Source organism: Centroberyx affinis, unplaced genomic scaffold (assembly GCF_046629955.1).
Source record: "Centroberyx affinis isolate AG114_WGS23_722 - 3 ecotype Tasmania unplaced genomic scaffold, CSIRO-AGI_Caff_v1 ptg000048l_1, whole genome shotgun sequence".
Classification (NCBI taxonomy): Eukaryota; Metazoa; Chordata; class Actinopteri; order Beryciformes; family Berycidae; genus Centroberyx; species Centroberyx affinis.
Genome location: NW_027278761.1, coordinates 1 through 59641, shown reverse-complemented (window position 1 = coordinate 59641; position 59641 = coordinate 1). Strand labels below are relative to the sequence as shown.

The 59641-nt window shown below is 41.1% G+C and overlaps 6 protein-coding genes across 6 annotated transcripts; 4 read left to right on the top strand and 2 right to left on the bottom strand.

The window, feature by feature from the left end:
- Positions 1–1087: 1087 nt before the first annotated feature.
- On the top strand, positions 1088–6378 carry selenot1a (selenoprotein T, 1a). The gene is made up of 6 exons (XM_071518531.1): positions 1088–1276; positions 2451–2561; positions 4118–4244; positions 5138–5225; positions 5513–5679; positions 5797–6378. The coding sequence occupies exons 1-5, from the start codon at positions 1137–1139 to the stop codon at positions 5635–5637; spliced, it is 591 nt and encodes a 196-aa protein (XP_071374632.1). The 5' UTR covers positions 1088–1136; the 3' UTR covers positions 5638–5679; positions 5797–6378.
- Positions 6379–8154: 1776 nt separating this feature from the next.
- Positions 8155–13259, bottom strand: LOC139643410 (uncharacterized). The gene is made up of 10 exons (XM_071518552.1): positions 13233–13259; positions 13022–13097; positions 12094–12158; positions 11887–11979; positions 11617–11773; positions 10452–10579; positions 10012–10094; positions 9753–9911; positions 9288–9529; positions 8155–8438 (listed from the first exon to the last, which is right to left on the bottom strand). Exons 1-10 carry the CDS (start codon positions 13257–13259, stop codon positions 8188–8190), a joined length of 1281 nt encoding a protein of 426 aa, XP_071374653.1. The 3' UTR covers positions 8155–8187.
- An 18141-nt stretch (positions 13260–31400) lies between these two features.
- Positions 31401–41164, top strand: LOC139643435 (schwannomin-interacting protein 1). The gene is made up of 7 exons (XM_071518582.1): positions 31401–31466; positions 34314–34423; positions 38017–38134; positions 38259–38465; positions 39017–39140; positions 39480–39573; positions 39821–41164. Exons 1-7 carry the CDS (start codon positions 31437–31439, stop codon positions 39870–39872), a joined length of 735 nt encoding a protein of 244 aa, XP_071374683.1. The 5' UTR covers positions 31401–31436; the 3' UTR covers positions 39873–41164.
- Positions 41165–42595: 1431 nt separating this feature from the next.
- LOC139643400 (interleukin-12 subunit alpha) lies at positions 42596–44350 on the top strand. The gene is made up of 7 exons (XM_071518542.1): positions 42596–42614; positions 42708–42865; positions 42978–43064; positions 43246–43287; positions 43521–43643; positions 43974–44018; positions 44222–44350. Exons 1-7 carry the CDS (start codon positions 42596–42598, stop codon positions 44348–44350), a joined length of 603 nt encoding a protein of 200 aa, XP_071374643.1.
- Positions 44351–50444: 6094 nt separating this feature from the next.
- LOC139643382 (zona pellucida sperm-binding protein 3-like) lies at positions 50445–53520 on the top strand. Its single transcript, XM_071518523.1, has 8 exons — positions 50445–50852; positions 51161–51276; positions 51411–51514; positions 51653–51830; positions 52033–52150; positions 52337–52422; positions 52954–53222; positions 53411–53520. The coding sequence occupies exons 1-8, from the start codon at positions 50445–50447 to the stop codon at positions 53518–53520; spliced, it is 1389 nt and encodes a 462-aa protein (XP_071374624.1).
- Positions 53521–57341: 3821 nt separating this feature from the next.
- Positions 57342–57890, bottom strand: arl14 (ADP-ribosylation factor-like 14). Its single transcript, XM_071518572.1, has one exon. The coding sequence runs from the start codon at positions 57888–57890 to the stop codon at positions 57342–57344; it is 549 nt and encodes a 182-aa protein (XP_071374673.1).
- Positions 57891–59641: the final 1751 nt, after the last annotated feature.

The following is a 59641-nucleotide window of genomic DNA, read 5'->3' as shown; positions in this document are numbered from 1 at the left end:
TCGCTACAGGAACTGCTTGTCTGGACACAGGTTGGCTTGACCTGCAGTACCACAACATCAGCACAATGATGTCAGTCTCCCATTTCATTGTCCAGGGATTATTATTATTTGATTAGTTGTATTAGAATTGCTTCACTTTGATTTTTATTAGTAATTCATAAGGTAGAAACGGGCAGAGTAGACAAGGAAAAATCATAATTTTTGTTTTTATCACTCTCTTGTTTATACTTAGCTTGTTGACAATGAATAGGGCCTACGTGTTTCACTTTGTACTAGGTGGGCAAGAGTAAAATATCAAGAGTAAAATGGCTCCCGCACACCAAATGAATTCAATTTTTCATTAAACGTAGAGAGGCCTAATGTAGCCTGATGGATCTCAGTTCACTAAATTTGTGCTTTTAAATAATCACTGCCAAGTAAAATTGTAGTATTTTGTGAAGTGAATATAAGAGCCTCATAAATCTAAAAAAAATAAATACTGCAAGAACATTGAAGCATTCTTCAGATGGACATAGTTGTGAGGTTTATAAGGGTTCCAGCTCATGTTGGGGTGAGGGGGAATGAATCTATAGGTGCTAAAGCTTTAATACAAGATGAGGTGTGCCTATTCAAATGAGCAAGGCAGAAGCAAAATGTTTGATAAGGAGGAATGCAATGGAAAGTGGCAAGAACCCTGGGATGGAGAAACAGATATCTATACCAAATTAAGCAAAAAACTGAATACAGGTAGATATATGGGACACCACATTGCAGGTCATTGGAAAACATCTGACAGGTTTATGTGAATATATGCACTGGTGGAGATATCAGAGAGAGAGAGAGGCAGGCAATGATAGTTGAACTGAACTAGAAGAAGCTGGAATAAAGGAGGAATATTTTGGAAGCTATCTGGAATAGCGCTTAAACTAAATTTTCTTTAATTACTCGAGAGAATCTGGATCAAGTAGAGATTTTTGGTGCTGTAATCCACTATCCGGAGCAGCAGGTGGCAGTAACGCTCCTTAAAGAAGGATGCCAACCATTTTTAAAAGACAAGAAGAAGAAGGCGAGGGGGCGGAGCAGAGAGGAGGGAGGGACCAGAGAGATGCGCAGGTTATCTCCAGCCATGACTGAGTGAGAAAACAACCCGGAACGGAATGGCGATGAAGTCGTTGCGTTTTTCGCTCCTCTTCTTAGGAGTTTTCTCGCTGTATTGCGCTACGTTGGCTGACAACAGCGGCGTGAAGAAGATGAAGATGCAGTTTGCCACGGGACCCCTTCTCAAGTTTCAAATCTGGTGAGCGACATTGCAAATACTGCGAGTCATTGTAAACTACTGTTAGCTAACGTTAACGTTGACGTTGATTCTGGCTAACCGCCGCGCAGGCCGAGCATTGATTACAGATTGAAGCAAACCAACATTAAAGATGATAAAATATGACGTTGGTCTTGCATTTATTCGCAATGTATTTCCCACTTAAATCTCAACCGCGGTCCAAACACACCGGGTTAGCAACCATTAGTCTCTGATTTAACGTTAGCCACCGTTTTTCAGTGTGTGCGGGTGAAAACATGGCCCCGCTTCCGCTGTCAAACAGACTAGTTACGTTAAATCCAATGATTGCCGTCTCATGTGAGCTTAGCTACTGGTTGGATTAACATGTAATTCCATTGTAAAGAATGGGATTACTCCAAACCCTGGCTAACTGCTGCGTTTGTCTGCAGCCATGTGATGTGAATGCCTTTGATTTTGTGAAGAAAGGGCAGTTTGGGACCCTAAAAAGCGTATGCTCGTGCAGCTGGTCGTATGGGTACCACATCCAGCCAGATGGATCCTAAAATAAAGATACGTTATGTGTCGTGAATGGATCAACAATGGATCCGCCAATGTCTGTCCGATTTGAGGCTTTTTTAAATTGCTCAGTGCCAAAGTACAGAGCTGGACGTGTAAATTGCCTCGGTGCGAGTTCTCTATTTCTCTCTAATGTTCTCTCCAAAAATCTTAATTGATTGGCAGTGAAGCAGGTGAATGAATAATAGGTGGACCAGCCATAAAAGTTGAGTTTATTGATATAACAGATACTTGATGTATGCCAAATCCCTCAGCGGACTCTCACAATTTCTGAAAGATATTTGACTATGAGGTATAAGGCAACATTGATCTGACACATTTTGCATTGGAGTGTGTCATGATCCTCACAAAGATGGACAGAGAATGGCACGAATCATCTGGGCCAGGATTTTAAGTTCTGTGCCGCTAACAAGAATTTCACACCAGCTAAAAAATGTTCCACTCAGAAGAAAAGCCACAACAAAAGATCTACAGATAACAGTGGAATTCACGTGTGCCAGACCTCAGGGCCAAGTTCACACTGTAGTCTTGCATCCCAGCTGACCGTATTGTTGTGCCTGCTCTTGTTCCTCATGACTGTGCCTTCTGTCTTTCCAACCCTCTGTTCACTTCCACACAGCATTTCCTGAGGGTACAAGCGGGTGTTTGAGGAGTACACGCAGGCCTTGTACCAGCGGTACCCGGACATCCGCATCGAGGGGGAGAACTACCTTCCTCTACCCATCTATCGGTAGGGGAGAGATTGTCTTCCTCTACATGCTAGTTATAACTGGATTGTAACTAACCCGATTGAAGCAGTCGGATAGTTTCCTGGGATTATCTGTAATTTCAGTGAGGAAATCTCATTGTGATGCAGTTGAGCTCATCTTGCCATGGGTGTTTCTGTGAGGTTTTTTTTTCAGTCACATACAATATCTTAAACTATTGGCCCCAAATTTTATGAAACTTGGGTGAAATATGCATCATGTTATTGAGATCTGGCAGTTAGGATACAAAATTAGACTAATTGTCTTACGGGTGGTTCATTATAGCAACTAAATGGAAGCTTTGAATGAACATATCTCCTGCCTTGTTAAAACTCCCACAAAATGTTCAGATTTCTGTCTCACTGGGTCCTTCTGAACTACACTGTAATCTGTTTAAGATATCAATATGGCTGCTTGACTTTTTTGCTAATGCCTCCCACGATGCCCCACACCACCACATGCACCTGTAAGATAAGGATGTGTATATACTTTGTTCTTAGTGTTAGCTATTTTCACTAATTTCAGCCATTGAGAAGTGGTGTTTTTAACAGACAGTATTTACAGTGAAGGCTTTGAATCATGCTTTTAAATAAGCAAATGAGACAAATGTTAAATGTTTTTCTTGTAGACTTGAATCCAGAGCAACCCTGCCACAGCACTGAGGCCGATGTTATAGCCTACCTTTTTGCATACAGTTTTGCACCCTAAAAGGATAGAGACTAGAATTTTACTACTAATGAAATTCAAATTTCCTAATCAAGACAATCAGCAGGTAAGGTTTTCAAAAACTGGGAAATAATTTTATAAGCCTAACATACACTCGGGCCATCAGCTAATTCAGGGTGAGTGAAACTGCTTTGTGCAAATTAATGCAATAGTCCCAAGTGTGGTAGGTTGAAGGTGTGGTTATATCGGTGTCATTGAAACCCTCAGGTCCTCATCAGTTGAACTGTTAATAAACACACTAGAGATTAGGCCCTTACATGATGGAGACTGTATCATACCCTGGGCTTCCTATTCTCCAGCCTGTTCCCTCCCTGAGATATGGGCTTGTCCATCTGTGGCCTTTTCATTTGAAAGAAGAGGACCTTTTCCAACGACCTCTTATGTACTTTTAAATTTGAAGGGTTAAAACAAAGTGTCACTGTCACTTGCTGAGAAGCATTGCAAGCAAGTTGGTCTTGAATGCAAAGTTTAGAATAAGTGTTACAGCCAAATCTTAGTTTATTCTTTTGAGATCTATTTTCCCCTGAAGAATCATGAACATTGAACATTAACAATTTAATAATAGTTAGGGCCTATTTGTGTTATAGTAGCAGTTTTTCAATTAATAGGTCTCAAACAATTTCAAAGGCTCAAAGGTGTATTTACCAGTGAGCTGGATACAGGATCACATCTATCTCAATTCTATGCCTAGCCCTCTCATAAATATATGTTGAAGCCTTTGAACTAAGTTGGAACCTATAACAAGCCTTGTCTGCTTTATGTTGACATGTCCAGAAATTGTATTTCAAGCCGGTTTCTTGTTTTATTCCCTCAGACACGTTGCTTCCTTCCTGTCTATGTTCAAACTGCTGGTGATCGGGCTGATTATCATCGGCAAGGACCCATTCGCCCTCTTTGGTATGCAAGCCCCAGGAATCTGGGTCTGGGGCCAGGAAAATAAGGTAAGGAGGGTGTTCCTGGAGCTGCAGCTAGCAATACTACTCTGATCCCATGCCATGGTTGTCACATACAGTAGTTTCAAGCATAACTGGATGTTAGGGGGCGAGGTCAGGACTCCCAGTGTGATGTAACTGAGCACTTGTTTTGCATGCAATCACTCGAGCCGTTGACAGTTGATGTCAACCTGGTTTGAATACAGAAATGTAGTACAGTGTACTGGGTGAACATACGTTTAGGTGTTACTTATACAGTTGTGTACATACACACCTCAGGCCCATGGGATTTCATTAGCTGTTCATTTAGGGTTTTGAGAGTCTGTTGGTGAGTGTTGTTGTGTTTGGCTAGCAGCTTTTATCTCCATGGTTTCAGATGTGTCTAGGGCACAGAGAGTGAAGAGCCTGTTACTACTAACACACAAGTATCTGCAAATAAGGACCCAATACCAAAAATACCTGTATGGCCTATCTATGATTCTTATGTTAAACAGAAGACTGTGGCTGCTAAAAGAGTTGTGTTTTGATAGAAAGACAGATGATCAATAGAAAACCTACAGAATAGATAATGATTACCATGCACTTGTTTTGGTCTGTGTCAATAAACCACCACTTGTCCAAACTGGTCTGGCTGTCTCCAACAGTGTGTGTATGCGCACACGTGTGTGTATGTGTGTATTTAAGTTGAACTCTCACCAGAGCGCCACATTCCTCATCTGGTTCTTTCTCCCTATTGCTGTATTATTGTAACTTTTCTGTTAGGGTGGGTTTTCTGATCGATGTGCTCACTGAGCACAATGCTGCAAGAGAAAATGGAAGCACCATTGTCAGTTGAAAGAAACTGAACAAAAATGTGTTTTCTATGTAGAAGTCAACTCCAACTCAAATTCTATCTCTTTCAGATATATGCCTGCATGATGGTGTTCTTCTTCAGCAATATGATTGAAAACCAGTTAATGTCAACGGGAGCTTTTGAAATCACATTAAATGGTGAGACTCTTATTCACAATATGAGGATTGTATTGATTATATTTTATTTCTACTACCACCTAAACACTGAACATTGTCTCTGGCTATAGATTGATTTCAGTTACAGTCACATGTTTGCCTACCAAGTAGTGTTGCATGGAGTACCACAGCAAAAGTATAGCAGTCCACAAAGTTTTCATGTTTAATTATGGTCAGTGGTATCTCAATAACCCTACCATCAATATGGCTGTGTGGAGATGTAATCAAATACAGTGAATTAGGTACATATTTGTTTTGTGTTTCCATAGATGTGCCAGTGTGGTCCAAACTGGAATCGGGCCACCTGCCCTCCATGCAGCAGCTGGTGCAGATCCTGGAGAATGAGATGAAGATGAACGTTCACATGGACACAATGTCACACCACCGCTCCTAACCCGACTCTTCACCACCCGGCTGGAGCCAAAGGCCCCTCCATGTAAGTATAATAGTCTTTTTGCTGAGGTTGTATTCTTTTTCCTGTTGTAAGCTATATTTGCCAGTGGAGATTCACGTGCTTAAGGTTTGCTCTCTCTTGCTCTCTCTGCCTGTCTAGGTTTGAGGTGGGTTTCTCATTGGGCTGTGAAGTGATGTTTATGAAGGTCTGCGCTGAAGGCAGGAAGACTGCTAGCACAGACTGGATGCCCCCATCACTCCTCACCATGCCCCTTTGAGACGTCCCGCCCCTGACGCCAGAGTGGGATCCGTGGCAATAGTGCCGGCCATTCTGTCATTTTGTTGTACTGTTCATACTACTGCAAAATTCATCCTGGTGCAACATTTGGTTTAGGCTTGCAGCAGTCCTATGGACATCAGTGGTCCCATAAGGAGAGATTTAACATTGATTCTTATAGTCTTTAACTTGTCGCATATAATTGATCCATGTGAATAAAAATCAGTCATTTTTACCACTGAGCCATTATATATAATTTAACAATTTTTGTTTGTTTTTTTTGTTCCTGAAGTAGCTTAGCCTTATGTAGTAAATACAACACTTACATTCTCTGGTCATTGTCATGAAAGTGACACTGGGAAAATATGTCTTGGTATGATTTCTGAATTCTAATTTTTATATTTGCATAGCTTGAAGGAAGCTAAGAAGATTAATAAAAAGTATAGTAAGTATTTAACTGTGAAGCTGTGGTGTTTTTCCTCAATGCTTTGTGCCTAGATGAGGTTTACTGATTAATTTAGTGGCATGAGCTGACGCAGTGAGGTTAACTGAGGAGAAAAACCGATTCTAATTTCAGAAGTGAATGTGCATTAAAGTGGCTGAGGTGAAAAGAGTTCTACAGTCAAGATTGTACATATGTAACTGGGGTAAAGGCAGCCAGAGTGGATAGTAGTAAAGTTTACTGAATAGCTTGGAGATTTCTTAAGCATTTGAGTTTACACCAATCAGTTGCTGCCATCTGGCTTTTCTTGAATGGCCCTGATAAGCTTAAAAGGAGTTATATGGAGCACCACAGATGTTGTCCCATGATACATATCAGATCAACCTGCTTTGTTTTCTTAGTGTCACACACCTTTTGTCCATTGTCTTCCTCATCCCTCTTTAAAACTCAGCAGACAAAGATGAGTCGGTGCGGTGTCATGCTGATACTGGCATCAGCTGAGAGAACGTGACAAGTTGGCTTGGCGTGCTTCTGGATGTAATCACACTGCTGCAACTAGAACCATGAAAGTAAAATTATGTGTACTATTTCCACATATCCAATACTCTGAAACATGCTGGAACATGGCTTGAAATGAGGGGATTTGGTGTGGGGCAAAAGTCTTATCCGGACGACCGCATTGAGTCAAGTCAAGATTGTTGCACATCTTGGAGAGCCATCTGCTCCACCTAATGTCGTCAGGAAGACTGGAGGCTACACACTGATCTGATTAGATGAGACAAAATGGATTTAATGTGAGTACAATGTAAGACTAAAACATACAATTAAGTTATGATTTATGGTTATAAATGATGTGGGCATAATAATTTAATCTATATGTAGGGTTAACTAAATTACTTATGCCATCTATACAAACTTAAAAAGATCCAACAAGGTCTGGCAACTAACTGAAAAGTACTGAACGTTTTCAAATAATAGGCCGCACTAGATTTTTATTAATTGCAAGCCATCCTGGGAAGAAGACAGACTTTGCACTGGAAGTTTTTGCCCATTATATTGCAGTGCAAATTAATTTAGCAAAACAACTGTACATAATAATTGAGTATGCATATTAGGACGCATTGATTATAGGGTAACATCAGTTTTTCTATTGGCTTTTATCATTGCTCATTTCCTTTCCCACTTTCATGTTGTTATTAAGAAAATACTTGCCAATAGCCAATAACCCTATTAGGTTTACACAGTTTTTGAAAGCAATGGATATGCCAGTCTGTTCATCCTATATTCTGACATATAGATATGTTTGTTTTGCAATGTAACATGGACGTAAGATTGAAGATCATCAGGCACAAAAATAATATCTCAAAACATAGGTGTTTTATTTTTATTTCAGTCTCTGGGATTAATACCTAATTAATACCTACTGGTGGCGTCATAAACTGATGTTTTGAATTATTTTGAAAATGTAATAAAAAATACTCATGTAAAATATCTGATCATTAGGATGGTTTTGTGATCACACAGGTACATTTCAATTATGACCTATGGTATGTGACTTCATGAAAGCATCATAATACTATATTACTATCCATGTAACAGGACATTCTAAACAAATTCTTCTGTGAATTCATTTTTCTGAAAATTGTGTATTTTCTTCCTTTTTGACACACTTGTTAAAGGTTACGCAAGAACGACCTTTTCCGTATTAATGATTAAGAGTTTCCTCCGGTGATACCACAATGTATAACTGATGCTTTACAAGAATTTAAATGCAATTATTCCTCTCTTACCTCGTTATCATGGCAGAGCTGCTGTTGGTGAACATTATTACATCACAGACCATCCTGAAGGCATCTGTGGATGAAGGTTCTCTCTCTCTCACTCATCTGAACAACGTCACTGACTTCCAGCAGCCTGCAGATAATAACATTGAGGCGAGGGGCTAGTGTGTCTCTTACAGGCCGCAGGGTGGAGGGTGTCTGCAGGCATCGGTGAAGACGCTTAATAGCCAGATGGACCTTAATCCTCCCAGCCGACACAAACAGCTCCTCCTTAGATATGGATGGTCCTGAAGCAAGCCTGTCTCTTCTACATTCCACCTGATGTTAAAAAATGTTGCATATTTATTCTTCACAAATCATTTTAATAAATTAACAAACACTGTGACAAGGGTCAAATTTACTGGCAAATATCTACAAAACTGTGGACGCCTGTTTCCGCCACCTGTAAAAAGAAAAATCCAGCACATGACTTTTTTTTTTTTTCATCATCAAGTGAGATATTTTCTCAACAATATGACTTAGTATCTCATAATTAGGAGATATGATGTCATAATTATGACTTAGTATCTCATTATCATAAATATGACTTATTAGACTAGAATCTCATACTTACCATCTCATAATTATGACATACCGTCTCATAATTATGACTTACATCTCATAATTATGTCATAATCATGAGATATTAAGTAATATTTCTGAGAAACAAATTCAGAATTGTGAGATAGTAAGTCATATTTATGAGATACTATCTCATAATTATGAGATACTATGTCAGAATTATGACTTATCTCATAATCATAAATATGACTTATAGCATCTCATAATTATGACTTACATCTCATAATTATGTCATAATTTTGAGATACTAAGTCATATTTCTGAGAAATAAATTCAGAATTATGAGATATAAGTAAGTTTTTATAGTGAGATGTTTTTATATGAGATAGTATTAGTATATGAGATAGTATATTCGTATATGAGATAGTATTTATGAAATACTATCTCATAATTATGATATACTAAGTCGTAATGTTGAGGAAAACTCACTTGATGATGGAAAAAAAAGTTATGTGTCGGATTTTTTTTTTTACAGATGGCGGAAACAGGCTTCTTTAACAAAACTGAAAAACTGACTGAAAATAGAAAACAATGATTCACTGGTACCTGAACACAGCAGGCACTCACACTGAACTTTGCCCTTTGGCCGTTTGCCAGGAAGGAGACAAACACTCGTTCCTGTCCCAGGACCCGGACCCCCACCATTCTGTTGAGGGACAGGAAGACGGGCCGCAAGGGGGTGGGAGTGAGGCTCAGGCTGCTCCAGCTCCACCGCTGAACTCTGGCACCCGCCTCATCCAAACACTGACCACCTGATCTATCTAGGCTCAGCCTGCAACATGTACACACACGCATACACACACACACACACACACACACACACACACTACAGGTTCAGCAAAAGGATGTGTTCCTCCCATTCAACACATGACCATGCATGACATATCCTGAGTATAAAAATGGGGAATTAGTCTAATTTATGTTATTTACTTCACAATAAAAGTACACAATGTGAGACCAGAAGTTGTGTTTTATTGTCAGAATGGGGCTCTTACCAGATGGTGCCATTGCTGTGGTAACATGTTGCTCTGCCATCGGACTGGAACACGGCCCTGATTGGTCGATCAGGGGCGTGGCTGTCATCATACACAATGCAGACCCTCCCCTTTCGTTCAGTGACCACGATGACCAGGGCCAAGAGGCCTGAGGGGTAACTGTTGCCACAGTGATAAGGATGGGAACACCCCGTTGCAGAATACATATATCACACAAAGGAACTTTAAAAAACTGTCATTTGTTCTAGTGAATGGATACAAGACCTGGGCAGAGCCATCAGGGAACACGGTAAGAAACTTCATCCCATTGGAATAATGCTTCTGTAGAAATCCTGCCCCATCCTGTAAAAATGTACAAGCATAATACAAAGCCAAACGATGATGTGTTTACATGTTTGAATGTTTTTTTTTTATTAATATTTCAGAATATTTATCCTAGGATGTTACAATGAAATTAAAATGCTTACATTTAGACTAAGTATGTGGTTTGTGCATAGAGCAGACCTGGTGTGACCACATGGTGGCACTAAATATTCATTTGCAAAATTGAACAGATGCAGAACTCTATTGTTTCTATTCAGAGGAATTCTGACAAATGACAAGTTTAGGACATTTACTCCAGTTACCACTTTTAGTAATGACTTTAGATGAGTAGACAACTGTTTGTTTGGTCTTATGGGTCATGAAGGTAGTTTGTACCTGATGATGAGTTATGCCAAACTGAAATGCCTCGTGGCCACAAAAGGGAACCACCTCTGCCTCTTCCTCTTTTATTTTCAAGCCCTTCTGAGTCTCAGTATCAGGAGTCACAGTCCAGCTGCCTTTTCCTGGAGCACAGGTAGAGAGCTGGAAGCTGAGGACCTTTGATGGTGGGATATCTAAGCAGTAGCATACAACAAACAGTTAACTATCATTGTAAATTCTAATACATAACCAGTCAGATGTTCATGTTTGTCTGCCATGACTGAATGAAAAATAGGAGAAAGTAGTCACACACTCTAACCTAGATGCATTGTATTGCATGCATTTAGTAAGCCAATGTTTTGTCAACACAAGTCTTCATCAGAGCATTACCATGACTGAATGAACAGAATTTAAACTCAAGCCGAGTTACCGTATGCTGCTCACTGAGAAGCTACTCACAGGTTTCTGTAACAGGTGGGTGGATAGAGTTATCCTCGTAGACTAGAGGTTGTTCTTGTTTTCTAAGTAGAGATGGACTTTAAAAGAAAGATAGGTGAGCTGACAAGTTAATTCTGACAAGTTGTTCATGATACCTTTCCTTTCACATGACATTTCCTGACTGGGTTCAGGTACAAATAAGTGGACTGAAACATCTCTCCCATTCCTGGAAATACCTAAACCTTTGAAGTATTGGGGTCAATTTTGTCCTCTGGTCTCGTTGTTGTTTTTATTTAGTGGCCCTATATGGAATGGTTGTAAGGATATCTTGGGGGACGAACACAAGGAAAAACATACACACACAGGCACATGCAAACAGATAACAAATACAACACAGTTCTTCTTGCAACCCACTTTTTTTAGAACTTGATTTTATGTGACTATCTTTTATCAGCTGTTCTCTACTTTTTACTGCTGATTTTATCTTTTTTGTTCATATATACTCCTTTGCAAAGCACTTTTTGAAAAACGCTGTACAATTATCACTACTATAATTACTATTATTATTATTGCTGTTGTTGTTGTTGACTGTGGCACTCATGAACTGACATGATTAAGAAACAGGCTTTTTATTATAAGCTAACAATCTCAACTCATGACATATTAAACTCAATTTGTACCCGAACCCATTCAATAAGTCCATGCTTTAACTCAATATACCTGTATTCCTCTGTCTCCCTGCCCTGGAAGAGCAGCTCCTCCAACTCTGCGGTTGGCTTGTTGTCCAGTGGGGTCAGAGTCCCGGTCCCCAGGTTGCACCTCGCCAGAACCAGACATCTCTGATACACCAGCATCTCACACAGCTGCTGGTGCTGGGCACAGCAGAAGAGTATAACTGTCTGAGATAGAGGGAGAGAGGGACAAACGCAATAAAAAGGACACACAGAAAACACCATAGACGGTCAGCACCACATGTAGCGAAACCATGGAATACATCCACTATCAGCCTCACCTCAGGATCCTCCACCCATGTTAGATCCAGTGAAGGCCTTGGCTTCTCTCCACAGTACTCACACTTGACTGGGGGTTCAGTCAGATGCTGGGACTAGAAAAGACACAGTGTTCAGCATACAGAGTTAAACTGAGCTAATCCGGAACATGATGAAATGTCATTGCGCATGGGATTTTACAACAGGAGGGAGAAATTTGATCTTGTTACCGCTGGAGGAACAGTCGTCATGTCTAGCGCCCGGTGGTCTGACTCCCGATTGTACCTCAGAACTCCTGCCAGTCTGGAACAGCGGGTCGATAGATCACCAACTGACTGTAAACGGTCCTCTTGCATCCTCTTACCAAACACAAAGAAAAATACAAATCTAATTAAACAATGAATTAATGAAAGACTCTAGCAAATTATGGGATAATTTCATCCTTGAAAGATATACAAAAACAGCGTTGAAAAAATGAAAAATGAATTTATTTCTTTTCCACTTTATCCTTCTTACATGATCATCCAGGAGAAAGAACACCTCACTGAGATCTTGCTCTAGTTTAGCACCGGCGACATCTAATGGTAGAAGAAAAGTCACTATGGCATGAATAGACTGACAGATATAGTGATGCACTCTCACATGTCTCAACCATTTACCATAACATCTGAGATGAGGAGAGAACGGTCTAGGCAACGAGTTCATTTGCAAAAACAGATAACTCCATTTCTATAAATCCTTTTTTCCAAGTAATATCAATAAAAACAATTAAACTAGTAATGTATTACACCAGGCAATAATAATACTAAAAATTTTGTGACAAAACGAGTTTCGATTCAGAAAGTCCGTGAAGCGTTACACACTGTTCTACAACAGTCTGTTCTATTTTTTCAGGAATGGTGTTATGGTATCTGTTTTTGCAAATGAACTCTTCAGTTCTTCTCATAGCTTAAATTCAGTGGCATTTCCTTCTATATCACCATTACATTTTGCCCCCACTAGGTGTCACACCAGTCTAAAAGAGCTAAACATCGGCCTCAATAGGACGGCTGCTGAAATAATAAGGGATTCAGCCTTTCAATAAAACTGTCTTCTCTTTATGTTTTCACTTAAATTATAATTGCAACAGACACGGGTGAAAGCTGGGCCTCATCTTACCTGTGTCACTGTGTTCACTTTCCTTGTTGTCCCAGGTCGGAACAATGGCATCTGCTGCTTCTGCATGGTTTCTCTCCTGTTAAAGACAGAGAGGAAGAGAGATGGAGACATTTGACTTTTGATGTTCCTTAATGAAACGTTTCACAAATAGTCAGAACTAAAACACCTTAAAAACTCAGCAACCCCAAAATGCCCAAGGCAATACGCTCACCTCAGTGCTAGTCAAGTGCTCAGCCATGGATAATACTCTTGCTAGTGTTGTCAGTAACCTTGGAGATGAAATAGTTGTCTAGAGCAATGTGTAAACATAATAATTGTTGTTGCCGGCTGGCTGGTCATAATACATTATGAATCCCAATGACAAATATTGTCACACTCAAAATGTGTCCTGCAAGTGCTGATTTCACTGTGCCCAACTTCCCTTGCCTTGGTCTGCCATGTTAAGAAAAGGAGGATCTTGAGTTAAAATCCTACATTTTGTGTGAATGTTTCAGTTTAAAAAAAAAAAAAAAAAAAAAATCAGTCATGGGATTGAATCTGAAAATGTGGTTTCTCAAAATTGATAAATCAGGTTCTGATCATTTAGATGTGGATTAGGCAATCAATCCTACCTTTAATCAAGTTTAAATGTTGATTCTACTTTTTCAAAACTAAAAGCCAGAGATTAGTATAGTTTTGATGCCAAAAATCAGGATAATTTTAATTCCACTGGAAAGGTGGAATCAGGGTGGAAGACATGAAGAGCATTAGAGACATGATGGGCATTTTATATAGGCTAACCAAGAAATAGGGATGTAACTGTAATACATTCAGTACATCTTAAATAGCATTTAATTACATTTTGTTAATTGAACAAAACCTTCAACATAAAAGTCTCATAGCCTACCAACTGCCATTTTGTAGGTTAACAAAAAGCTAAAAAGGCACATTACTGAACACATTTCCATGGAGGTCACCTGTCTTTTTATCTTAACAACGTTGTGACATAATTTGTCCAACAGATGGGAGGAGAGAGGTCTATTTATAGGCTGCAAATCTGGATTCTGTAATCTGTTTTTTGAAAAACTGACACAAAATCGGCTAGATCACTCTGATCGTGGATTGCAAAAAAGGAATAAGAAAATCTGTATAAGATAATTGTGATCCAGATTAAAAATTTGACAAACTGGGCCAAGGAGAATTAGGCTACATTACATCATTGATACGATGTAACATTGAACTGCATGTCACGATAATTGCCTCCCGATTCCTGAATGATTACAGCAACCGGAAAAAACAATGACCCAGGTGCGACCAATGCACAATCATTAGAGGAAGTCAATTAGGCCTACCTACAGCAGCTTTTGATTGGTCTACCTGCTGGAGGAAAACTTTACCATACAAATAGCTGCGACTAACCACCATCTCACTGACGATTGAGCAGTTCCACGAGTCTCACGCGTAGCACAATGGCGTGTAAAGGAAAAAGGAAATGTAGTGTTGTTTACCTGGCTGCAGCTGTATTTCTGGTGTATTGTTTTGCGCCGACGATACAATCTTATAGCTTGAAGAAAGCCGACAGACGAGATGGACGAAGAGATGCCGGTGCTGCCAAAACGACAGGTGTCCAAGAGGGGACGATTCTGTTTGGCAAAGTGTTTGAGAAAGGGTCAGCGGGCGTCAACTCGAATGTCAACGGTGGGGGCAAGCAAGCTTCCTCTAATGCCTCTATGGAAGATGAAACAGCTTATCAAGCAGATTATGCAGGTATGAGTCTAAATCAATGATTTCACTCCAGTCTGGCTGTGTCTCATAACTAAGGGTTTCATGTCAATCAGTTTTTATGACTTTATTTTCAAGTACTATGTCTGAGGATAAGAAAAATGCTCTCAATGACTTGCAAGGGCATTTATTGAACTCATTTTAAAGACTAACTCTGACTTGAGCAAGTTACTACAGCTCCTCATAGGTAATAGGATCTTAACTGGAAGGATTCTAGCAACTTTTTAGTGGCAAGCATTTTTTTTGGGGGGGGGGGGGTTTGGAGTGAGGATAAACTGTAAAAATAAAGTCTTGGATATCATAAGTGATTGTAATGTTTTTTAATCTAATGTTTCAGCTATGCCAATGGCACAAATGAAAGATGCCAGTTCCCCTGAAGTAGCATGGCGGCGCATGACCCATTCGTTGCAGTGCGGTGGGGACCAGATGAAGTTCAGAGCAATGGGACCAGGAGCATCACAGTTTGTGCTGGACCAAGGTAGAGTAACAAGTCCCATTTATTGTCTTCAGACATGAACTGTATGTAGTGTATGTTGAGACCAAAGCTTGTGCATAGTGTCACACTTGTACCTTCTCCCCCCACAGGAAGTGCATCTCCATTGCCTCTTGCCCAGGTCCCTCCAACCTGTGGCTACAACATGCGTACAAACTCCCTTGGACTTGTTATGGTGGTTCCCTACAATGGCTGCAATATGATTCAAGAGGTAACCTTTGCTTTGAAATGCAAGACTTGACTTTCCTAGAATAGTGGAAAGTGACTATCTATATCATTGACTCATCTTGATCCTTCCAAATTAAAACTCATGGCATTTTATTGGTATGAACATGAGTCCCATGTTTTGTGTTCTCTCTCTCCCCCAGAGTGGATGTCATGTTCTCCCAATGCGCTGGCAGGGAATTCCAGTCTCGCTCTTGTGTCCTGCAACATCTGCTGCCGCCACACCTGCTGCTCCTGCAACATCTGCTGCCACCACAACTGCTGCTCCAAAACCACTTATGCCTCAAGCACCCTGGTACCTTCCCTCATACCCACAGTTTCCTCAGATGCTGCCGCCCCACCAGAGCCCAAATGTACAGTCACCAGTGCAGTATCCCAAACTTCCCCCTTATCCTCAGTACCCTACTACTGTTGCACCAGAAACTACAACGGCCACAACCACAGGGAAACCTCAGATCCCTGTGTTTCCACCATATCCCCCTTATCCACCTTTTTTCCAATATCCTCCCTACTTTGCCCCTCCAGCCACAACTACAACACCAACCACCACAAAATCAACTACCCTTGACTCAACCACTGCACAGCCAGCTAAAACTCCTTACCCTTTCCTTCAATACCCCTACCCCCCCTTTTTTATCCCTCCCTATCATATGCCGTTCCCAGTAACTCAACAAACTACTCCAACTACCACACCCACAACTACTGAATCAACAGCTAAACCCCAACCTCCACAGCTTCCTCCTTTCTACCCTCCCTTCCCTGTTCTCCCTCCAGGTCAACCCCAACCTCCACAGCTTCCTCCTTTCTTCCCTCCTTTCTACCCTCCTTTTTTCCCAGTTCCCCCTCCAACAGAACCAACCACCCCTCCTCCTACTACTGCTGCGGTGACAACTGAGACGACAACTGAGACGACAACTGAGACGACAACTGAGGCGACAACTGAGCCACCTCCAGAAGTGACCACAAAGCTGCCTGCAGAACACTTTCACCCACACCTTCATCCACATGTCCATTATCCTCCTCCGATGCCCTATTTCCCTTTTCCAGTCTAGTTTCCAGCCAATACAATTCTTGTGAAACTACTAATGTTCCAATAAAATGTTTTTACTCTACTTCGTCTGCCTTGTTCAATCGTTTATACTTTAACTTGTATGGGTTTTATCATTTGGGCCAGTAGGATAACTTGGTTGCAGTTGCCAGATGGTGGCACAAATGGCTCGACCATTTCTTGATGTTTGGTAAATGAAAATGACTTGGTTACTTACTGTTGGCAAGGTTTCTGTTAAAGCGGGCTACTTTATGATGTAGGCAGACAAATCAGTAATAGTGGTAAGCTATGTAGAACTTAGTTAAAGGACATCGTATGCAGTGCCATCTACACAGAACAACATTAAAAGTAACTGTACTTTTAAACCTATTTGGAACTACTTTACATCTGAAGCGTAGAAATAATTACTTGATAGCAGTGCTATTTCTACTGAACTATGATGCCTGCAGACAAAGTTTTCTGCATATGACATCTTTGTCTTTACAAAGATGGGCTAACATTACCAAATGGTCAAGTTTCATTGCACTGAAACATGCAAGGATGGGGGGGGCAAATGATAGATAAAAGTACAAAAGATGATTACATAGGTCCAAAATATAACAGTTTCATCTTATCTTAGAATGTGTTAGTAATAGTTAGGGGAAATGCTCAATGGTCTGTCTATTGATACTACATGTCATGAACAAATAGTGAACCTACACAAAATACACTGAATGTACAAAATATTAGGGATATCTTCCTGATATTGAGTTGCAGCCCCTTTTGCACAATCCACATCTCAATTGAATCAAATCTTAAAAGTCCTTCTCTAACTCGTCTGCTTCTCTTACATCTCCTTTGTGATTGGTGTAGATATAACAAGGGAAATCAATAAGGGATAAAGGCTTTTACCTGGATTCACATCATCAGTGTACTTCATGAAGAGTCTCCGTAATATTTTGTATATTCAGTGTATATGTGTATTAACAGATGAATCAGTCATCTCTGCAAAAATAAACCACATAATCTTAATATGAAGTTATCACATTTTACATCTGAAGGCTGTTGTCCACCTGTTCACATAACATGTGACACATGCATCAAGTCAACAAAAGAACAGCATAGCTCTGGTTGGAAGGTAAAACTGAAAAAAAAAAAAAAAAAACGGTCACAAGAGATTATTGACCATACTCAACTATTCTTGGAAGCATAACATTGTCTATAGTGTAACACAACAAAAAGGGCAAAAAATAACCTTTTGATTTAAAACATCTACAATCCCAAGTTTGTCAAGGAAGTTTGTCTTAAGTAAGATTTGACTTGCAACTGTTAACTGTCATACAACTAACAGTTATTGCAACTACAGCCAGACTAAGGCATTTGTTTTAGGTTGTCTTTCTTAAGAATCACAACAATGATCTTGTGTCCAGCATTACACAAGCAAAGGTGTGATCATCTTAGACTGTCACTGCACATTCAATACTTGGGATGGCTCTGAAACTAAAAGAAAACCACAGAAAAAAACACAGAAAAAACAATGTTGTACAACACACATCCCTTCACCTAATACTGGACATGAAATAGAATTGAGGAATGTGATGAAAAGATGCAAATAAAGTTAAGAAACTCCCTCAGACATTACACAAAGGAACTCTTGTGTAAAGGGTTTAGTCAGTGTATATACTTATATGGTACATTGGCACATAGTTTGACTGATGTAGAGGTGAGTCTCTTACTTCATGCCCTAAGTAAGATAAGTGTGCAGAGCTGACTCATAACATTGACCTGAGGACATCAATGGCATTACACATCAACTGATGATGCTAAATGAGCCCACCTGTTGCTAGCTGAATTAACAGAGGTGGAATGGTCCTAGGTTGGATCTGATTGGTTGCTTAAGGAATTAGTGCAAAAAAGTACCCAGTATTAATAGCTGTGATTCACTACATCCTCCTTGATAGCAAAGCGGAGTGCTTTCCATCTGGTCTGAGTGTGCATCTTCAGCATGGCATGTGATGATGGAGGGAAACACAGATCGCATCAAACTGTAGCAGTCATGTTTCTCCTATGCTCCTTGGTCCCATGCCTACCCTGTTTTGGCTTGAGAGGGCTGGGTGACAAAGTTAAACAAGGCAGTGCAGTCAGTGAGGCCACACTGATGGGAGTAAGGACAGGAAGGATTTTCTTTAATGGGAAGGTTCTAAACTCCCAGTCAGAAACTGCCTCTGCTGCTGCCACAAGAAACAATGACTCACTGTATGTTGAGTCTTATCAAGCAGATGGGGCAGGTAAGATTTGTCTCCTGTATCTGTGCTAGTTGAAGATGATACATTGTGAGGTACTGTGCAAATGCAGTACCTCACTACGTTCTCTTGGGCAGGTGTCCAAGAAGGGATGATTCTGTTTGGTAGAGCAATTATTTCACTGCAGTCTGGCTGGGTCTCATAACTAAGGGTCCCATGTCAATCAGTTTTTATGACTAGTATGTCTGAGGATAAGAATAATGCTCTTAATGACTTGTAAATAAATGTGGTTCAGTTAAAAGGGCATTTATTGAATTCATTTAAAGACTAACTCCTGACTTGAGCAAGTTACTACAGCTCCTCATAGGTAATAGCATCACAGTAATGGACCCTGGTAGGAGCCACCCGCTCCTAAAGCTTGCCTAACTGGAAGGATTCTAGCAACTGTTTAGTGGGGAGCGTTTAAAAAAACAAAGTGAGCCACTCAAACAATCACATTTTCAACAATGTCCCACTTAAACATCTCTTGTCAGTCCAAAAATGGGAGGGAAATCTGAATTTTACTAGGGCCACTTAAAGTGAGGATAAATTGTAAAAAATATCGTAAGTAACTTTAATGTTTTTAATCTAATGTTCCAGGTTGGCCCATGGGAAAAATGAAAAAAGCCAGTTCCACTGAAGTAGCGTGGAGGCTCATGACTCCTTCGTTGCAGTGCGGTGGGGACCAGATGAAGTTCCGAGCAATGGGACCAGGAGCATCGCAGTTTGTGCTGGACCGAGGTAAAGAGTTCCAATTTTTCTTCAGACATGAACTGTATGCAGCGTATGTGAGACCAAAGCTTGTGCATAGTGTCACACTTGCACCTTCTCCCCCCCACAGGAAGTGCATCTCCATTGCCTCTTGCCCAGGTCCCTCCAACCTGTGGCTACCACATGCGTACGAACTCCCTTGGACTTGTTATGGTGGTTCCCTACAATGGCTGCAATATGATTCTTCAAGAGGTAACCTTTGCTTTGAAATGCAAGACTTGACTTTCTCCAGAATAGTGGAAAGTGACTCTTTCTATATCATTGACTCATCTTGATCCTTCCAAATTAAAACTCATGGCATTTTATTGGTATGAACATGAGTCCCATGTTTTGTGTTCTCTCTCTCCCCCAGAGTGGATGTCATGTTCTCCCAATGCGCTGGCAGGGAATTCCAGTCTCGCTCTTGTGTCCTGCAACATCTGCTGCCGCCACACCTGCTGCTCCTGCAACACTTACTGCCACCACACCTGCTGCTCCAAAACCACTTATGCCTCAAGCACCCTGGTACCTTCCCTCAAACCCACAGTTTCCCCCGATGCCGCCCCACCAGAGCCCAAATGTGCAGTATCCCAAACTTCCTCCTTATCCTCAGTACCCTACTACTGTTGCATCAGCAACTACAACAACAAAGAAACCTACAACAGTCACAACCACAGGGAAACCTCAGATCCCTGTGTTTCCACCATATCCCCCTTATTATCCACCTTTTCTCCAATATCCTCCCTACTTCTCTGTCCCTCCAGCCACGACTACAACACCAACCACCACAAAATCAACTACCCTTGACGCAACCACTGCACAGCCAGCTAAAACTCCTCACCCTTTCCTTCAATACCCTTTCTACCCACCCTTTTTCATCCCTCCCTATCATGTGCCGTTCCCAGTAACTCAGACTACCAAACCTACAACTACTGAAGCAACCACCAAGACTGAATCACCAGCTAAACCCCAAGCTCCAAAACTTCCTCCCTTCCCTGCTCCCCCTCCAGGTCAACCCCAAGCTCCAAAACTTCCTCCTTTCTTCCCTCCTTATTACTCTCCCGTCCCTGCTCCCCCTCCAGGTCAACCCCAAGCTCCAAAACTTCCTCCCTCCCCTGCTCCCCCTCCAGGTCAACCCCAAGCTCCAAAAGTTCCTCCTTATTCCCCTCCCTTCCCTTATCCCCCTCCAGGTCAACCCCATGCTCCAAAACTTCCTCCTTTCTTCCCTCCTTATTACTCTCCCTTCCCTGCTCCCCCTCCAGGTCAACCCCAAGCTCCAAAACTTCCTCCCTCCCCTGCTCCCCCTCCAGGTCAACCCCAAGCTCCAAAACTTCCTCCCTCCCCTGCTCCCCCTCCAGGTCAACCCCAAGCTCCAAAACTTCCTCCTTTCTTCCCTCCTTATTACTCTCCCTTCCCTGCTCCCCCTCCAGGTCAACCCCAAGCTCCAAAACTTCCTCCCTCCCCTGCTCCCCCTCCAGGTCAACCCCATGCTCCAAAACTTCCTCCTTATTCCCCTCCCTTCCCTTATCCCCCTCCAGGTCAACCCCATGCTCCAAAACTTCCTCCTTTCTTCCCTCCTTATTACTCTCCCTTCCCTGCTCCCCCTCCAGGTCAACCCCAAGCTCCAAAACTTCCTCCCTCCCCTGCTCCCCCTCCAGGTCAACCCCAAGCTCCAAAACTTCCTCCCTCCCCTGCTCCCCCTCCAGGTCAACCCCAAGCTCCAAAACTTCCTCCTTATTCCCCTCCCCTCCCTTATCCCCCTCCAGGTCAACCCCATGCTCCAAAACTTCCTCCTTTCTTCCCTCCTTATTACTCTCCCTTCCCTGCTCCCCCTCCAGGTCAACCCCAAGCTCCAAAACTTCCTTTATACCCTCCTTTCTCCCCTCCCCTTTTCCCTGTTCCCCCTCCAAGAGAACCAACTACTGAGCTGCCTGCTACGACGGCTGCAACGACAACTGAGCCAAATCCGGAAGTGACCACAAAGCTGCCTGCAGCACACTTTCACCCACACCTTCATCCACATGTCCATTATCCTACTCCTATGCCTCCGATGCCCTATTTCCCTTTTCCAGTCTAGTTTCCAGCCAATACAATTCTTGTGAAACTGCTAATGTTCCAATAAAATGTTTTTACTCTACTTCGTCTGCTTTGTTCAATCGTTTATTCTTGAACTTGTATAATTTTATCATTTGGGAACTTGGTTGTGGTTGCCAGATGTTGGCACAATTGGCTTGACCATTTCTTGGGGTTTGGTAAACTAAAATAACTTGGATACTGAATGTTGGCAAGGTTTCTGTTAAAGCAGGCTGCTTGGTGGTGTAGGCATACAAATCCAATGTGTAACTTTTTTTTTTTTTTTAGAACTAGCTTTAGGTAGCTACTAAATGGTCATGCTGCAATAACATGGAGAGTCTGCAACTGAGAATGAGATCTTTGCCTTTACAAAGATGGGCAACATGGCCAAATGGTTGAGTTATGTAGCACTTAAAACTGCAAAGGTGTAAAGAGATGACTGGAAAAGCAAACTCAAAGGTCAAGGACAAATGATTGCATAAGTCCAAAGTATTAAGAGTAACTTAAAACACAGATTTAGCAAGCTTAAGGCCCTTAGGCAGGTTGACCCAAGTCCAGGAGATTTGTGGCAAAGGCCCAACTGCCTCTTGTCTTGAGTAAGAACTGAACACTGTAGGAGTTGTGAGTTTCACTGTAACCAACTAAACACTACACTATTTTCAGTCATATGCAATACCACCAGCAGTGACCTTTCTGTGTGTTCATCTGTGCCAATAGCCATAAGACAGTACAATGGTTCCTGCCCAGACAGCTCCAGTCTCAGCCAACTAGGAGAGTGCAGATGCAGGGCGGTTGCACTGTTCAATTTACACTGGATTGCCTTTCACATTCCTATGCTCTGGATTAATATATATGACATTTGTTTGCACTGTTTTCTGTTCTATACATATTTCTGTACATTCTCGGCATATGAGTCGGCACATACGGCACATTCTTTCTGTATGTATGCTAAATACCATTTTGGTGGTGATCTGGGATTTCCACCATTAGACAATTATATTTTTTTAGCCATGACTATGAAAATAACAGAGATGAGGCTTGATTCCAAATCCTAAGGATATATTTGCAAGGTCAAGAAATAAATACGTTTTAAGTGATAGCAATAATGTCTTTGGGTGTAACAGCAAGTTGGAGAAATGTTTCCACCTATTTCATGTTGAATATATTTGATATTTTTACAACCAACAGTTATTTCAACTACAGCCAGACTTCTCAGTGTGATCGCCCCTAAGGCATTTGTTTTAGGTCGTCTTTCTTAAGAATTACTCCAATGATCTTGGGTCCAGCATTGCACAAGCAAAGGTGATCATCTTAAGTAAATGTAAGTAAGTGAAGTTTATTTATATAGCAGATATACACAGGTGCCTGACCATGCAGGGCTCTATATCTGATTATAAGAACCTTAAATTGAATGCTAAACTTGATGGGAAGCCAATGTAAAGAAGCTAAGATGGGTGTGATGTGAAATGTCCTGCTGGACCTGGTCAACAGCCTTGCAGCAGCATTCTGGACCATTTGTAGAAGGTCCAGGGATGACTTGCTGAGGCATGTGAAAAGGGAATTACAGTAGTCAATGTTTCTTAGATGGAAAAAAACATGTACGGGTAAATGACTTAATATGTTGATCAAAGTACATAGCCTGATCAAAAATAACACCAAGATTTCTAAGGTTAGACCGTACAGTTGAGGAAAGAGACTTGATACACTGAGCAACCTTGGAAACGATAGTGTCTGAAGCAATAGGACCATAGTCTTGTCTGTGTTAAGCTGTAAAACGTTGTTAGCCATCCAGTCCTTAATGGCAATCAGACAATCGTGCAAATCAGATGTGGATTTCCACATCTTACACTGTCACTGCACATTCACTACTTGGGATGGCTCTGAAACTAAAAGACAACAACAGATAACATATGCAGCACACATTCCTGCACCTAATACTGGACATAAAATAGTTGATGAAGAATAGAATTGATTGAAGTGATGAAAAGATACAAATAAAGTGAAACTCCTTCAGACATTACACAAAGGAACTCACTCCAGTGTGTGGGAGTCTGTTTCAATTTATACCTTAACTTTCAAACATCATAAAGGTTTACAAACAAGGGTTTAGTTAGTGTATATACTTATACGGTACATTGGCACATAATTCGACTGATGTAACACCAGGCGAGTCTCTTACTTCATGCCTTAAGTAAGATAAGTGTGCAGAGCTGACTCATTGACCTGAGGACATCAATGGCATCACACATCGACTGATGATGCTAAATGAGCCCACCTGTTGCTAGCTCAATTAACAGAGGTAGAATGGTCCCAGGTTGGATCTGATTGGTTGATTAAGGCATTGGTGCAAAACATACCCAGTATTAATAGCTGTGATTCACTGCATCCTCCTTGATAGCAAAGCGGAGTGCTTTCCATCTGGTCTGAGTGTGCATCTTCAGCATGGCATGTGATGATGGAGGGAAACACAGATCACATCAAACTGCAGCAGTCATGTTTCTCCTGTGCTCCTTGGTCCCATGCCTACCCTGTTTTGGCTTGAGAGGGCTGGGTGACAAAGTTAAACAAGGCAGTGCAGTCAGTGAGGCCACACTGATGGGAGTAAGGACAGGAAGGATTTTCTTTAATGGGAAGGTTCTTAACTCCCAGTCAGAAACTGCCTCTGCTGCTGCCACAAGAAACAATGACTCGTTGCATGTTGACTCTTATCAAGCAGATGGGGCAGGTAAGATTTGTCTTCTGTATCTGTGCTAGTTTAAGATGCTACATGCAAATACAGTACCTCACTACATTTGATAACTAAAACAAACTGCCAACATTAAACCTCATATCTGAACTTTTCAACTCTAGCACATGTTCTGGAAAGACCGCTGATGGATACCAATGAAGCAGCATGGAGGCGCATGGACACTTCGCTACAATGCAGTGGAGACCAGATGAAACTGAAAGCCATGGGACCTGGAGCCTCCTACTTGCAGCTAGACATGGGTAGAATAATTGTCCTATTGTCAGTCAACCAAGTTGGAAAATGTAGTTGTGGCAAGTGTACATTGAAAATAACATCTTTGAGCATTCGGGATATTCTTCATGGAATGATGGTCTATATGCTACCTTTTCACAGGGAGTACATCTCCCCTGCCCATGACCCAGGTGCCTCAAACCTGTGGCTATTCCATGCAGCAGAACTCTCTAGGCCTTGTTTTGGTGGCTCCCTATGATGGCTGCAACATGATACAAGAGGTACACCTTTCTCTTAACCTGACTCGGATGACTGTAAGGCTGGCTTTACATGGTGCAAGTTGTGTTCTGTCCAATTTCGCTGTTGGAGTTGCGTAATGGAGCTGTCCAATGAAAATCATGAATTGGGTTTGTATCATCACTTGGAATGTTCAGTGGGAGTTTGTAGCAACAGTCAAAAGGCTTAATTTGCAACCTGCCACTAATTGCATGAAAACTATTCTTTTCCAGCCCTCGTCATACGATGGCCAAGTTGCTTGTCTCTGTGGGGTTTAAATGGTTCTTTTCTGGTCTCATTTCAGAATGGACATCATGTGCTACCAATGCGTTGGCAGGGGACTCCAGTCAAACTCACCTGCCCCATGTTGACTACTCCTGCTTTGACCACCGCTATGCTTGTTCAGAGGCCCTGGAACCCTCCTAATCAGAAGCCATGGAATCCTCCTCAGAAAGGGCACATGATCCAACCCCGATCCAGCCACAATCCTAGCAGCCAGCCATATGCTTTTCCCTTCACTTATATGTATTACCCTTATCCGTATATGACTCCAGCAGCGCCCTACTGCCACTACTCCTGCAACAACTACCACAAAGCCTGAGACCACCATGACAACCAAATCAACTACAAAGAAACCCAATCTTCCAGCATACCCAGGATATCCCTACTACCCTTACTTTCCTTACTTTCCTTATACTTTCCCACTGACGACTACTACACCATCTGCCACTACCACCAAATCAACTACTGAACCAACCACCACAAAGTCAACTACTCTGAAAACTACAGTAACCAAGCCAGAGACCATGACTACAAAATCTACTACAAAGAAACCTTATCTTCCAGTGTACCCAGGGTATCCCTACTACCCTTATTTTCCTTACTTTCCTTATACTGTCCCAGTCAAGACTACTACACCATCTGCCACTACCACCAGCACCACCAAATCAACCACTGAACCTACCACTACCAAATCAACCACTGAACCTACCACTACCAAATCAACCACTGAACCTACCACTACCAAATCAACCACTGAACCTACCACTACCAAATCAACCACTGAACCTACCACTACCAAATCAACCACTGAACCTACAACTACTGAACCTACTACAGCCAAGCCAACGACAACTTCAGCAACCACCAAGAAGCCCCAAACGCCACCATATCCTTACTACCCACCATATTTTCCTTATCCTCCCTATTATCCTTATCCAACACGGTCTCCGACCCAACCATTGCCAGACTTCCCAGACAATTCTGAGGTTTACTACTACCCAATAATCCAGCATTTCTATGGGCAGACTCCAGACACCAAACCTCCACGTGAGCCAGTGAAAACTACTCAGCCTACAACTCCTACCACAAAGCCTGGTGACACAACTCTCGCTACCACAAAGCCTGGTGAGACAACTCCAGCTACAAAGCCAACACCTATGTCATCTACAGACACAACAAAGTCCAGTGGCTATCCAGGCCCAATGAGTCCCTATATTCCTTATTCTCAGCTCCCCTTCACTCCACACACTTCATACAGAAATGGTGTTAAAGCCCAAGACAACCAGAAATACTTGCCCCAGGCCTTTTACAAATCTGGACTATCCTCTCAAACACACCCTCGTTCTTTCTACAACTGGAAAGCTGTGCCCTGGATTCCCTATTCTACAGGCCAAGAAGACTCTTCTCAATTTAACTGGAACTCTTTGTACAACACCTTTAGCCATCAAAAGTAATGCAACATGGTAAGGACCACCAATTAACATTTAATTCATATGAACAAGGGCAGTTTGAGTGTGAATTTGAGCTAACTATTTATTTATTTATTTTTTTGTGCTGTTTTTCAGGGGTTGGTGTCCTGTTGAGTATTGTCAATAAAGATGTTTTTTACTTGGAACCTTTTCTCATTTGTGCTACCATTGTAAGGAACGCTTTGGTGCCCCCATTTTGTTGGGTGCTTTGACTTGAAGCATGTTCCATGGTATAGATCGACCTATAGGGGCTGATGATGACAGAAACCCTACATGAAATGGGACTAACTTTGAAGTAACTAGGGCAGCAACACAAATGAGTCAGTAAGTTCAATGGGAATTGGCTGTATGTTGTCTGCTTGAGACATGGTTGTGATGAAGGGCTATATAAATTCACTTGACTTTGCTTTAAAAGGCCTGACAATTTCACTAAGTGAGATCTCAAGCAACATTGGCTAATGAACAGTTGTAAAGATGCCACATTGTTGGTGTGCAAATTGTAGGTGTATCATTCACATAAACTAAGATTTAATGTGGCAAGAAGAATCACATGTCAAATGCAAACAAACTCCTTGGCAAATGGAACAGGTAAGGGGCACACAATCTGGACCCATGAGCAATACACATTGTAATGGCTCTGTATTTGTATGGGCAGTGATTTAATGGGAGTAACTGGGTCCAATGATTGCTCTGCATGGTTGTATAGGCTAATGGCCAAGGAAAATGCCATTTTGCAGGACCAGGTGCACCCAATGGGGCTGACACTATACCCTCATGATGTTGCCATATACTGTATATTCCAAAATTATAATGCCCTATATTCACTTTTAAACCAGTCAAACTCCTTCCATGGCCTCCCATTCATCAATCTAAATATCACTGAACCTTTGTGGGAAGTAGATATTCAGCTCCTTCACCACCTAAAGAATGGTCCAATACCTTATTAGGTACTTGATATTCATATATTTTTAGGTGTTACTGTTATTTTGTCCACATGTAGATGAGAGAATGCCTTCCCTGCAATATAGATTTTCTTTGGTCACTTCTAACCATGACCTGTAACTTGTATAACAATACATTTTCATTTACATAATTGTTACAGTGAATAATCAGATTAAGATAATGGTTTGATAAATGCATTTATGCGGTTCAAAGTAGTGTTCCAGATTTGCTAAAAAAAAAAATATAGGCATTTGCCACTACCACTTGGCATGTTGCCAACATCCTCTGTGACCTTTTTTGACATGTGCACATTTAAAAAAAAAAATTTAATTAAGTCATACTAAGCAGTTTACATGGCCAAATCAAGATTGAGCAGAAATCTGGGTTGTGCTAACACTGATTAGGACCTTGTGTTTGCATGATCATTGCTGTATTCAGAGTATTGCCTTATTCAGGTTAAGAGCAGAGACAAATTATTAGGACTGAAATAGACTTAACTTTCCAATTCTTGATATTTAGCTGGTGTACGCCCTGTTTGGTGTTCTGTTTAATTTCCACAAATTAATCCTCAGGTACAGTCCTCTTGGTGAAGTTGCTCTCACTTGTTTGTCTACCTTTCAGAAATGTTACAGCAAAAAACTGTATATTTAGATATCACAATAGCATAAATTACCTTTTAACAAAGGTTAAATAAGTGGGCTTGTAACCAGAATGTTGTCATTTTAAATTCCTGGACTGGCAGGGAAAATCTGAATGAGTAAAGTGAGTAATGCTCTCCTCTCACCCAGCTACTGCCCATGTGCCCATCATCAAGGCTCTTAATCAACTCACTGCTTCAGGCAGCTCAGAGATGAGAATATGTATTGCTGTATGACTGTGAAGCAGTGTAGCTGAAAAAGAATATGCTCAGTTAACCTTTCTTGGGAGAATTGAGGTTACTGAGGTCTTCAGTCTCTCTTTTCAATTCTGTGCCTTCTCTGTGTATTAGGTCCCTCTCTCCTTTTGCTTCCAGTGATGTTGTGGAAATTTACGGAGTCTCCCGCCCTCACCCACACACACACACACACACACACACACACACACCCCATTCTGTCTATTCCTATATATTTATATATATCCACGTGGTACTCTCTCCTCTGGGCGCATGATGATACAGGCACACACTAACACACACACAGATCTACACACATGCATCACTGAAACCAAGTCACACGTGACAACAGTGGAGCGTGTGATGCAGTGTCTTTGAAAGCAAGCATGTATTTACTATTCTGTATCTTTTCCTTTTCATTTGCTACAGTTCTTGGATGTCAGCCGCCTGGATTTTGTAGGGCACTGAGTTCCAATTCAAGAACTCTACAACGGACGCAGCGAGAGATCCTAAAATCCGTCCTCAGGCGATCATCATTCTGTCTCTGTCCAGCAGCAGCAGCAGCAGCAGCAGCAGCTGTCCTTTCATGCAACACAATGGTTTGTCCCTGTGCTTATCTTTGTTTTGGTTTAATTGCTGCTTTGGCACTTTCATCTCAAGCATCTTAAGGAGTGGTTGCATCTCTACAATGAACGTGAGTGCTATATATTTACATTCTGTTTTACAGGTGATAAAAATTCAGGATGCTAGACTATCCACCATTTATGGATTTGAGGTTCGATAAGTGGTTTGGCAGAATTTATGTTTTTTTCTTTTTTCTTGAATGACTTCTGTTTATATTCATTGACTGAAGAAGAATAAAAAGTAGAATAAAGAAAGGCCGCAGACTGACCACATACTTGAGTGCATGGGGAAATGTTTTAACAAAGAACATTGCCAACATTTTCAATCCGAGCCAGTGTTGTTGCATTTATATGTATTACTGTGTTTGATCTCTACAAGGACCACAGGAAACCTGAGGCCACAATGGAAATTAAAGTGATTGATTTTTCTCTAGATTAAAGCAATTGATTTGTGTCAGGGATCTGCGTCTGAACTGACCTGTGATTATCCTCAGTCTGTCTCTGGCCACATTCCCAGCCAGGACTCTAAGCCCCTCCCCCAGCCCCGAGACTTGCTCCTCCCACTCCTCAGAGTTTGCCTGTATGGAGGACTATGATGTGGACATGGTTGAGGAAGAGGAGGGAGAGGTATTCATAAGGAAGACCGCAGGACATTGGTGGGTGGACTCTGGAGATAATGGCAACTCTGACATTCAGCACAACAGAGGAGGAAGAGGCTGCATGGTGAACAGTCGCAGTTGGGCTGAGGAGCTCCAGGATATCTTTGCACCACAGGCAGAAGATTGCTACAGTGGGAGTCGACCCAGACTGTCCAGCATCTCTGTGAGTGATCTCTCTTTCTCTCCCTCTCTCTCTCTCTCTCTCTGACACACACAGACACTGAACGGTGTGGTCTGGCTCCCTCTGAGTCCATTTGCTCTGACAAACACATTCCAGTACACCTCACCCAGTTCTCTCCAACAGACTCTCATATAATTCTACCTCTTCTCTCAAAACAATGACGATACATATACTAACAAACTGAATTAATATCATATCACACTGTTCCTTGCCATAATCCATCTCAAGCCAGCGATTGAAAGAAAATTACAAGGACAAAAGCTGATAACATAAAAAGCAAGGTGTTCTCAACCGCATATTCAATCCTGGGTAATTCAGTGATGGAAAATATGGTTGCTATACATATATGATTATATTATCCATACTTGTGAAAAGATCTAGGCCTAGCATTGCCACTGAGTGTGCCCAGCAAGAGAAATGCATGGCATTGTGGGATTGAGAATGCTAGCGGAGGATGTGTTTGGCCTCTGAGACCAGAGCTTCACGATAATGAAAGATGAAGGATGACTCAAAATGTTATCTTGTTTAATCAGCCGCTGCTGCATCATGACACAGCACAGTGGGACCTAACTGTGTGTGTGTATGTGTACGTGTGTGTATGTGTGTGTGTGTGTGTGTATTTGTTTTTTCTGCATGCACGTGCAGGCAAGTGCCCCTGAGCCTTGTCTCTCTATTACGGCTCATCACACTTGAATCTTTGATGTGGAATGGGAGAGCAGGAGATTCCTTTAGGAGACAAAACAAATGGATGATGTGCAATTAAAAATGTACTGCTCTGCATCAGACCAAACGAACAGATGCGGATGCCATGTCAATGTTACTCAAAACTGCTTAGTTGATTTTATATGCTGGAACATTTATCAGATGAGCTATTGCCGAACAGCCACAGCCTCTCTAATGGTGTTGTATTGCAGTGTTACAGTCTCATTTATCAGATTATGTTTAGCCTGGCCTTCTACCCCACCATATGGCTCACCTCACTAGGCAGCCAAGCACTCTGTGTGCATTTTACTGTCTCTGTAAATCCATAAGCGTCTGTCTCCTCTTATTGTGATGCAGTTCTTTTTTCTAGCATCTGCTATTTGTTCTTTTCCTCCCACTAAAGGAAAGATGAAGTGATGATAGAGAAAGGAGAGAGAGAGAGAGGGAGAGAGCGAGAGAGAGAGAAAGAGAGAGAGAGAGAAAGAGAGAGAGGAAGATGGAGGCACAGATAACAGATCTTGAAAGCAGTGGCAGTGCTGAGCAGAGAGCAGAGCGCCCACATAGACCTATCAGCGCCACACAATCTCTCTCTGTCTCTCTCTCTCTCCCCTCCCTCCTCCATTTCCCCCTCCCCTTCCATCTCTTCCCACTCCTTCCTCTTGCGCCCTCATCCCCCTCCTACCTCCCCTCTCTCTCCTCCCCTCCCTCCCTGCCTGTTCTCTCCTCCTTCCTTCCCTCCCTCTCCTGCACGTAGCTGCAGTATATGAGAGGGTCTCCAGGGTCTAGCTTCACTGCAGTGTAGAGAAGGGCAGGGCGGCTCTATGTACGATGCGCTGAAGAATGGTGCACCAGGAGAAACGTGTTTACCAGGTGTGTGGATTTGTGTGCGTATGTGCATGTGTGTTTTATTTTGAGGTGTAGCACCTATATGTATGAAAATATTCATATGTAATAGCTATCCACCATAGGTGTGTGCTGCTGCTGTAGGTGAATCAGCCATACTGGATGAGTGTATGTGCGATTGTTACGGGTGAGGGTGTGTTCATATGTGATCTTTACCTGGTTATCTGTATTTTTACACCTCTTCAGTACATAGTAGAGTACTTCATCTGTACATATAGATGGTGTATGTATAATCATACTATACTGTGTTTGTTTTTGTAGTTGCTCATGGATACAGTATGAGATTATTCTGATACATTTACAGGGATGATAAGGTGCTTTTGCTCTAGTGTGTTTTCCTCTGGAAGAGTAAAACATTTTGCGTGTTAATATGTGAGTGTTATGGTATGTTTGTGTGTTTGTGTTTGCGTGTGTGTGTGTGTGTGTGTGTATGTGTGTGTGTGTGTGTGTGCGTGCGTGTGTGTGTGTAGACAGTCTGGCTGGTCAGTAGGACACCTGACTTGCTGTAGTGGAGGAACAGGAGGCAGAGCGTTGGTTGGAGAGTGTAGGCAGACAACTGTGATTTATGCTCTTACATCACAGCCTCATCTAATGATGCGTCACGAAGAGAGGGCGAATGTATTAGTGTGTGTGCGTGTGTGTGTGTTTGTGTGTGTGGAGCTGGTTTTGTGTGTGTGTATTTGTGAGAGAAGCACTGCCAATTTGGAGTGTTATCTACATCATGGGTTATTGAGGATATTGAGAGCTGTTGTGTATGTTTTCATGGCATATGTATTCTTGCATGGTGTTATTCTATGGCTGATAGAGAATGTAGTTGTCTGAGTGTGTGTGTGCACACCTGTGTTCTTGGGTTTGTGTGTGTGTGTGTCATAGGCAGAGTGAGTTGGCTGCCTTGGGAGATATAGGCACTTGGCACAGTCCTAGAATATAAATATACTTTCCCCAGTGAGGTGCCAGAATAGAAAACCATGTTGTGTCGAAGCAGCATGTTGTTCAACGGTTCTCTGCAGTGAGACTCGAAGACGGAGAATGTACGTACTAGAAATTCATACAGCTCAAACGGCCTACCTAGAGGAAAATTTGTTTCGTCGACAAAAAGACATGAAATGAGGAACCTAGGGAGAGGGGAGCTATTTTTAGAGTGGTAGGTGAGATGAACTGAAAATGATAAATGATGCTGAAGATCAGAGAAGGAGAGGGAGCTAGAGAGAAGAAGAAAAAGAGAAAAGGGAGAAAAGCAAACTAGGACAGTGAAACGTATACACAACATGTCTGATCTAACTGGAATAAATGGGAGGAGGAGAGAAAATGACAATCAAGTGAGACAGATCGAGTGCAAGAATTTGCCAAATACGAATGCAGGATGACGTGGCATTTTTTACTATCGTCAGAATGACGTGGCATTTTTAACCATTAAATAGATTAGCTGCTATCTATTGATGATGGAGTGTTAATGGAAAAGTGAGCAAAAGGACCAGTATTGATCGCCTCACAACAATCATGCATCTTGTGACGCAGGCTGTTACAAAAGACCTCAAAGTCTGATGGTTCATTTTTTTGTTATCTGCTTTACTCTTAATGGGCTAAATTAAGCTACTGTACTAATGGTTAGGAAGGCCAGTAGGAATGTACATATCCCTTTGTTATTAGATGAGCTGTGGCTGCTGTATGTGAAATTCTCCATAGTATAATAGCATTCTTTTTACTTGTTACTAGTTGTGTGACTTGTCTCATGATTGTGCCTCAGTGGTGTTTTGCAAGATGTATTATGGTGGTTGTCTGTTGATAAATATAGCACGTTCAAGTAACAGCTCAACATTGTTTTCTCTTTGCTTGCCTGTCTATATTCATTGTATCATTTGAGACAGAAATAAAAAAATATATATAATGCAGAGGGAGGATACACAACCTGCTCTCTTTAAAAATATTCAACATATTTCTGGTCAGTGAACCTACAACTAGGGTGTCTTAATGTGTGAATGTGCAATATTTTATGCTTACTGATGTAGACATCCTGTGGGGTATATATTAGTGTGTGTGTGTATGTGTATGTGTATGTGTGTGTGTGTGTGTGTGTGATTATACACATGTCTGTAGATGTGTATGTGTTTGTGTATCTGGCTTGTGGCATTCATTGTTCTTTCTTGACCTCTTGGCTCATTCGGTCAGCAGTGGTTTTCCACTTCTAGCAGGAAATCAGATTGCATGAAATTGCTCCCCACATCATCTATCCCACTTTTGTCCCTCTTTTCAGATTCCACTAAGCTTTCTTTGCTTTCATTATCGAGCTTCTCTTCTCCTGTCTTCCTCTTCTTCTTCCTCTTCACCATCTATTCCCTTTTTCACTTAACTGTGTCTGATGCAGCCATGGCAAACTCTCTGTTTCTCTTGGTTCTCAAGAGCTGCTGACTTGTCAACATGAATAAACATGACAAATGTCAGTATACCATAATCATACTAAACATGTGTATTGCTGCATAAGTATCATGGCAAGGCTTATTTGTCTCTCTACCTCCACACTACCTTCAAAATATCTTGATATAATTGGTATAACTTTGTTAAGAACCAGAATTTAATATTTTTGTCTTTCTATCAGGCCTGATACTAGTCTATGAATTAGAAATGACATCGTTATCATTTTGGTACTATACAAATCTTTCTAATATAATTTAAATATCCATATACAAATAATACTGTATATTCCTCTCTGTGGGTATCTCCACTGGGCCCATCAAGGATAGATAGCATTACTATTGCAGTGCTTTAATCAATATTCTTTGTATTTATGTACATTTTTCTCTGTGTGTCTGGCAGGCCCAGCGCAATGAGAGAGAGTCCATCAGGCAGAAACTTGCCCTTGGCAGTTTCTATGACGACGAGCCAGTCATTTACACCAGCTGCAGCAAGAACGGCCCGTCCTCCCGGTGGGTTTGGATAGTGTGTTTGTGTTTGTGTGTGTGTGTAATAGGGTTCAATCGATATGGGTTTTTGAAGGCTGATACTGATATTTTTGTGTTCCAGTGACCGATAGCCGATATTTTGTGTGAATATTCAATATCTTTAAAATTTTCCATTTTCAAGCCAAAAAAATCAGTGTTTCCCGCCAGATTATATTCTTGGCAGGATGAGAAAGCCTCTGAAACAGCTTTTAGACCATGGGACACCAAAGCTCTCTATTCAAACTCATACTAATTACATTATTTTAGGGTTAGCAGCTCTTTAATGCAGGGTGACCCACCCCACCTATTCAATGGCAGGGAAACTGTGGGATAGATTAAGAATTAATGTATAAAAAAAACATTACTGATAAATTAAATGAATAAATAAAACAAATAATAAATTAAATTAAACCCGCAATGAAAATAAAATTTCATTGCAGTTTTTATTGACTTGTTTGTATGTAGCTGTGGTCAGGAAGGAACCTCCATTATATCAGCAGTGGACCACATGACCTGCTGATCAGTTCATGATCAGCTGATCATGCATTCTCAATCATCAATTGAGAATGCATGGTAAATTCCAATTCAGTTCCTGGAATTGGAATGTCACCCAGCTCTAAGGAAACAGAATTGGAATTTGAATAACAGGAAACAGAATTTAATTCCATTAAATTCCATGAAATTGCACTTCTAAATGAGGTTGTCTTGACTTGCCAGACATTAGAAATCAAACATTATGAATCAAATAAAAGACAGTTTAACAAAACAAATACATTCAATCACAATGTATGTAATGTAGCCTATAATGTTATGCATCAAATACCACCTGAAAGGTACCTTTAACATTTTATGATATTCAATATTCATAATATAATACACTACATGTAATCTCAGATATGGGGTAAGAAAAAACAAGAAAACATGTAATTTCACATAATTTCATTCAACTGAATTAAATTCAACTTCCTGAAATTCCAATCAAATTCCAATTCCTCAGTTGAATTGTAATTGATGAGTTCATTCCTGAATTGACCTCCAACCCTGCTGCTGATATCCAATATTTAATAAAAGGGCACTATCGGCTCAATACATTGGCAAACCAATATATTGGTTTAACCCTCTTATGAGTGCGGGACACAGACTTTGATGTTTCCAATGAAGAAAAACTGCCATTTTCCACTTTCTCTTGTAGCATCAAGTTTTCTAATTGTCTCAGTGGGGATGGTTTGTTTTCCAATATCTACAACAGCTTATGCTCTGCCTAGATGCCAAATATAGACTTGGTGTTTGAGCATTTGACAGCCAGGAGAGGGAGCAGGTCAGCAGCTCAGTTTATCTATGAATTAACTGAAATTATATGACATACATACTGTAAAAAGTATGACTAACATTAGGTCCTTTTTGAGGACCTCTTTGGAACAATGAATCAGACAGTACAGTGTAATGTGGGCGGGTAAACCAATGAGTGTGTGAGTGACTGACTGAATGAGTGTGTGTGTGTGTGTGTTAGAGAGAGAGAGAGAGAGAGAGATGAGGAGAATGAGTGACGGACTTAACCGACAGACGTGTACAGAAGGAAAGCGAAAGCTTTCCTGGAAAGCCACAGCAGTGTTTACAGTCAGTGCCAGGGACTGAGCAATGGACTAAACACAAAGTCATTTACTATCAGCAGTAAAACAGGAAGCAGACACATTAGGCACTGCGGAGGTGGCATAGTGGTCAACCTCTCTTGCGTGATAAGTAGCTGAGACAGAAACTGATGCCCCAGCTTAGCGTGTCAGATGACCTAAGACATAATTTGGAAGAAATTCTCACGGTGGCAAAGCTTACACATGAAGGGTTTAATGCCAAAATGAGATACGCACCATTTGAAAAATGTGGCACCAATTATTCCAAAAAGATTGATAGCAAATTTAAACAAATTATGACACTTTTTAAAGAATAGTAGGTAATTTAATGTGTTGGTTCCCAAAATGATATCATATATCGACTGGCTCTGATATATGTTATAGACTTTGAATGTCAACCTACAGGATTTTTTTCTCCCTAAAATTGATATATAGCATTTTGGAATAGAAGTCTTCATATGTACAGTAATTGGTGTGCTTTTTTATACAAATACACATGTACATACACACGTGTACACATATACATGCACATACGTACACACACACACACACACACACACACACACACACACACACACACGCGCGTACACACAGTGGAACTAGTTGCATTACATCACATAAACAAATGGTTAGCCAAAGCCACTAGACCAGTACAACTCTACTATTCTTTTCATGACAGCTTTGAACTCAAGCACCTGTGTAGCACTTTGACTGTTTCATGGAACAGGGCGTTATTATTCAAACAATGGGGAGCGCCCCTCTCTGCTGCCCCTCTCTGCTCTCTGCTGTTTGAGGAAGTGCAGGTCAGCATGTGGTCCAGACCTTCTAAAAGAAGAAGTGACCCCTGATATCAGTCCGATGCTCTGATTGGAGGGATCAGAGTCACATGACCTTCATTGGAGGTGAAGGTGCACCCTCTCAGACTTGCTATGAGGTGGAAATTCCACCGCCATCCCATCCGTTCGTGAGATCTTGTGTGGGCTACTGTTCTCATCCCCGTGTCAGAGGAGGGTTACTTAGGTTCACATAAGTTTCTTCCGAGACTCTCAAAGTATTTTGAAACTCAGTGAATGAAGTTGCATGTTTTGAGTATTTGGAAAGGCTCACAAAGGTTGAGTTTTCCATGGCTTCTAAGTAACTGCAGCAGAGTGATTATGTCATGCTGTGGGTTTAGGTGTTTCATTAAACCTTTTAGTTCCTGTTGTTCCATCTACACGAGATCTACATTTCATTAGGTCATACTTAGTGACATTACTGACATCATTTCAGGAGATATCACTTAAAGGGAATAATAATGATTTTGACATCGTTTCACATCAACTTGTTTGCATCAGATATTTTTCCCTTATGTTTTAAAAATGTCTTTGCTATTTGCTATACAAAATGGCTTTGATAAGAAAGAACATGATGAGGCAGTGAGGGATGATTAGACAACACCAGCATGACTTTAGCTTCAACCCCGTAGCACTTTGAGTAGATGTGAAAGAGGCATAGGGAAAAGCAGCACAGTGGAAATACAGCCTCATATCGACTCATAACTTAACATAACTCTCATAGCACTCATGTGTGTTTTCAAGGTGCTACATGTAGCATTTTTAAACATCAATATATCATTGTAAAATTAATTGTGATACCTTGTTATAATTACTGTAAATAAGTTACTGTAAATACTTGGCAAAGTAAATAATGGCATTGTTCCACATACACTTGTTTTGCTTCTTTAGGCAAAGGTTTTCTTTATTGCTGTACTGAAAATGAGAAACATGTTGGAAGTGATTCTTCCGTCTGCCTTTCACTTGTTCCACCATCAGCCTTTGCCAGAAACATAAAGCTTGAGCTCCATTTGCAATGTAATAACAGCAGCCCTCTTCCTGTTTTGTGCCGTAAAGCAATCTTCTTCGATTCTTCTCTCTCACACTCTTAACTCCTCGCGTCTCTCTTGCCCCCCAGGCTACAGAGTGGGGTGAACCTGCAGGTGTGTTTTGTCAATGACAGTAGCAGCGACAAAGACAGCGATGCCGAGGACAGCAGGACAGAGACCAGTCTGGACACGCCGCTGTCACCTGTGGTATGCACCCTTAGATTGTTTGTGTGTGTTTTTATAATTAGTTTCATTGTAGTCTACTCATTCCTTTGTAACCAAGTGTGAGAACCACATAGGTTATTATATCATTATATCACTTGCTCTACAGAGTAAGCAGAGCTCGTCTCTATCGGACCGGGACACGGCGGAGGAGGACTCGGACCCGTTAGATGACTGCGGCGGGTTCTGGCGGGTGCAGCGGCGGCTCCAGGAGGAGGCGCGGGTGGCTCTCGCTCTGGCGCGACCCATGGCCCGCATGCAGGTGGAGGTGGAGAGGCAAATCCAACTGCACAGACGTTCACCTGTGGCCGATTTGGTTAGTCAGTGAGAGAGTGAAATCAAGGGGTTGGAGGTGTGTGTGTGTGTGTGTGTGTGTGTGTGGTGGGGGTTCCTTGACTTTTTCTATCTTCCATCATGAAATGATTTCAGGAAATGATTTAGGACAATGAAAGCTATATCTATACTATATGTTAAGGGGAAAAACAAAGGAAAAACAAAGTGAAAATGGAAACAAATGAATGCTGTTACAGTAACTACAACACAATGCAGATTAGGTAAGGGACTTGCGTGGTCTAAGGAGAAGGTCACACAGGGTTTATAAACTATAGGGGTGTGTGTGTGTGTGTGTCCTAGACCAAGAGAAAACCCCTATGACTGGTAAACAAATGAGACAGCCCCTATGACTGGTAAACAAATGGGACATTCTTGAACCTACTTCCACAGAACAGAATTTTGATAAATATAGAGCAAAACTAAAGATTTGACTGTCAGGCATTTTGCACATTAGCACATAATAATTCCTAATATGTGTGTGCATGTGTGTGTGTGGTTGTGTGTGTGTGTGTGTGTGTGCGCGCGCCTGCGCAGCTACCACATCTGCCCCACATCAGCGAAGGCTTGATGAAGAGGAATCTCAGGAGAGGAGACATGAGGGACATGAGTCTGGGCCAGCTGCAAGTCATCACCAACGACTTACACTCACAGATACAGAGTGAGTGGAACACACACACATGCACAAACACACACTCAAGAACATACACACGAATTGGCAATGCCGATGCTGGTGCTATTGTCTGAGTTTCATGGGTAACACAAAAACCAGTTGAGGATTTGAAAATTGACAAAGAGGCACAAAGGTGCAATTTCAAGTTCAAAGTGTGGGCATTTTCAATTACTTACACTGATCACGCTCCTTAATTCCTTTCCTGTTCTCCAACATTTTTCACTTGAGCCCCCAAAATTACCCCCTCCCCCCACAACCTAAAAAAGTCTTTACTGAGTTGCATCCATAATGTACAGTAAATACAGTATGGTTGTGTTTGTGATGAAGGTCTAAATGAGGAGCTGGTGCAGTTGCTGCTGATGAGGGACGAACTCCATGTGGAGCAGGACGCCATGCTGGTGGACATAGAGGACCTCACCAGGTAACACCCCCCCCCCAACCCCACCCCACCCCACCCCCCCGCAACACCCCCCCCTCCCCCTCTCTGGCTCTCTATCCAACTCTCTCTCACTCTCTCCAAGAAACCTTTCACTTCACTTCTGTACACATCTGTCAGTGAGCCAAGTCCTTCTCTCTCTGTGTCTCTACTGCACAATTTGGTAAAAACTGTACTTTGGGATGTGTGTCCTGTGTTCTAACTGATCTAATGCTTTTCTTTGTCGCGACAGGCACGCCCATATCCAACAAAGACACCTGGCAGAGAAAGCCGTCTCTAAATAAACAACCTGTCTAAATGTGTGTCGGCCTGTCTGCCGCCCCCCCCAACCTCGCACTCCATCGACTGTCACCGTTGTCACCAATGAAACTCCATCTGTGCCGACTGTCTCTGGAGAATTAACACAGCATATTAACGCCCAAACACACACACACACACACACACACACACACACACACACACTCCAGGATGTTGTCAGAGGACATCAGGACGTTTAGAAGAAGCTGATTGATCACTGCTCTTGTTGTGGCCGCAGTCCATGCAGGCTTTCTGCTCCCATCCAGCGTGATTGACCATGCCATATTTCATAGAATTAGGGAATCCTCTTGACTTAATTCCATGCCTAGCTCTGATTTACCTCATCATGGTTTTGCACGGTATGCTTGTGTATGTAAATGCTGGGTTGGAAGGAGAGCCTGCACCCCCTGTCACTCGCCTGTCTAAAAGAGGGTGAAGACCGCCACAGAGGGACCACACCCGACCAAATGGAGCCCATCACCCATAAACTTTGTGTCTTTATTGATAGTCTCTATAATAATCCCAGAAGGAGCTATCAGTTTGTCTGTAGGCTGCCCAGTTCAGCCAGCTCCACGCTTCTTCTATCACTTAAGGGCGCTGCGTTATAGCCGTTTAACAATAGAACTCAGTAATATATTCCTACTATCTGAGCTGTTGCAACACACAATAGAAACACTTATCTGTGCAGAATTTGCAGCTTTGCTTCACAATGGTGTTTAAATGTTGCAGCAACTGCACCATACAAGGTCTTGTATGGATCATTTAGACACACAAATGGATGTAATTGAATAGCTGCTGTTGCACAATTTCCACATGCTTTAATGTGATGTATTTAGAGCTTTATTGGATATCATTTTGAACTTTATTTAGCCAAAATGTCCTTTGTCAGGATATATTGATCTTCTTTCTGTCTGTGTGATAGACAAAATCAAAAGATATGGGTTCAGAAAATATTCTGGCAAGATTAAAACTAAAGGGGAGGCATGATAAATGTCAGTGTTGGCCCAGTCTGTATTGTTTCATAAACAGTAAATAAAAAATACACTAAATATGCCATACCCTATTTATTGATGCACAATAGAGTCAAAAGTTAGGGCCTAAACATTTTACTATTTTATCTGTTCAGAAGGTTTATGGAATTTATGGACATATATGTGGAAAAAAGATGCTTTATTAGATGGATGAACAACATGCCTTGTTGTCTGGCTGTGTTTAATAGTGTTTTCACTCTCATTCTCAGCTTTTTAAGAATGTCATTTAACACTCTCTCTAAGTTAAACTCGGCTTTCTTTTTCTATTGTAAAGTACACTTCCTTGATAAATGTACTGTATAACATTTGTGAAAAAAATCTAATAATAAATGTTTCAAGTGTGTTGATTGTGTCTTTATTTGGTTGTTTTCCATGATGTTATCTCATTTTAAAAATAATACATGAGGGAAGCCGTTTCATTAAGTGCAGCATGAGAAAGTGTGTCTCATTCACACATTGACCCTCGGGGTTGCACAAAAGGGCTTGCTCAAGTTACCGACACAGCTTGTGGGGAGAGAAACTACCAAGACGTGGAATCTGTTACTGGAGGGTTTTTTTTTTTGTTTTTTTTTTTAAAGTTACTGATGCAAAAAAAGAAAATTAATAAAAAATCCTCATAGGCTGATTATACAAAAAACGCATTTGAGACATTACTTCTACGCATATGAATTAAGAAAACAACAAACCATCTCCAGTGGCCATATGTTACAAGCATAATACCACTTAATTTACAAAACTGTATTTCAAGAGTTTTAAAAGCTAAATATTATATACACAGATCAAATGTCAACACTAAAACGCTGTTTGTTTGTTTTTTTTAATTCTACAACTGATTGATATACATCTCCAAGTTCAAATGGTTAGTTGAAAATTATTACCTCCGCCAAGAAAGTTATGTTTTCGGTGCCGTTTGTTTGTTTGTCTGTCTGTTTGTTTGTCTGTTAGCAGGATTACGGAAAAACTACTGGCCCGATTTTCATTAAACTTTGTGGAAGGGTGTAGCATGGGCCAAGGAAGAACCCCATGCAATTTTGGAGCGGATCTGGATCCGACTCACGAACAAGCAATAATAGCACGAACCTTGGCGGAGGTCTGCGCTCTCCGAGTGCCCTTCTAGTTAAAACTGTAAATGGCTCATTTAACTTTATATGCAATGGGTTTTTTTATATTTACATGAAAAACATTTATATGAAGAAAATTATGTTTTTTTCATCATTTTTTTCCATTTAAATCTATAACATTCTAATTTCCCTAAATGGAGGGTATTTTTAATCTCTATTAGATTATTCTACATTCCACAATCTCTCACTATGTTTTCCTCTAATTAACATACAATATGTTTTCCTCTAATTGAACGGCGAAACTCCTCACCCTCGTTGGAAATGTCATCTGTAAATAGTCAACAATTATGTCAACTTCAGTGTTAACCTCAAGGTCAATGTCAAGGCCTTTTACTCATCAGTGTTTGTGTTAATTCCAGTTTCACTAACACATTCAGTAATGGCTATCCCAAATAGGAAATTACACAGCCTCCACTGGATCACTTTCAATTTAGGTGTCAACACATTATTGTGTGTATTGGTGAGGAAAATCCCTGCACCGGCCTGGGTATAAAACTCTTAAAAGATCTGAGACCAGTCAGTAACTCAAAGGAATCCGAATAAACAGTTGCATCCAAGATGGCAAACACCAAGCTCTGTGAGTATGAAACAAACAATATCCTGTCTTTGCAACAAAATAATTGAGATCGCAGAATTCTGATATGAAACTATGTGTGTCTCTCTCTTCCAGACTCCACTCCTGCTCTGCTGCTGCTTGTGCTTACCTGTCCCCTGTGGCAGGTCAGCCAGTCGTCACCAGTCCAGCCGATGCGTAAAGGCCAGGTGACAGACTCCTGCGTCTTTTACGCACAGTCACTTCTATGGAATATCACTGACGCACTCACACAGGTAGGCCTATATCAGAGCAAATTAAGATAGATTACTTCAGTTAGCAGATTAACATCATCAGTCTGTCTTTAATTTACAGTTATGGATAAGAAATTTCCTTTCCTTGTCGTAGAATAACCTGTTCAAAGGAATCGATTGCATGGCGCAGAGTGTGGAGCTGAACATGGAGTCTAGGACGGCGTCAGTGTGTGCACCAGAGGTAGACACTGAAAGCAACATTTATTCTGTGAAATACATCTAGATTTGGCCTACATCCAAATTACATTATCATACAGCATACCCTAATGTACCCTAATATAATCAGTTATATGTCCAAACACATAAAGGACTGCTTTGGCACTGTTCTTTCGCTCAAAATCTAACTGTGTTTTATCCCACAGGAATCAACATGCTCTGGAGTCACAAAATCTGAATTTGATCAGGTCCGTGCAATTTTGTCCTCCGTTTCCCTGTTCATGTGCCAAAAGCTCCACCTTTAGAATATCAGTCAGAGAATTGTTTTTAATAGCCTAGCAGTGATTTAAAGCTTACAGTGACCGTGAAGTAGGGAAAAAACATTTTTACAGTTTTGACAGTGTTGCTGACACTGGTAGGTATTTTGCTGTCTAATTATTATGTATTTATGTATGTATGTATTTGCTGTTTTCCCATCTAGGAGTCATGTCTGACAAACATTGGGGAGGATCTGCTTTACTACAGCAACCTTCTAGGAGCTCAGCCAGATCCAGAGCATTTACTCAGTCCGACTGTCCTGTTCAGCCTCCGAGAACTCATGGAGGTGAGATACATGGACTCATTTTAAGCCATACACTTTACAAGGAGATACAGTGTGCTGTGGATTTTAGATGGTTCACTCAACATGGCTCAGTGTAATCCACTGTTTACAATCACATACTTGTTCTTTCATAAGGATGCAGCACTTCAATGTTGTTTTTAATATCATGTGTATCTACTCTGTTGTCTGATCAGTGGCTGAGTTAAATAACCAAATCACCAAATCGCCCGTTATACCTGATTTGTTTTAGATATGACATGGCTATGATAAATGTGAAAAAAATTTGAACGGGTGGAAGGAAAATGTTAAAAATGAATTCTTTGCTCTCAACAGAACTGCTTCGCATGGTCTCTGTCCAAAGACTCAGCCTTAAATGAGGTAAGAGATAATAGATAGAAAAGAGGCGTTTAATGGAAATTTACTAAAGTCACTATGACTTCAAACTTGTTAATGTTTTTTTTTACCGTAATAAAACTTGTTCCTTCTGGACTTATATTAAAGCAAAAGGCATAATGCTTATAGTCAAGGAATCAAAAATCAAACAGAATATTCATCATGGTTGTGTCTGTGTTTGTTCGAAGGCTCCAGACCGTCCAAGCACCTATGAGGAGAGACTCCACCTTTGCAAAGTGCTGAAGGGCTTCCAGGTCCGCACCATCACAATCAACAGAGTCATTGGATACATTAATTCTGGGGAACACAATAAATGAATTGTCACTGAACTATAATAGATTAGATTAGGTTCTCTAGAATAAATACAGAAACTACAGTAACAGTTCATGTTACAAATCAATAATCGATCAAATGTAAAAGAAAACACTTAGGTCTATTTTACTACTTTTTATATTTACATTGAAGGTATTAACTTAATTGGTATTTAAACATCCAGAAGATATTTTCATGTTTATTTTATAATTTATTTATAGACTATAGGCTATTTATTCTATTTATTTTCAACTATTTATTATTTATTATGTCATTCACTTGATTCTGTATAAAAAAAACATGTGAAATACATATTTTCTTGCATAAATGAGCTCTCTGTTATTCATTTATTCAGTTTTGCTGTTTTCCTATCACTTTAACTCTAGCAAACATATTACTGAACGAGTATTAAGGTTTGTTTGTTTTTTCTCTGCTATAGAGAAACTACAGTAACACTTCAATGACTTTGACTGACACCTAGGATAATCTATTGCAACCACTGAGTGATGATGTATGGTTTATAGAAACTCAGCTCAAAATAGACAACAGTTCCTTTAGTTTAATTGGAAACACTCAATGACCTTATGGTCAGCCTGGATCACTAAATACAGCAGGTGATTTCCCTGCCACAATGGCTTTTGTCATTAATCCACACACACAACATAGATTCCTGGAACTCAGCACCACCAGCCACTCATCTCATTGAGAAAAATCAAATATTACACCTTTCACTGCCACTCAGCCAAAGACATATTTCAGTGAGGTTTTCATTCCACCAGTTTACTGTGGCATGGTTTTTACTGTGACTTGTGTTATCTTGTTCAGTGTTCAGTGAAGGGGTCACAGTAGATATAATGAGCCTACAGTGTCACAGTACAAGAAACTGTACAGTGAGTAAAGGCTATTTATTATATATATTTTAGAGTTAATTTCATACATCAAGGCAAGGCAAGGCAGCTTTATTTGTATAGCACATTTCATACACTGGGGTAATTCAAAGTGCTTTACGGAGTGATAAAAATACAGTAAAGGTAAAAGATTTACAATTAAAAAGTGCAAAAGTACAGACAAGAGATACAAAAGATAAAAGACTTAAAAAGTAAACTAGTGCAGTTCAAATCAAATGAGATAGAAAGATGAAAGAACACAACAAATACTCCCACTTTTAGATGCACATTGAGTGAACCCATATGTTTTTCTGTAATTTTCTTTTCCCCTGTCCTTCCTGATTCTACTCTTGATCTGATATTTACGTCAGATCTCACTGCCTAAGGCAGACAAGAATCATAGATTCTCCTCTTGGTCAAAAACTTCACCATCCAGAGATGGATGAGAATCATACAGGGTAAAGCTCTGTCCCCCCCACATATAGTGTTCACTCATGCGCAAGTAAGCATTACCTGGACAAGACGAATGAAAATTCGTACTTGCCCGTGTCAGCTCTGTTGGGATCCTGAACAGAAAGAGTTAAAATTATTGTTATTTAAAAGCTAAGCAGAAAAGATACGTTTTTAGCCATTACAGGGTAGAGTAGGCAGTGTAAAATAAGAAAGTTTTTAGCTTTGACTTAAAAGTGGTCAGAGTCGAGGCTTGTCTAATATCATCTGGGAGGTTATTCCAGGTCTGTGTTGCATGATAACAAAACGCTGCTTCACCGTGTTTTGTTCTAACTCTTGGACAGCCAGTAGGCCGGCCCCAGATGTCCTAAGGGTCCTAGAAGGTTCATATAGCACAAGCATGTCAGAGATGTATTTGGGCCCAGAGCCACAGAGTGATTTGTAGACAAGCAGCAAGATTTTGAAATCAATTCTCTGAGTGACTGGTAGGCAGTGTAAGGATTTTAGAACTGGTGTAATGTGGTCGTATTTCTTAGTTTTTGTCAGGACCCTGGCAGCAGCGTTCTGAATAAGTTGGAGTTGCCGAAGAGCTTTTTTTGAAAGCCCTGTGAACAGACCATTGCAGTAATCCAATCTACTGGAAATAAAGGCGTGGGTAAGCCTTACTAGGTCTTGTTTGGACATTATTCCTCTGACTCTTGCAATATTTTTTAGATGGTAGTAAGCTGACGAAGTTACCGATTTGATGTGGCTATTGAAATTTAAATCTGAGTCCAGGATAACGCCAAGATTTCTGGCTTGACTCTTAGTTATGAGGGACAGGGAGTCAAGGTGAGAGCAGACATTCTGTCTTTCTTTCTGTGCTCCAAATTATCTCAGTCTTATTTCTGTTTAGTTGGAGAACATTTTGCCACATCCAGTCATTGATTTGTTCGATGCAGTGACACAGAGTTTCAACAGGTCCATAGTCAAGTGATATGTAGATTTGCATGTCATCTGCATAATTATGGTAGGCTACTTTATTATTTTGTAGGATTTGGCCTAAAGGAAGCATATAGAGATTGAACAGGAGAGGTCCCAAAATGGACCCCTGTGGAACCCCGCAGGGTCATGGCTATCTGCTCAGACACACAGTTTCCAATGGAGACAAAGTACTTTCTGTCATGAAGATATGACTTGAACCACTTAAGGACAGTTCCAGAGAGTCCCACCCAGTTTTCTAATCTTTGTAATAGAATTGTAAGGTCCACAGTGTCAAAGGCAGCACTAAGATCCAACAGTACTAAAACAGAGACTTTGCCTGAGTCATTGTTCAGGCGAATGTCATTAAGTAACTTTATGAGTGCAGTGTCAGTGCTGTAATGGGGCCGAAATCCTGATTGAAAGTTATCGAAGCAATTGGTCAGCGTTAGAAAGTTACTAAGTTGTTGGTGAACAACTTTTTCAATAACTTTACCTAAAAACGGTAAGTTTGATATCGGTCGACAGTTATCCAGTACAGTAGCATCAAGACTGCTCTTCTTTAGGAGAGACTTAATGACTGCAGTTTTCAAAGCCTTTGGAAAAATGCCAGATTGGAGAGAATTGTAAACTACAAGTATTAGTTCTTTCGCCAGGCTGCTCAAAGCTAGTGGGTAAAACATCAAGGCAACAGGTGGATGATTTGAGATTGGAGACAGTTTCTTGGAGTGTTTTGTCGTCAATGGGATTAAATTGTGTCATACCTACCAAGTTACTTCTGGAAGACTGCAGTGATGATGCTTTTTTGTTTGGCATTGAGGAGTTAATAGCATGTCTGATGCCTTGAATCTTGTCATTGAAAAAGGATGCAAGCTCGCCACATTTGCTGGTAGAAACTAGTTCTGGGAATATTGGAACTGGAGGGTTAGTTAACCTGTCAACGGTAGCACATAAGATGTGTGAATTGTTACTGTTCTTGTTGATGATCTCATAGAAAAATGATTGCCTAGCACTTTTCAAGTTCAGACTGTAAATGTGTAATTTTTCTTTATAGATTTCAAAGTGAATCTGGAGGTTTGATTTACACCATTTTCACTCTGCTTTCCGGCACTCCCTTTCTGTGCCCTTACAGAATGAGTGTTTCTCCATGGTGCCTTTTGCTTACTAGCGATCATGCAATGGCATCAATTACATTCAAAATTTTAGAATTGAAGGTATTCAGTAGATCATCAACATGATTTGAAGCTGGGGCAGTTTCAGATTTGATGGCTTCCATAAAAAGTGTTCTGGTATTCTGGTATACAATTTCAGATCTAATGTTGATTTTTGGTGTAATAGACAGATCAAAGAATACACAGAAATTATCTGATAGAGCAACATCAAGCACAGTGACATTTGATATGTTAACACCCTTAGTAATAACTAGATCTAGAGTGTGTCCTCTAGTATGGGTCGGCCCTTTCACATGTTGAGACAGATCAAACGTGTCAAGTATCAAAGTGATCATATAACTACATAACTTAATGTTTATTGTTTTTTCTATTGTCTGTCATGAATTCATGGACACCCCTCCCCCCCAACAGTGTAGCTATTTATAGGCTGAGTGAATGTTGCTGATTCATAAAACCTGAGCGAAAGTGTGATGTTAACTCTCTATATGTTTCAGTATGCATCCTCTTGCCTGTTGGGGAAATTCCGTGTAAGTCTGAGGTTTGTGGCCACGCTGGTTGAGACAGACCTATGACACGCTCTCCACAGAGAGCTTGTAAAAACCATTTAATCATTTTTTGTTTGTTTTGTTCAAAAGGAAAGTAGGCAGGCCGCTCTAGCATTTCAATTTATTTAGAGGACTGGAATGTAGAGAAGAAGACAGAGTGGGGAGACGCAGGAGAAAAAGTACAGCTGCAGTACTGTAGAGCAGGAGTGCACAGACTGAAAGGGACAGGGGCAAAGTTCTCTAAAAGGGCAACTTCTGGACTGTCCTGGTGGCTCAGTTGGCTAAGACACCTACCATGTTTAAAGCAACGTCTTGGGTTTGAAATTGGCCTTGGACCTTTGTTGCTTGTGACTCTCTCCCATCTTTTCAATCTGTTTTCACTGTGAACTGTCTAATAAAGCAGAAATGCCATAAAACAAATCTTTAAAAGGGCACATCCTCAGAAGTGCTAGGGGGGGTCTGGGGGCATGGATTTTTGAAAAGTTGCTTTTAAAAACTCCCCTTGAATATCATTTCAAGTGAGAAAATGCAATATACTTGCATTTCTGATCTGTCACTGAGATTAATACATAATCCAATCTAAAAATTAAAGATCTACGTTGAAATGCAATATGAAATTGAACAACTCTGCATTATCAAATAGGACCCTACCAAACATAGTTTCTTTGTTTAGCAAGTTATAGGCCTAGTTTTCATGGTAACACTTTATAATAACCATCATTAATAAATGGTAAATTGATAGTTAATTAAACTTTAGTTAATAGTTATTTTACTGTTAACAAACAATGAAATGATCATTAATAATGTTTACTAATTATTAGTAATGCTATAATTTATGTTATTTTATCATTAGTTTGTGTAATATAAAATCATTTGTTTATAAATTATATATTGTATCATAGCTGATAAGAGACGGTAAAAAGGGTAAAAAGCTATGATAAAATATATAATTTATAAACAAATGATTTTATATTACACAAATGAATGATAAAATAACATAAATTATAAATAGACTATTAACTAAAGTTTAATTAACTATCAATTTACCATTTATTAATGATGGTTATTATAAAGTGTTACCATTATGCCACTTGGTTCAAACAAAATAGCTAGTGTCTGTATTCATTAATTTAATTTTCCTCTTTCTTCCAAAAGTTGCACTATTCTATCAGTAAGAGTCAATATGCTCAACTCTTTTTGGGGTTCAGACGCCCTGAAGAATTTCAGGTGAAACTACACTAGACTGCTGAAAGTGAAGAAGCATTTTGAGAATTACTTTATTGATAGTTTGGTTGTGTTTGTGTTTACAGGCCCTATAGTTGCCTCTCAAAGCAGTTTGGCATCTCTCATAGGAGCTACAGACATTTTCCTGAACAGATTGGATGAGACTTTATGGAGAGGATGAAAGGTCATGTGGCTTTAATGCTCACTGCAGACCAGTGTAAGCTGTTTAAGAAAGATAAGGCATGTATGCAGGTTTCAATAGTCAATATATAATGTAAATGCTGTGGTATGAATGCACTTCAGACTGGTTATCTGCCCCTTTTAGCTTATAGCTCCTCAGATGATTGTTAGCGAGACCTGTTTCAGAGAAGAAAGCTTAACAGAGCTTATAAAGGGATCTCTGGTTCCCCAAGAAGGATTTTATTTATTACTGATAAACCAACACTATTCAATTAAATTCATTTCTCGATTAAATTCAAATCAGTGGAAACTAAATGGTTTTGAATAGTTCACTTTAACTGATATCTGTGGTTGTACTGCCACCTAGTGTAAAATACAGCCATGAAATTGTTATATGAAGTTTAATTACAAAGACTAAAGCAATCTATTAGATGAACACTTCAGACATTTAAAATAATGATTACGGCTAAAAAACAAACAAACAAAAAACAAAAAAAACAGGAGACCTAAAAGGAACTGTGATTGAGAGATGAGGTTATGCTGAGCAGCCCACCAATCAACCATCTTTTGGTCCAGGTGTTAATGGGCTGCACCTAATCAATGATTGGACCACGTTTGATTTTCAGTGGGTGCTGTGGACGCCGACACTTTGCCAAAGCTGGATTAGCGAGCCCAGGCATCATGGACCTTCAGCAAAGTTCCCCGTGGTGGATCATCGCCCTTCTCGCCGTTTCGACACTCACGCACTGTCAGTACGTGTACAGGCCGCAACGTGGCTCCACTACAGAAAACTCCTACATCCCGAACAGATTTCATAACATCCAGCCCGAAGTGGCTGCGGTGAAACAGCAGCAAAGCGCGGAACCCAGCGCGCGGCCTCCAAGCGCTGTCGTCGTCACGTGCCATGCGGATTCGCTGGAGGTCGTGGTGCAGGCTGACCTGTTTGACACAGGCCTTCTGGTGGACGGCAGACATTTGCACTTGGGCTCGGATTCAGTGAGCAAAGGGAGCGCGTGCACAGCAGTCCCATCCGGAGAGGCAGAATTCACCATTCAAGCCCACTTGATGGACTGTGGAACTAAACTATCTGTAACTTGATGTTGTTTTCTTGTGGCAGTCCAATTTGTTTGAAGTTTAACACTTTTATGGAATTCAGTTCAAGTTAGATGTCTAGGCGTGTAACTTGGGCGTTAAGCCAGTATGAAATTTAGGTATCCAGCTGTCCTGGTTTGCATATTTGTGCTCCAGCAAGCTTTGACTTAGGCTCCTAAAATGACAACCATGGTTTAGTGACTGATATTAGGATTAGGAAAACCTGTTCTTTTATAGTATATAGCAACAATAAAAATGGGTACCTGATATATGTGGAAAGCCATTAAACATTTATCCTTTTTCAGTCCACAAATGAGAAACTTATCTATTCCAACATCCTGGTCTACTCACCTGAACCTTCCTCTGACGGTGTGCTTCGACTGGATGGAGCAACTATTCCAGTTGAATGCCATTATGAAAAGTGAGTACATTGCATTTGATAGAAGAGTTGAAGTGTGTAGCATTGGATTAGTCTTGCATTATTCCTTCTTGGGGAATTTTAACAATGCTAAGAAATGATGTAAGAAATATTGCTAAAAAGCCGTCTGTTTCCAGGAGATATGCTGTGGATGGCATTGCTCTGAACCCCACCTGGGCTCCTTTTGTCTCCAAAGCCACAGCTGAGGATGAAATGGACTTCAGTCTGCAGCTCATGACTGGTATTAAGCATCTTAATGAGTTTCATGCTTTTGTTTAATGCTTGCACTTTAAAGTTACCTGTTGTATGGCAAAAGAATCAACATTAGAGTTGATTCTTGGCTTTCTCATCCTTTTTCATCATTGTGTCCTCTGCTCAGATGACTGGCAGTTTCAGAGGGGATCTCATGTCTACTTTCTGGGTGACCCCATTCATCTGGAAGTATCTGTCATCATGGGCAGCCACATGCCCCTACGAGTCTATGTAGACCATTGTGTTGCCACAGCGACTCCTGATGCAGAGGCCACCTTGAGATACGACTTTATTGAACATTATGGGTGAGCTGTTGGAATGGATAAACACACATGAAGCAACCAAACCTTTTAACTTCTAGACATAGTCCCATAACCCTAAACTGAACATTTTTGTGTACTGAAATGATAATTCCCTTCCTCTAGTTAAAGTTTGAATTGTTTGCCTTTCGATTGAAATTAAAATTTCTGTATTCCCAATGTTTGTCTTCCTGTGCTGTCCTTCCAGATGTCTTGCTGATGCTTATCTGACGAGCTCCAGCTCACGTTTCCTACCAAGAGTTCAGCAGCACAAGCTGAGATTCCAGCTGGAAGCCTTCAGGTTCTACCAGGAGTCTAGCCATCTGGTCAGTTACCTCTCCTGTCCAAACAAGTCATTTTTCTATGAATTGTTTAATGTACAACATGCTTGCCAGTGTGATACTCAAATTATTCCCCTTTCTCTGTTCAGTCTGTCAGAACTGAGACTGGATTGAGCCTGAAAGAAGAGTTTGAATTACTGCACATTGAAATATCTGCCGTCTCTCCCACAGATCTATATCACCTGCTATGTGAAGGCTGTCCCGGCCTTGCTAGCAGTCGGCTCTCAGAACCGGGCCTGCTCTTTCATTGAGAACAGGTGTGATATTCATGGAGCTGTCTTAAGTACAATGTGGTCCATTCTGCCTGCTACACCACAAAGTCTGTGCTGTTTCACTGTCAAGAAATTAATATATATACCTTTTTGTCGAAAGGTACAACTCTGTAGCTTATTTTCTGAGTGTTGGCAGTGTTTAACATTTGCTCAGTAGTTTTGCATTGACCCAGAACTCTTGCTGATCAGGACGTCCTTGCTTGGGTCCCCTGGGTTCCTTTACAAATTGAAAAATAGCAATGTTTTTTGTTTGTTACTGTCCCCCCAAGAATCCTAGTTGAGGACCTCCTGACCCACAGTAATTCCATGTCATCTTAAAAGCTTCCCCCTTCTCATTAAACACTAAAGGCTCACTATTTCAGCCACCACATAATCTTAACCAACACAGGATGCAAGTTGTGTGTTCCATGTGTTTGATTCTTTTTTTTAATTCAGTTGGTTGATCACTCTTATTTGATGGATGGGATTTTTTTAAATTGCTAATTTTCTTAATTTAACAATTTCCTTCTCATCCAGATGGCAGTCGGTAGATGGGAATGACGAGGCATGCAGAGGCTGTGACGTCTCCCAGCGGTTTAAGGAGCCACAGTCTATAGAATCCCCCAAACCTACCATCAGAACCACAACCAGACCTGCTATCACTACACAGGACACTGTCTGGAACAGGCCCAAACAAAACCCAGCCAACTATTTCCGTTTGCGTCCCGGCATGCACCAGCCCAGCAAACCTCTACCATCCTCATCCTCTGCTAGACTGATGAAGAGAGGAGCCGACTCTAAAGAAGGTGGGTGTAACGGACATTAACATAATTAGATACTAAGATGCATTAAATCTTTCTTCAACCCACTTTAAGTGCAATGTAATGTAAATCAACTTCATGGACAGATTTTAAACTTTGTTCGCCAAGTTTAAAGCAGCCCAAAGAGATTCTTTCACGTTTGTCAATGAGACGCCACCTGTTTGTTTCCAGAGAGGACGAAGGTCACCCACCTGGGACCCCTGGTCATCCTGCCTTCCAGAAAACTTGTCACAAAGCCAGCCGTTTCCACAACAGTGCTCCCTCCAGGAACAGCACCACCTGAGACTGAAATCCACAGTTAATACTGCGCAGAGGAAGAAACCTGAGACTCTATCGCTGCTGCCTTCAAAGCCAGCAGATGCATTAACAGGCACCCGAGGTCTTGGAAACCCCACAGAGAGGAAACATAAGCATTTTGAATGAAACGGACATTGCTGTGAGAACAACTGAGGCTATTCCAGTCATACAAGATGCCATCTCATTTGAATAAGGATTTGCCTGGTTTACAGTAAGTAAACGTCATTGACAGCCAGGAAAACGTGCTGGGCTGTGCTTCCCCTTTTGTAGGGAATAATATTTGAGATTTTCTACTGACTTTGGAGAGTATTTTCTGTGACTTCAGTTCTTTCATTTGCTGTACATTACAAACCTGTTTTCCAATAAACATTTTACAACTTTAACATGGCTGTTTTGTGTTTTGTTTTTTTTAGCAGCTATTTTGGTTAGAAATGGCTTAATGCACGGAAACTTGAGGCTTGCAATGTGTTCCCGTTGTTCTGTATCTGATCTTTACAGTATGCTTGAACATCCATAGTCCTTGATCACAAGCTTGTATGGTTTTAGCAAACAAATTTTTAATTTGCCTTGGAATTTGAGCACTCAGACTCATTTGGCCCAAGCAACAGAAGTGTGTGTGAGAGAGAGAGAGAGAGAGAGAGAATATATACACTGCATCCTTTTGACTGCATGCCTGCAAGATCCATCTCCGATAATGTCAGCTATCTTGAACCCAGAGGAAAAGCAGACATTGTAACTATTAGTGAGCACTTCCCTCCATTACCACCCACAACCTGCTCATTGTGTAGGCACATTATTGATTCATCCTTGTCAGAGTATGATGCAATATAAAATGTTGGCCTTGCCTGCCATCTCCAGTAAAATTATTAGTCACAGTTCTCTGCAGTAATGGTTTGCTTGACTTTGGAAACTGTATAGCAACTTTTTGATTACTTAACTCACAGTTAAAATAGTTTTATTAAGGGAATGAATCAAACCAGTTTATTACTGGTAATGAGTCAGGAAAATATCACTGCTGCATATGTGCGCTGTAGCAGTTGATTCAAAGCCTGAAATTCAGATGTGTAATAAATACCGTGTTGATACATGCGCAGGATCTGTGCACCTTCATCTCCTCTTTAGTTTGAATACTCAATTGAATACACAACTGTAGCCAATTCAGCTTAGACCTGACTTGACCTCCTGATTATGCACGAAGCGATATTAACAATGGAGAAGGGAATTCCTTGTGCTTTTGTCAACAAGAGCATGGTTCGTTATTTTGGGTTTATTTGCTTCAGCACCGCGGACAGCGCCCCCTGTACCCCCATACAGCGCAGATGACCAGTCACAGTTGTTTCCCCATGACTGTTTTGAGAGCGCTGTCCCTGGTCCTGAAACAACCAAAGCCCCCTTCCTCTTCGGCCACACTCCCTGCTTTAATGTCCACCCCAGACTGCACCCCCATGTATCGATAATCGTTAATCATAGCTAATTTCTTAGTGCTTCCGACAGGACAGGTCGATTTCCTCGGCGCCGCCTGTTTACTTTCATATCAAATGATGTAACTCGCAGAATATTGTATGCAAGATTGTGCTTTCGATTAGATGGACGGCATCAATATTTCCGCTAAGTGCTTAATAGATCAGGAGTTTAGTGAAGTACACTTGAAAGGCCTGGTGGTGCATCATTCTTGGCTTCCTAGCATATTCACGTGTTGTGAAGGCTGTGCTGATATGCACATTAAGCTGAGTAGAAGCCCTAAATGCTCGTTAGTGAATATTGCATATTCAATGTGCGCACACTAACTATAACGAGAGGGCATCATATGATAATGAATTTGTTTATCCAAAAGATTTTTTTATATATTTCCTCTGGGTCCGCCGTGGTTGATGATAGCTCACTGCGTCAGCGCTTCAACCAAACGCATTTTGCAGGCAAGCAGCATCCTCTTGCATGCATCCTGCTTTCCCAGCTTCACCGCCGGAGTAACCTGGATCGGTCGATACCTTTGAATATCAAGAACGATGTTTTTCTTAAGATGTCAAACGCTGGCCTTCACCGTTTGCCTTTTTGTTCGTACAACTGTCCATTCGATCCGAAAATGCGGACAAGATATCTGTCGGGATGACCATGACTGCTGCGCGCAAGGAAACGACACCACTACCGTCACCTGTTGCAAGCAAATCCTGGACAAGACCTACTACAACATCGCCATGGTCACCCGCAAACTTTCTGGGGTGCTTATTCTGCTGCTTCTCTTCGCCGTGGGCTATTTTGTCCAGAGATTGGTATGTTCCAGATCCAGGCGACACACCCCACCCCACAATGGGAACCCAACTACTGCCGTATCACAAGAACCGCTGGTGGGGAGCGTTACATCGCACAGCTTGGCTGACCCAGCGCCAACTGCTCAGTTGCCCACATACGATGAATGCAAACACCTGCCGACGTATGAAGAGACGGTACGGGACGGGTGCAGAGGTCGGCCGGAGACCAACACACAGCAGGGACAAGTATGACATGGGCGTCAGTTGGGTACAGCAAGGTTTGGGCCCTCGCCATGCCTTAGCCTAAGTGAGGATTTGATATTGTAGTTTATATAATGGAGAGCAAAGATCAAACAAAAATTCCCAGGAATTTGTTTGCAAGCCGTATCTTAAAAAAAAATACCAAAGGAGCGTTCAGGACCAATGTTCCCTCTGTACGTCACCAAATTATTTGGACAATAACTTACCATGGGCCACATATCTTGTCAGGCATCAGTCTTTGCTCCACTTGTCCACACATAGTCGATATAAGCGAGTTTCAATGTTTTGGTTGCAAAATAGGCTATATTAGATTCAGGCAGTTTGCCGTTGGGTTTACTGAACTGACGCCCTTACATGAGGACCGCCGCAGCCGTTTTCAAATCAAGACTTTTATGCACTTTGCCATTGCAATGAGCTATATAAGAGCTGTGACAGTTATTTTGGTATCTCTTTAGTTCAATATCTCGCTGACATTTATGCTGTAGTATCAATGAGAGAATTCATTGAATCCAAACGTGGAATTAATGAAGATGATTGCTAATAGATAACCAAATGTAATTGCCCATAATAATGTGCATAAGGTGCTATCTGTGTAGCCTAAATAATCGAAAGTGTTGGGCTTTGGTGAAGACGTGAGAGGCTACATTCTTACACACACTTGTGTAACACATGACAATACATTTTAACACATGTTGTTATTAACATATCTTGTGTTGAAAAGTAACACAAGTGTGTGTTGTCCCAAAGAAGACACATAGGTATGTTAAAAATGACACATCTTTTGTAAGACTGTATAATTAAATATGTTACATTGTCCCTAACGAAAAATCACTATAATGTTCCTATAGTGGCTTATTTTGTGTCTGCTGTCTGATAGTAAGTTTATATTGACCTTAGTGTACTTTATGGCATATTTGATCTCCTGTGCTATAATATTCGTATAAAAGCTTCTAGTTTTGCTGTGATTTTGTATCCTTCTAAAATGTATTAGCCTATAGGATTATAGTTTTTTTTTCGTAAGGGATTTTGCGCACAAGGCTCATTGTGCGTAAAATGTGCACATATCGCACTGAAAAATTCAAACACTGAAAACTCAGCTGGTGTATAACATGGTTTAATACAGTTGTGTAAAACAGCTTAGATTTTGAGCAGAGTTATTTAAAATGCATTTGAATATATATGTTGTCAGATGTTTCCAAGTAACTTTCCATATAAATAAAACTCCACTTCTACTCTAAACCCATTGATGTGACTGACTTGGACCTGAGATAGTAGACTGTATCCCTGATATTGTCTTTCATCCCCGAGTCTGATGGAGTTTGAGCATGTGGGCCACCCGTCTGAAGCCTTCTTCAACCCCAAAGCCCGTCGATGCTGAACAAGGCTGGACGAACCAATCCCGACCTGAACAAACTTTCCTGAGGTTAAACCGTTCCGTTATATCCGTGACAGTCAATGCTCCGCTGACGTCCTGTTTGTTGGTGAGGACGACCACCGGCCGTCCCTTCAGAAGGTCGCTCTTCAGTGTGTTTTCCAGCTCCCGACGGGCTTCGTCCAGGCGCTGCGTATCGGAGCTGTCCACAACGAACACGACGGCCGCTGTGTCCTGGTGGAAACTCTTCCAGTACTGCCGCATCTTTCCCTGGCCGCCGACGTCCCACACGGTTAGGGAGATGTTCCGCCTGTTCTTTCTCGCCTCGATCATTTCCACATTGAAACCGATGGTAGGGACGGTATTAACGCACGCGTTGTATTTCAGTTTGTAGAGGAGGGTCGATTTGCCAGCGTTGTCCAGGCCCAGGAGGAGAACCCGGGCCTCCTGCTGTTTTGTTCCCCGCTGGCCCATGGCGATGTGGAGCGGCACCCGAGAGAAGGACTATCATCTGAAGTGGGATAGCCTCTTCCACTCCCATTATTCTCTTGGTGCTTATGTTTACCTAGTGCGTTACCCGGAGTTACTAGATAACCTATTACACAGTGACTATAAACCTGGCCGATAAGGCACCACACCAAGGGGCCAAAGTTTATAACAGAGGATGTCCCAACTAAGTTTGTCAGGCACTGGAGCAGAGCCGTTTCTAGGTTGTTGGGGGCCCTATGCAAAATCTTGTTTGGGCGGGGGGGTGCGCTATTTCAAGCACTTTCAAGCAAATTCCATATGCATATAAATCAGACCGAATTCTGCATTTTTCACATAAAATTCTTTTAATTTCAGGAACTTAGTTGCATTGTTAAGACATCAAAATCAAAACAAACGTGCAAACTGTAAATACTGAACAAATAAAATGGTTTTTTTTTCAAAAACAGAATGCTTTGAATAAATTATAAACTTATGAACAAGAATACACATACATACAATTAACTACTATAAATGTCACTAGCATCAGGATAAAAGTGCAAATGACAAACAACAATCCAATAATATACAGCCTATATTATGCAAAATAATTTCACAAATCAGACAAGAGATACTTGCATCTGGTGTTTGTTGGGTTGATGGACCTGGTGTCCCCTGACAAGCAGAGAGGTCTGGCTGTGCTGAGGCTGGTCCTCCAAAGTATTCCAGAAGTGCTCCTGCAGAGACATAAAGGTTCTAGGTGAATGAACTATTACTCACATTGTAATACTGTTGAAATCCAAAACCTGTTCGTTGGTAAAATTACATTAGTGGCTAGTAACTGGAAGAATAGTGACTAGTCATTAGAAAATAAGCACTAGAACCTAATTTTAGTGACTAGTGCATTTTAAGGATTAAATGTTAAAACGGCCTGCCATAGTTACTGTAGTTTAAAAATGTCCCCTTAAGTAGCTTTAAAATTACTTTTTCCATACTGTAGGACAATGTTATACAGGCCTACATATTCTGTGCCTGCTCGTTCCAAAGCATCATTGAAGTGAGCGAAATATAAAACGATTTTTTTTATGGCTGCGCCATTACATCAAATGGAAAGATCCAGATGTCTTGTGCATCATTTTATACATATTTCCCTGTAATTCAGCATGACATATTTGGTATATTTGGAAACCTTGGGATCTTGAGTAGGCTGTGAAACGTGTGTTTGTAATGATAATCCCGCATAAGGGTCCTTAATCCCCCTCCCGTTAACAACCACCTCCATAACTAAATTGTCAACCTGTGGGAAACACTTGTTAAATGCGAGCTGTTTGGATGATTATATACATGCCGAATTTACCAGAACACCCTATCAGTTAATAACAAAGTCTCACGTCATATTTTCATATGCGTTTTTTGCTGATAAGTAATGCAGAAACAAATTGCCAGATGTTTGAACGGACCTTCGCCGACCGTTCTCCCCTCACGGTGCGCAGAGGCGGTAGCCGTGCCGGTAACTCTGACCATAAAGCTAGTATGTGGTCAGATGCGGTTCAATAATACCATGATACCATAGATCACGTTAGCTAGCCTAGCCAGCTCTGAAAACAAAATGCGTGTTACTAGGGTTAGCAAGCTAGCTAGGTCTAGGTAGCTGGATCGTGTTATAGGTAACAGTTAGTAAACCTAATTTACATAGCTATCGTTAGCTATCCAGTGGTTCAGATAACTTTACACCGATCGCTGACTGGTAGAAATACATT

Coding starts and splice junctions, on each gene's coding strand:
- LOC139643382 (XM_071518523.1), top strand. CDS start 50,445: ATGGACCTTCAGCAAAGTTCCCCGTGGTGGATCATCGCCCTTCTCGCC. Junction 51,277..51,410: donor GTTGAATGCCATTATGAAAA/GTGAGTACATTG, acceptor GTCTGTTTCCAG/GAGATATGCTGTGGATGGCA. Junction 53,223..53,410: donor AGGAGCCGACTCTAAAGAAG/GTGGGTGTAACG, acceptor TTGTTTCCAGAG/AGGACGAAGGTCACCCACCT.
- LOC139643400 (XM_071518542.1), top strand. Junction 42,866..42,977: donor TCACTGACGCACTCACACAG/GTAGGCCTATAT, acceptor TCCTTGTCGTAG/AATAACCTGTTCAAAGGAAT. Junction 44,019..44,221: donor AAGACTCAGCCTTAAATGAG/GTAAGAGATAAT, acceptor GTTTGTTCGAAG/GCTCCAGACCGTCCAAGCAC.
- LOC139643435 (XM_071518582.1), top strand. CDS start 31,437: ATGGTGCACCAGGAGAAACGTGTTTACCAG. Junction 38,135..38,258: donor ACACGCCGCTGTCACCTGTG/GTATGCACCCTT, acceptor CTTGCTCTACAG/AGTAAGCAGAGCTCGTCTCT. Junction 39,141..39,479: donor CTTACACTCACAGATACAGA/GTGAGTGGAACA, acceptor TTTGTGATGAAG/GTCTAAATGAGGAGCTGGTG.
- LOC139643410 (XM_071518552.1), bottom strand. CDS start 13,259: ATGGCTGAGCACTTGACTAGCACTGAG. Junction 13,098..13,232: donor AGCACTTGACTAGCACTGAG/GTGAGCGTATTG, acceptor TGTCTTTAACAG/GAGAGAAACCATGCAGAAGC. Junction 12,159..13,021: donor AAGTGAACACAGTGACACAG/GTAAGATGAGGC, acceptor CCAGACTGGCAG/GAGTTCTGAGGTACAATCGG.
- arl14 (XM_071518572.1), bottom strand. CDS start 57,890: ATGGGCCAGCGGGGAACAAAACAGCAGGAGGCCCGGGTTCTCCTCCTG.